A 71,689-nucleotide genomic window follows, 5' to 3' on the forward strand; every position below is an offset into this window, starting at 1 on the left:
CACAGTAACCCTGCTATAACTATGGGGAGCATTTCATAAATGTAAAAAAAAAAATCTAATTACAGATGACAGTGCTTCTTGCCTAATGAACCATCTTAAATGACAACTACAGATTGACAGTGGTTGTTGACTGACCCCCCCCCCTCCTGAACTCACACACATATAAAAACAGTTACTCAATTTAATACATGGAACAATGTCTTTATTTGTGTTACAAATGAAAATGTCAAAACAGCAAAAAATATAAATTCCTCCTGCACATCACATAAATAAAATATTTCAGAACAATAAAATGAGAATGCTGAGTACTTCACCATAACGTTACACAATACAAAGGCAATTTATCTCTGTGTGTATATACATGAAACGCTATCACTATTAGACCATTTGTTACATGGCAATCACGTGGTTTGTGTATTTACAAAACGATAACAATTCTCCACTATTTACATTACACAGAGCATACGTACCATATGGTGGTCCTCATGACAATGTAAATGAAAAAAAAAAACACTCAAACTGTCCCCCAATTTTTTTTTTTTCAAAATTGAAATAAATTGTTTAAATGATCTATTCATCATATTGTTATATCTCTAACACTATCATTTTCTTCAAAGCACTACCATCCTTCTAATCGATACAGGACTAGAATATAATAAATACAATTTTCTATTCTTCCCTACAAAAAGAATCTATTTCTTCTTAATCAACACAAAGCTATATCAGATCTTTTGAAGATAGCATCATTACAGTAGTGAGGCAACGGTTCATTTAGTTTTTCCTCATAGTTTTACTGGATAGGGTCATTACAGGGAAATTCAGTGCTTAAAACAAGTTGTTTTGGGAAAGTAAGGTGAAAAAAACGAGAGAATGGGATTGATGAAGATTTGAACAAAATCAAACAAAGATGGTGTTATAGATCTGTTATAAAGTTCCTATGGGATGTTCACTTTAACAAAATGACTGATAATGATATTGAAGCGTATTACAAAAAGAGAGTTGAGTTGTCTAAAATTTATAGTTTCAATGGACTCACTAAATCTTTGACCCCCTTCAGAAAAATCTCATAATCCAATAACTTATCTCCTTCAAACTTTCACCATCTTATAAATTTAGCTTTTACTGCTTTCAAATAAAACATGTTTTACCTTGGTTGGAATGACATTTGATATTCCTCATATCCTAATGAAAAGGCACAAAACGAAAGAACAATTCTATTCTTTCTTAACTGTTCATAAACGTGACAAATTGAAAGACTTGCCACCTATAGTCACCAGAAACTCCATATAAAACTGAGGTTTCTACAAATACTGAAATTCAAACAGATGCTTTTTTCCGTTTATCCTTTCAGTTAACACAATACATATCCAACTCCTCAGTGGATATACCATATACAACAAACATTTCCTTCAACTCTGAAACAAGTATATACATCTTTCACATAGCTTTATACTTCTGTACATGTGGCAAACTATATACCATCATTATGCAATACAGCAAAATGCTGAGATAGGCACCTGATGTGACACACATTCAATTTTTATTGCACTTTCATATAAGAAATGAAAGATAATTCACTATAATTCATGTATAAACTCTTTATATTTATGTTATCATATATTTCATCTCTTTAAATCTAATACATTTCACATATAATCTGTAGTAGTTCAAATGCATTGTTATAACATGTAATCACCTTCTGCAAAGACTGTTTGGTCTTCTTATCACGTTCTGTGAGATATCCATACTATAATATAAATAACAACTGATATATTAAAAGATATGATATGTTAATATGTCATGTATTATACTACATCTGTTATAATAAAGGCATTAAAAGTAATCTTGGTGGAGCACGAAGGTAATGGTTGAGACGTGGAGACGGGCAGGCATTGTGTGGGAAGAGGGGTGTACCGTACGTGACAAAAGAAATGTTGTATACTGACTATTTCTACATTAAACCTCATTATCCAATAATTACAGTATAGCAAAGACTCCATAAACATACCGCCAGATTAAAACATGTTCAGACTACAAAGCAATAAATCTAACAGCAAACATACAAGAAAAATGATTTTGAAAATGGAGAGTGCAAAAGAAAGAGAAAATGAGTTGAGACACATTTATTTTCAACTAAAGTTCATCCATGACGAAGAAAAAATGTACAAGAAAATATAATAATTTGACCATTTAGACGTATATTGCAATGTTCTAGAGTTGGAAATGTGAAAAAAAAGGAACCAAGAGGTTAAAGATAAATTCCAGTTTTGGTAACGATCTGAAAATGACTTTTTACAGAATCTAATATAATGACCACCCAAGTGTCTGTTTGTATGAATAAAAAATATGTGCCAAAGGATTCTGGAGGAAATTGTGTAATTGCAGAGAAATCAGCAAAATAAGTGCGGATTCGGTCACTTCCGTCGGGTCTTTATTCCAGCAATAATAATACACTGTCCCACGTGTGCCTATCTGTGTTGGTTATCTTCAGTGTGAACATTTTTCAGCGTAGATTTCAAGATTTCACAAAGTTCAGTTTATGTAACTGTACAAGATCTAGATCCTCGATGATATACTAACAATTAAGCCTGGTTTTACAGACTTTCTCATGAAATCAGTCTTTACTGCAACTACTGGAATTTCTCTTTAAATAAGTATTTACTTTGGAATTTCTTGAAGTTAAATCCATTTCATAGAAATAACATATGACTTCAAAACACTAAATCTAATTCCAAGAAAGATGGTAGAAAAATTGGAAAATGATTCCGCATTGAAGTATAAAGAATAATATAATCCTTTTATAACTTCAAGAGTGCAGGTTAATTGCTAAAGAAGTTAACAATTTCAATACCGAATTCACTAATGCACAGACAAAACAAACCCAAGCCATGATACATAGAAAGATGAAAAAATAATGCCCATTCTAAAATCCAATAACATAACATAGTGCATATTCAATGAAAATATAGTACATCCCATGACACGGAAACCAATACTTGTTTTCAGCACAAGCAACTGCATTCATAATATATCATTATGAAGCACAGTAATTCCTCTTTGTTTTGAAGAGTTTGAAATATCATAGCATAATGAGCAGATGACACAAGGTCTGAAATTTCAAGGAAATAACGATCAGATCGTGAGGAATATTTGATCAAGAAGATGTCTTAGAATAATTCAAGCTTGCGTAAGAAAATGATGGCACATCTGTATTTTAAAGTGTCATTTGTTATGTGACCTACCATCCCAAAACCACCAATAAGTAACCAGGATAGCCAAAATAGTAATTTAGTCTAAAAAAAAGAAAAAAAGAATTTGATGAGTGCAATATCCATTTCTAAATAAAGGTTTCCTTATTCCCGGGATACACTGAATATCTAAATCGAATATAATTTCATCTGAAGAGGGAAAATATAAAGTAATTTTTCAACATGTTATTTTTCAGCATGCCTTTTGACTAAAGATTCTCCATCCTTGTCCGATCTCTCTATACTAATGACTTATGCATGAGTAAGTATCATTCTTCTGCAATTTGGAACACATTCAACAGCAATGTACATATACAAGCAAAGATTATTCATCTGAAAAATGGCAAATGTAAAGCTAATTGCCAATCAAACTCTACCATACAGCCATGTTTGTACTAGATCATTAGCATACTACAACCAGATATAAACAACACATTTTGATTATAAATGTCCATAAGAGGTATACACACCTTTTCGTTGTTGTTGTTTCCTCATAAGTCTTGATATCATGTGATTAATCAGGAATGGCATTGCATTGTTGTGGAATAAATACTGAGTGTTTTGATCAACATCATTTGCTTGGACATGCAAGGGATATGAAGGTTTTAAGAATAAAATAAACCAAACAACTCTAATCACAGCCTATTACCAGTTAGAGTTCTGATAGATGCCATGCAGCTATAGTAATTATTGAGCCCCAGCTGTACACCAACTAATCATTCTTTACATCCTTTTGTTGGACTGTGCACTGATAAAAATATCAAATAAAACATTCAATGAATGAACTCCACCCTACTGGACTTCAAGATTTCCTTTGCAGAGAATACTTAATTTTTCATGTGATTGTTACCGAGGTGAACCTATTGTGTGCTCTTGACGTCACAACATTACCAGTTACCATGGGGATAAATTGAAAAAAAATCATTAGGTTTCATCTGTAACATGTTCCTTTATAAAAGCTAATATGTGAAAAAACCCAGTATATGTGTACATGTAATATTTGCCTGAAGATGAAAATTTCTGGGTGTATAATCCCTTTGATCCTCCAAATTGTCTATCTATATTCTTCCATATTAAAGGATCATAGGGGGTGAATTTGTATTAAATCATTCTACCTTTTCTATGAGAAAGAAAATTCCCATAAATTAATGGATTAAATTCATCTCTGTTACACATAAGTACAGTTGAATGCTTCTCAGAGGCACAAAATTTAAATTTCCGGTCAAAATATAACCAAGGTGTTTAATTATTGTTTTAGTGGCCCAAACATGGAGTAGTGTGTGCATACGCAGTACTTGCTGACCGAAAGGAAAGGGCACTTCATGTATATCAAATGACTATTGGATTAGATTGGATTTGCATTCAATATCTTATTTTATGAGCTGTATTTCAATTAAGCATGTGTTTAAGGTACAAGATCTACTAAATTCATTTAAAAAACCCAAATCTGCACATAATAATGAAACTGTATGGCCCATATTTGTAACTCAGGTCTGATTGAAAAATACTGTACATTTGAATCATCATCTTACTCTGTACTCAAATATGGAAACCAAAAAATGTAAACACATTGCTTCCATTGTATATTTATGTTTGCAAGTTGTTTTCGCTTCATGCTTTGATAGTAAAACAATACAATTATTATCATTTTCAAGTTCAATAGTTTGGGTGCCTATTGTATTGAAGTATGCATCACAGTTCAATGCTAAATTGAGCCCTCCATACCTTAACCACAGTTTACATGTAGGTTAAACTTGGTGCATAACACAAGTCCATGAGAAGATTTGGGAATAACCTCCACCTTTCAGGAAGATATGTGATAATCAGGCAAATAATATATTTCTTTCAATATCACAAAATTCAGTGTTGGTGTTACAATCAACCAAGTGACATTGAATAATAGTAATGGTATTTTTTCAAAGCGACAAGTAATCATAATTTCAGGGAGACTTTGGCTATATCTCCGACAGAGTGAGGGCAGCTATACAATATTCAGCAAGTATAATGAGACTACAACAAAAAAATAATCAATTATATACCTCCCAGACAGAGAATCGGGGAACTCCACTGCATCAGGTGGTTTATAAAGCATAATTATGACCTTGAGAATAATTATATCAACTCAAATAATAATCAATAAATCCTTCTAGCTTCTGGATCCTGCCATCTGGGTGTGGTCAGGATTTCTTGTAAAGCAGGTGTTTCTCTCAAGTTCATCAAACATATGGAAACAGACCAATAGAACTGATGCTACAGGAGGCATCAACAAGATACTGGGTGATTATCACAATGAGTGACATGATTGATTGATTGATTGATGCACAGCATTTGTATAGCGCCATATATCTGTCAAAGACATTCAAAGGCACATTGGAGGAGCCAGCCAATCTGGGTCGCCAAGAAGGGCGCGCACACAGAACTGTGACCCGCAGGTCTCTCCTCCCCCCGATAGCTGGTTGGGGAATGCAGGTGGACCACTACACGTGGTAGGTGATACTTTCAGGACATAATTTACCTCATTGTCTTTATTGAGTGAAGAAGATTCTTTTATCTCTGTGTGAAAGCATCTACAACTTCTTTAAACTGATAGAACCCATTTTGGAGAAAAGTTGGAGGTCAGCATTTCTCCTTTACAATACAAACAATACATTCTTGTGTAGCCAGTGAACAAAAATTGATTTCCATTAGTAGTACTAAACATCTGGACATACTAAAAATAGGCATGAGTTCAATAAAATCACTTTGAAAAACATTGGTATATCTGAAATGTATAACTGTTACACATCAGAACTTACAGTTGCAAATGGCAATAGTAACAAATTCATTTTGACAGACTACAGTACATGGATGTAAATGATATGAAATCTTTTACAAAAATTTGATACTCCTTTTTTTTGCTTGTATTGGGTTGAATGAACAAAGGAGAGAAGAAAGGAGGACACACATAACAAAAATCTTGACATATCTTTACATCGCAACAAAATTTATAGCGAAACAGAAAAATGGTGCACATACATCTTTAGAACACTCATCATACATATAAGAAAGAAAGATAAAAGTTGTGTCATCAGGGCCCAGTCTTACAAAGAGTTACAATTGATCCAATCAATCTCAACTGTATGGAAATCCATTCATACCATGGTTTTTACTACAGGAAATGTGCACTATCTCCGTAGTAAACAAAGAGAATTACACTGAATCTTCAAGAAAACGACGAATATATGAATATACAGATCTAGAAAATATTTTTTTTTAATTGCATTTTAGATGCTGTCCATAGTTGTGGTTGATCAGATCGATCACAGCTCTTTCTAAGACAGGGCCCAGGGTTCTGCCTGCAACTTGATCTTAACTTAACTTCCTCTTTTTAATCACTTTTATGTCACAATATGAAACATGTCTAACCATGACATGTCCATTCATCCATAAATAAAAGTAATGACAGTCAAATTAATTTGATTTTTCAGCAAGTTTCAGTGTGTTTTGAGTAATTTCTGTCTGTTCTACTTTGTTAGGTGATATTAAGAAAGATAGTAACCAACTTAATTGCATTTCCACAATAAACATTTTAAAGAGTTCATACCGTAGCACTTTACCCAATGAATATTTGCACCAGTGCATACTAACGTTTCAGCAACTTGTGGCTGACAGAGTGTCACTTTCTCACTGATCGTGACACAACCACAAGATACTTTAATTATTAGAGTTGACAATATACAACTCAACTTTAATTAAAATAAATACTTATACTACAATACATTATCTGTCTCCTCAGTTCTAGATATGTGTAAATATACTTAGTAAATACAATTTTCCGTATTTACTCTTTCTGCATTTTGAAATTTGGTCTACTTTTGTGTGTTTTATATAAAACTTATTTTTTCATATATTTAATTTTTTAAAAGAGAAAATGCTCCCAAAATACATATATGGGTCAGATTGTACCAGAGAGCTTCCTGGGCCCTTTGACGGGCCCTGCCCCCGGCCACAACAGACTTCACAACCTGCTCTACATAGTACATAACGTAAGGCTTGGAATGTCAAGAAAAAATAAACGACACACGGTCAATGCCCCAAGAAGGAAACTTAAGCAGATATTCCATGTTATAAATTTGCTGCAGAATGAATAAAAGCAATTATTAGTCAGTTGTTAGAAGGCCTTAAACAGGTAATCCACCTGATTTTCATCCCGTTTTCAAAAATGACCTTGTAATATGCATTGAAAATTGTTAGTATCCCTTTCAATTATTCCTGCATGAACTGCTATAAATATGAGCCCAATAGAAAAGTGGCCTTGTTCTATGAATATTGAAATCTAAGGTCAAAAATTTGATCACAAACTTGTTACACAAGCTTCAATATTTTCTTTTTCCTGTTTAATGAAAGGATGTCATCATTGACTTTTCTAGTTAGGGAAAAATACAAATTTATATACATATTTTTTACTTGAAATGACATTTAGCCTTGATTCATGACCTGGAATTTTACTCACAAAATTGCTGATACTTCATGAATATTTTTATCAACAAGTTTCATGGAATATAAGGACTTGGAAACATGTTAATAATTTCATATAATTTGAGAAATCTGATGAACTCCTCAAACAAATATCATATCTAAATATATGCTTTTGTAATTATGAACAAATATTCTTGATATCAGTCAATTGGCCAGAAATAATTTTTTAATTTAACCGAATTATCTGAAATTTTGCTGGACTGAATGGGGAAAAAAGTACTTTTATACAATGAAAAAAAATTGGAATATTTTTAGTACATTTCAGAATGATAGTACATTTTATAAGCAAACCTGTACAAGGTGATTCTAGAATGAATTTGTAATGCCCGATGAGTTCATAAAAATGTACAATTCCCTGTTTCGTTTACATCATACACTTACAATACAAACAAGTATAGATTTATATACTATGAATATGGAAAAGTGACACAGTTGACAAACATAACTAATCTACACTTGTAACATCCAATTATCACAAATAAGGCACTAACAATACAATAAAATGTGTTTAACAAATACGTGCATGGGAGGGTGTGACTAGCTCCATAATTAAGCCATTTTGTAATAAAAGAAAAATCAAGATACAAATATAATGGATCCAACCTAAAGTCATGCAACTGCACATGCAGTTTGGTTATTCATTACTCTGCAGATGCCCTTATCATCAGGGGTAATGACAGGCACAAACCAGGCTGATCCCTAAATCTCGAAAACACAATTTCAAGATAAATGTGTTCAAAGTTTGGATGTTTTTCAGATGCTCATAACTTTGCACTTTGAAAGACACCAGAGCACTTATTCATACCAATTTGATATGCACAGATTTGCCCACAATTCAATTTTTTTTTGACATACAAGAACCTACAGAGAGCAGTTATTAGACATGTACGTAGCTCCTAAAAAATCAAGATTTTGGAATGATGTTTCAACTCACCTTGTGAGTTAAAAATTCATAACATCTTTTTTGAATGAAATGTACCTATATATAAAATATATTTCTGTATCTTTAAGATTTTAAGAGTGGCTTATTTCCAAATACCGGGGTATCATGGAAAATATAAACAAGTTCTTAGGATATATCTAGTTCAAATAACCTGACAAATGTGCATTTCATACAAGGAGTCCAAGAACCAATGAAATAAGCTGGTTTCCAAAAGAAACTGATAAACTTTATAAGAGCACTGCAAACATTCCACTCAGTCAAAATTACCATTTTTTTACACGGGCTAGCTTCAATAATCTTTACTAAGATGAAAAGACTGGTTCAATCACAAAGACCATAGACCCTCACATAAAGGGGTTTCAGAATCCAAAGTGACAAACTGGCAAAAGAATGACCAATGAAATGAGATGGTATTAAACAAACTTCCCAGTTTATCACACATGTCCATCACAGGCATGTTTTAGGGATTGGCTTAATCACTAAGACGTTGCAGAAGAATAACATAAAAATGACTAGAACAATCACACAGTCATGCACCCCCCCCCCCCCCGTGGATATTTGTAAGCAAGGCATCTGTGTGTGATTGTTCCAGTCATTAGACATTCTTATTTCAACTTCTTGTACAACTTCTTTGTGATCAAGCCAATCAATTAAACATGCCTGTAAAGGACACGAGATAACCTGGGAATTTCGTTTAATCTCATTTTCATTGGGTTTTTTTTTTGCCATTTTGTGACTTTGGATTCTGAAACCAATTGATGTGAGAGGCTACGTACAGCCTCTCTTTGATTGAACCAATCTCTTAATTACAGGTGTGTGCTTAGTAAAGATTATCTAAGCTAGCCTGCGTAAAAATATTGTTCATTTTGACTGAGTGGAATTTGTACAGAGCCCTTGTAAGCTTTGGTCAGTTTCTTTAGGAACTCACTTAACACAAAACATCTGAGCCCATATAACTCAGTGGAGGTCAAAATATATAATCATCATGACATTAACAATCAAAATGGTAAGAAATTTTGGTGGAATCTGAGTCTCCTCACAAGTGTTTGTGATAAATCACTATTGTTTGATTTATAATCTTGCAGATTATATCTAGCCTCTATACAGACCTTAACAAGTTGGTCTTTATTCTAACGACATATCAGTTCAATTTTGTTTATCGGCATCTTTATCGGTTTTTCATTTTAATATATTTAAAACATATTAATATCTGAATTGAAATGTGATATCTAGATATTTCAGTTATTGTTTTTTTTTATATCAGCCTCAGTCACTATTGACTGTTTGATTCAACATATCATATTTTTAAATCTAGATAGGAGTATTCCAGGTGTCTTTTTTTAACATCAGTCCTTAAAGGTCATTCAATTCAGCATACGTTGAATGTTAGTCAAAGAGGTAGCAGTTGAACTGCATGCACGTCTTTGTGTTGCCTAATGATCTCTCTACAAATTTCAGTATATGTTGACATTGGCAAGAGCATATTCCAGTTGAATATTATCAAGGTAACTTTAAACAATTACTTTTTTAATTCAAGAGTACCTTCTTGGTGGCTATTTTCTGAAGAAACTTCAGTGATGAACAGTCAAACATCAAAAGATACATTTTTTTCTTTTTGATCTGCTGAATTCTTTTTTTTGTAGAGATTTTCTGATGCAGTTATGGTATAAACAGACTTCATCTTGTCAGTATGAGCCCTTTGCATTGAAAAAGTGACCCATTCACAATTTTCATCTGCAAAAGTGATAACCACAGAATTTCAGGTCATCTTGCTGATCTGCATCAGCACTTTGATGTTTTCATATTTCTGATCAAACTCCTCCAAAGATACTAATTTGCAGCTTGATATCTTGTTGTGCTTCAGATCTGTAAAGAGGGCTGATCTCTCAAGTACAGTCATGTAACGCTGCATGATGTTACAATCCTGAAGAGCATGGCAAAATTCTTCAAAGGTCTCCTTTGGGAAAATACCAATCTGCAACAACCGAGGTGGTACAAAAGGCACCCCTGATCGAAGAATACCTGGCAGACTAATTTTCTTGTAAATAATGATGAAAGCGCTGACTGAAGGCTTCTTTGAAGAAGGTTGTTCTACTGGCGGCTTTTGTATGATGTGAAAGGGACCAATGACGGTGTCTATTAGCTCTGGGGAATGAACCCTCTCTGCGACGTGCATACGTTGAGGTCTTACCAGTGGGAGGTTACTGCTTTTGACAGAAGCAGAATCATTTGAAGGAACCTGAACTGAAACTGTTGGTAGTACTGGTGAAGTACTGTTTACACTTTCTTTATTGTCCTTTTGAGGAACAATGTTCCCTGGTGAGCAAGTTTGTGTCCCACTGTCAGGTGTCACCTCGGAATAAGTCTGTCCTGCAACACACACCAATTTAGGTAGGAGAACAATGGGTGACCTTTGAAGCTGCTTCTGAATATATTGAGCATTTGGAACAATGGACACAGACGGTGGTGCCTGAACTGGAATAGTATTGTTGAATGCCACTTTCACTAATCTGACCTTATTGGCATTATCATCCTGTGTTTGTGCTTGCCAAACTGTTTGAGGCATAACATGGTGGCTATTTCCTTTTGTGATTTGCTTGTTAGATGGAGCAATAGTCCGATAATTCTTAAGAGAGTCCTTAATCAAAGAATCATCACTCGTCATTCTTTGCAATTTGTCTTTCTTTGATAGATTTGTACCATTCTGTTTGAAAATAGCAGATTCACTAGATCGTCTTTCTACAAGGGCATGAGGACGACTACATGTATCTCTAGCAGCTTCTTCCCCATCAACCACAGTTGGAATGTCTTGACCCATGAACTGTGGCCTTTGATGAGCTGGTGCTTGAGGTTGGTTGACAAACACTGCTGGTGATCTTTGAATGTTTTGGAGTTGAAGAGAATACCTCTGGTCTCCTTGTGCATTATGATACAAGCTAGAATTTGGCTTCAGTGGGCCAGAAGGTCCAGGGGGTGTCTTTCTAAGTGAACTTCTTTCTGATGAGATTATATCAATTCCATTGGCATCCCCACCTGATCTGCATCCACTTTGTACTTGTGAGACCCCATCTTCTGTCACTGGTAATACTTTCTGAGCTGCCTTTTGTGCTGCTACTTTAGCTGCTTCATTCGCAGCTTTATGGGCGGCTTCCTTTGCTGCTTTGTTGGCAGCTTCCTTTGCTGCTTTCTGTGCAGCTTCTCTTGCTGCTTTTGCATACATCTGCCCAGGAGACATGAAAGATTCACGAACAGGAGATTCTACAGTTACAGGTGTAGGTGACCCAAATGATTTTAGAATGGGAGCAGGGGCTGGGGTATGTTCCATTTTATCTTCAGTTGCGTGAGTATCTGGTAAAGACTTCGGAGACATAGAGCTTTCCACAATTACAAGATTCTGTGAATCATCCACTTCTTCCTCTCTATCAAGCATGATTGATGAATTTCCATCACCAAGAACACTGGTTTCACTAGCTTGCTCATCTGGTTTCATTTCATTAAGATCAGATTCAGTAAGTGATGAATCCTCTTCCTGTTTGGTTTCTGTTATAGATTCATCCTTACACTTTAAGGGTTGTTTTTCTATTTCTATCATCAACTCTCGTTTGATGATACTATCAAAGTGCTGGAAGATATCTCCCCCATGTCTAAAAGCTCCTGAGGATTGCTGCATTAGTTCACATAGAGCAACTTCTAATGCATGGGGAGAACTGCAGCGAGAAGGCATATTCTTCATAAGTTCATGCCCCAAAGCATGTACTGATCCAACCGGGCTGTCCACTTGTGGTATGTTCTTCAACGTTGTAACAGAAGAAGGCTGGAAGTACTTTCCAGAATCCTCATCGCTACTGTCAATACTTTCTAGCTTGGTTTTAGATGCTTCCTCTCCATCAAGTTTAGTTATTGTTTCAGACCATAATCTTTGCAGAGCACGCATCATTATTGTACCAAAGTATCCTTGCATTTGATTTTCAGGACCTGGAATACCACTCTCTTGACCATCTGGACCCTTGTTTCCTTCTCCATCAAATGCCTCTTCCTTCTTAAGTTTATTACTGTTTATTTCTGTTTCTTCTTCAGGGTTGTCTATATTTGGTTTCTGCTCTATTGTGACCTCATTCTCATTTGACTGGACTTCTGTAATCTCACTGCAAGTTTCATCCTGGTCTTTCTTCAATGACAAGTCTAATGGACATTCATCTTGAACAATCATGGTTTTCACTGTTTGACCTTTAAAAGACTTTCTTGCCTCCTCGACTGGAACACATGCTCTCATACACTTGGAAAAAGCAACTGCTTGAGGGTTCTGATTCATCACCTTAGGTACTACAGGGCATACACCATCGGTGGGTAGGCTCCTCTTACGATTCATCCATCTGACTGGCCCTCCTGGAATATTCTTCTTTTCTTCTTCATCAACCACAAGCTGTGCATTTCCATTTAAAGTTTTGAATGACGAATTGCACAAAACATCTACATTGCTGGTCGTGGGATTTGGTACTGAATATTTTCTCTCGGTTGGAATGTTTGTAAGATCCTGTGCAGACAGATCCAATCCAGTATTCAATAACGAGTTGTGAGATGATTTTCTTTCTATCACTTTCGCCCTCTGAATTTGGTGGAGATTACTCTGAGATGCCTTCTCATCACATGAGGCAGCTCTTTTCATATTCATCACACACGCTTCTCGGTTTTCAGGCCAAGGTGGTGACTCAATACCACTATCCCATGAATCTTTACGACCACTATCACTATCTAAGCTTCCTATAGAAGGTACTCTATTGACATTTGAAGGTACTTCCTGGAGCTCTTGGTGTGCTTTTATCATGGCTGATTTGGGTTTGGAAGGTTTCAGATTAACTCCTAATCCATCTCCTCTTGGAATTCCAACAGAAATTCCAATTGTGGCATTTGATTGTGCTCCTGTTGCTGCACCATTTGATTCTTGCTCTGCTAAACTCTGTACTTTAACTATTCTAGGCATTGATTCATTTCCACAAGGTGGATTGGCAATCATGTAACTTGATGAGTTTCTTAAACTCTCCAGGGAAGTCTTCTGAGTGCTTTGAACAGCTGCTCTATGAAGCGATTTTTCCAGGACTTCCTTTAGTTGCCTTTGTTCTTCCTTTATGGAAACTGCCATTTTAGACAACCTTCTGTTTTCATTGCTGATATCATCAGTAGAAATCTTTTTATCTACATCCTCACAGATCCTGTTCCTCATAATCTGTCCTGAAAGATTGCTGTTGTGCATATGTCCTGCCATCATATTGCCCATGGTCTGCAACTGATTTACTTGCCTCATCTGTGCTTTTACAGTCATTTGTTCAATGCTATTAGGCATCATACCAACATTTCGACTATACTGTACCGACACATTTGGCTGTGTTTCTTGTTTAAGTCTAACTTCAGAGTTCATCATGTTGGTAGTATGAATCTGTGGAGGTAAATTCCTATGCAGTCTCTGGTTCTGGAATACTTCTTGGTGTACAGGCTGTACACTCTGGTGTGGCATCATAACTCCCTGACTTCTAGTTTCAAACTGTTGGGGAACATTATACCTTTCTTTGTGATGATATCTTTGATAATTTCTAGGTATACCAGCTGAACTGTTGGGACTTGAGACACCATGTCTGATAGATTGCACAAGATGAGGAACATGAGACTGCATGGTTCTATCGATTTTGACCCGTGTCTCAGATTGTGCGTGAGGATATCGGGCCATTAGGGGATGGGACGGAGAGATAACTGAGTCGAGGGGTAACTCATTTTTCCTTTCTTGATACAACTCTCCCTGTCTTGGTAAGTACATCGCCTGTGCTTGTTGTCCATGAGCACGTGTATCTTCAAGTACCCTCTTTCTTAAAACTGTACCATTGGATATAATTTGTGGCCCATATCTTGTCTGATGAGCTCCTGATACCTGTGCCAATTGTTTATTGTCCAAGACAATTTTTTGTTTCCAGTAGGTGTCCACAAGCTCATCTTTTCTGTTAACATCTTGATAATGCACAGCATGCAGCATGCGCAGTTCTTGATGAAGTGCTTCGCTGTCATCTGTCTCTTTGATGGAATGGTATCGACGCATCAAATGAGGATACTGGACTTGGGCAACAGATTGCACAGCAGAATTGGGCGACTCCCTTTGATAAGCATCCACAGAAATCTCTTGAAATCTGTTAGCTGGGGTGGACGATGGCAGGTTCTGGAAGAAATGCTGCTGATTCTGATGCTGACCAAGTTGCATAGCATGTTTTCCACTGCCACCAGAAGGCACTGTTTGTTGCTGGTGGTATTGTTCTTGATTGGATGGAATGACTCCTGGCGATACCAAACGTTGCTGTAAAGGCACTTGAGGTATACCTGCAGGTCTGAAGGCACTAGTTACAGAGTGTGTTAGGTTGGGTGGGTGATGGCCCCGAGTAGTAGCAAAAGAATGGGTTCGGGTATCATATATCTGTTGGCCAATTTGTGAATTAGGGTAGCGAACCCTATACGGCTGGCCAGTGGCCATGTCTTCCACCTGCCGCTTTCGATATTCCTTGGTAAAGTCACGTTTCACTTGAGCTCTCTTCTTTTAAACTTGAGACAAAGTCTTTCAGGTTGGTCATCATTACGTCAGAGGACCTTCAATCTGTAACAATAATAAAAAAAGAGAAAAGGCAAACTGAGTTTTAAAATTCCAATTCAAAAGATTTCAAATACTAAGCCTGCTTTTCCCCCCGATTACGATAAAAATTGGGTTTCCAAAAGTTTTTACTTGCTCTTCTTTAACTTTTCTTCTTCATTCAGTTGAAACAGCATAACTGGTATGATTTCTAATGCATGCAAACGAGTTAGAAGGGAAATGAGAATGAAGGATATTGCATAAGTGCCTAGGTTGCACTTCAGCACTTTTAACATTAAAGTATGAATTATTGACCAATACAGCGACATAAAATTGTTACTGCAGGACATCGATCAAAAAGTTTATATAAGCTGTAATTTCTACACTGTAATGTTGATCTAGGAGGCCAGGAATTTGAAAACTTCTTTTTAGCAAATGTATACAGCAGCTGATTGAAAACATTGTTGGACTCAAGCATCTTTTATACCCCTTTCAAGCGGATAATATCCGCATAATTTGGTCGTAAAATCAGAACGGGACCAGAGTTATCCGCATTATTCCGATGCTGCAATTATCCGAATAATAGCGGCATTGGGACCAGATTTTGACTTTATGAACGCAGCTCCAAAGTAATGCGGATAATTGCTATGGTACAGTCACAAGGTCACCCTTTTCCAACGCAACCCCATCGGAGGGGGTGTGTGCAGTTGCCATGACAATTACCCACCTTTTTCAGGTCGGGCGCTCGTAAAAAAAAGTGTGGATTATTTTCGGACTTTGTGAATGCATATTTTTATTGAATTATCTGCAATACTCTTAGGCGGATAATTGGAGGATGGGTTTATGAAAGGGGTATTAGTGATCATTGGTTTGTATAACAATGACAAAAACATTTTTAGCATTGAATGCTTCATTATTTGAAAGATATTCATTGGTACCTTTGACTAGAAAATCAAAGAGCAAAACCCTCTTTTGCACACCTTTTTTAAGCGTTGAAAATATAGTTGACTGAACATAACCTTAGTCTCTGCAGTGTAGCAAATGAAAGTTAACCAAGATAAAGTTAGCAATTCTTGATATTCTTGATTGTGAAAACAAAATAGTTCCTTAGCATAATCACATATACACCTTCAGTAGTAAAATCAAATAATGTAAAACTTTCTCTATCGGATTCATTAATATCCTAATGATCCAATCAATGTCAGTGTTTAAAGTACATAGTATCTACAATTATCCATGACAATTTCAATTTGATTTTTACAAATCCATGTACAGTGTAGGTTTTTTTTTATAACTGCTGATAATTATTGGAGGCAAATCATGCATCTGACAGGAGAAAAATACATAAAAAAACAGGATCACAAATATACATGTACATGAATCATATGTTCTGTTCAAATACTCCTCAACAGAGACATAACACAACAAGTGGAGTGTTTCTGGCAGTCTCGACAGCATTATGCGAGTAAATAGGTGGTTTCAAACCGCCTCAATCACAAGAATCCCCGTTAAATTACTATTAAAAGAACTTTTTTAGGCTAAAAATACTCATTAATTCTTCCTGCATTCACACAGACCCGAAACATACCCTTCGGGATAAGTTCCTGAGATTCAAAATCACTAGCCCAGCAGCCACCCACAGCTCTCGCGCCCAACGACGCCCAATGACACGCTGGGCTAAAAGTTCCCGTAAATTGCTTTCACATTGCTAAAATACCTGCGACATTGGAAAAATCCCTGCGAAAGTTCTCGTGATTTCGCCAAGTACCTACAATTTAGCGGGTATTTTCTTTCGGGGAAATTATGCGTAGTTTGCTTTCACATTACCAAAATACCTGGTATTTTCTGATCGGGGTAAATTTCCCGATCAGAGAATACCTGGAACTGACGAACTTAGAGGCGGTCTGAAACCACCAATAATAGCAGCAGTGCAAACTTTGAAAGGACTATAAAATAGTTATTTACAAAAAAAAAACATTCTTATGATAATAGAAATGCTGTTTATTGACCCTAAATGACATTTGACCTTGATCATGTGACCTAAGACTTGTGCAAGATGATCAGTGATACTTGATTACCCATATGTCCACATTTCATGAACTAAATTGATTAATTGTTAAAGTTATGATGGCAATTCAACAACTATTCCCCAATATGGCCAAAGTTCGCTGACCATAAATGACATTTAACCTTAGACATGTGACCTAAAACTTGCACAGGATGTTCATTGATACAGATTACTCTTATGTCCAAGTTTTGTGAACTAGCTCCATAAACTTTGGCAATTCAACAATGACCCAGACATGGACAAAGTTTATTGACCTTAAATGACCTTTGACCTTGGTTTTGTGACCTGGGGGGGCATTTCATGAAAGGACTCGTTGGACGTTTTATCCGACAAGTCCCATTTTATCCGACAGTTTCCATAGGAACAGTGCCTCTCAGCCAATCAAAATCATGGAAAGATGTCAGATCTGACAACTTGTCGGATGAAAATATTGATGAAACGCTCTCCTGAACCTCAGGCTGGATGTTCATTAAATACTTATTACCCAAATGTCCAAGTTATCATGAACTAGGTCCATCTACTTTCTAAGTTATGTCATTTTTAACCTTTGGTTAAGATTTCAATGTTGTTGACGCCGCTGCCATCGGAAAAGCAGTGCCTATAAATATCTCACTCTGTTCAGCATGCAAGACAAAAATGATAGCCCTTACAGTTCCTGCTTAAATCAACATACTTTGAGCTTTGAAAAAAAATATCCTGGATTTACCCATTGGAATTAATATTGGTTCATCATTTAGAGAACTTATGCTACACTTTTCATTACAGTGAATAAACCCGAAATTTGATAAAGTGCACAAGAAAGGTCTTTCCAACTTTAACATTTGCAGTTTTCACTCCGTCACAAGCACGACTACATAGTTAAAGGAGAATGAAACCTTTGGACCAAGATAGCTTATGTGAAAACAGAAAAATCAAAGAAACAAATCAAAGAAACAGATCAACGAAAGTTTGAGAAAAATCAGACAAATAATGAGAAAATTATGAGCTTTTGAATATTGCAATCACTAATGCTATGGAGATCCTCACATTGGCAATGCGACAAAGATGTGTGATGTCACTCTTGAACAACTCTCCCCATTACTTTAGTATATATTTCACTTAAATTGCCCCTTATATTACATCTACAGTAGAACATGTATTCTTTCTATAGGAGGGCATGTGATACAGATTTTTAAAGAATACATCATGGATAAAGAGTTTGTATCACCATACGAAAAAACAAAAAGACACATTTTCAGGGTATTTTATACTCCATCAAAGGGAAAGTTGTTCATCAGTGACATCACACATCCTTGTCGCGTTGCCAATGGGAGGATCTCCATAGCATTAGAGAATTGCAATATTCAAATGCTCATAGCTTTCTCATTATTTGTCCGATTTTTTTCAAACTTTCTTTGTTCTTATTCTTTGATTTTTCTGTTTCGACACAAGCCTACTTGTTCCAAAGGTTTCATTCCCCTTTAAATTATCACGACTGGAAAGTTTCCAGGCAAAAAAATGGTATGATTTGTATTTTGTTTTCATATTTGCAAATCAAGTTAAAATGCTTTCATGTTTTAGAATTTCCTAGCACTAAGTTTCCTTTTCATTCACCTTTACAAATAGGTTACAATTCATGCAGTCTGTTATACATACATTTCAAACAGCACATTAAAATTCCCAACTGAAAGTAAGAATATCACCTAAATGTAAAATTTTATAAATTTTTGCATCTAGCTTTATGGAGTATCCTTGTAAACAAGAAGGAGAATGAAGTACAGAGCAAGACAGGGATTGCAATAAACAAGTTGGAAACAGATTTCACTGCCAATTATTCCACTTCGCAACTGGATTAAGTACAAATAACTATCAGTTACCATGACAACAAGGAGATCATCAAAAGAGAAGTCAAAGAAAAGAAAGTTGCTCAAGTCACGTAGTCTATACTATTCACACAACACTGCACTTCATCAGGGTATACAAGGTTGTCTTGTAAATCTTTGGTATAAAGAAAAATATATTGGGTTCTATATTCATATTATAAAAACAATGAATAATCCCTTTTTCTAATCACCTTTTCAAAAGTTAGATTTTAAACATTAAATGGGATGGAATTTCTCTTTTCTGACTCAAGGCTTACACAGCATTGTATACATGTATAGATTTAGCTCACAATTAACAATGAACAAATAAATTTGGATATTATTTTCTAAATTTCCTCTCATAGTGAGGTTATTCATAACAAGTGGAACGCCTCTGGCAGTCTCGCCTGCATTACGTGATTCGATTTAGCAGCAGTGCTGACTTTGAAAACAGCTATTGAATAATTATTCCCCAAAGAAAACTAATGAAATACTATGTTCATTGATCCAACACAACCTTTAACCATGATCATGTGACCTAAGACATGCGCAAAACATACATGATTACCCTTATGTCTATGTTTCATGAACTACATGTGTAGATCCATAAACTTTCTAAGTTATGATGCCAATTCAACAAATACCCCCAACATGGCCAAAGATCATTGACCTTATATGACCTTTGATCTTGGTTATGTAACCTAAAATGCACACAAGATATTCAGGGTTACATAGTTATGCCTATGTCAATGTTTAATGAACTAAATTCATAAACTTTTAAAGTTATGATGACAATGCCACAAATACCCTCACATTATCAAAGTTCGTTGACCCTAAATGACCTTTAAGGTTGATCATGTGACCTGAAACTTGCACAGGATGTTCAGATCAGGGATATTGCTCTCATTTCTAAGTTTCATAAACTAGATCCAAATATTTTCAAAGTTATGATGATTCCACAAATATCCCCAAAATGGTCAAAGTTTGTTGACCCTAAATGACCTTTGACCTTGGTCATGTGACCTGAAACTCGGGCAGGACATTTTGTGATACACTTTTACCCTTATGTCTAAGTTTCATGAACTAGGTCTATATACTTTCCAAGTTATGACAACATTTAAAAAACTTAACCTTGGTTAAGATTTCAATGTTGACAATGCTGTCGTCAGCACCGCCGTCGGAAAAGCGGCGCCTATAGTCTCGCTCTGCTATGCAGGCGAGACAAAAAATACTCAAAGCCATTTTTCACTTCCAATAATTTGATTGTACATTATACCTTTTATATTTATCTTGTCCTCCAAGTACATGATGTAATATACTTTTAGCAGTTAATTTCATGTGTTCGTTTTAAACTAAGGGATTTTCATTGCTTTAGGATTTCATATAACTATCATCTTCAAGAAATAACCAAAGTTCTAATTGAACTTAAAAAAGATAGTCCTCAAGCAGCAAGATATTGTGAATGAATGGATTAATTAACATTTGATGAATTGAGAAGAAAGAATAAAGCCAATGACAGTCATGAGCAATATGATATAAATTTCCACCTTTTTCATGCACAAATTCTATGGTGGGCATGAACTATCTGATGAGCATATTGTCTGGTAGAATACCAGCGGAAAGGAATGCATTCAGATTATCCAAAGGAGGAAATAATTTTTACTTTAAAGGGCCATTTCTTTCATTCCAAGCCCTCTCTTTTATTTTGCTCTGCAAGCAATTATGCTAGAAAGCATACACTCCATTGAGTGTGTCTCATTATTTCTGAGGTGGCAAATTTCAAAGGTGGTCACCAAACAGCATTATATTTTAGAGGCAATTTTTTTTTAGTTTCCCGGACTCTTTAGAGCATTTCAGGGGTTAAATCATTCCAACCCCCTGTGTAACTTTTTTTTCTGCTCGTTGCCTTCATGTATGAGTCTGCAATACATGTACAATTCTAGATCTAGAACTATTTCTGGGAGAACAATACCTTTTGAGAATGATTTGATAGTATTAAACATGGATAGACATTAGCAGTGATGCTGAATGAATCAATGAACTATGATGATTTGTGGAATTACCTGTTACTAGTATAAGTGTTTTATTTGTTCTGAATATGCATCAGGGCTTTTTATGTTAGTTCATCAATCGACAGGCACTACTTAATGTTTTTTGTACATTCGAATGAAGTACACACACATTTGGTCGAGTACCGTAAGTGGAACAGATTGTTCTCCTGTAAATAAATCATAATAAATGTGGTGCAACTGTTAAAAATTGTTGACATGATAACAACAGTTTGCCTCGGCAATGCACTTTATCAACATATAGCATTCAAGACGTACCCCAACCAAGGATTCTATACCAGATTTTGTACCAAAGATTTTTTTATATTTTATCTTAATCCATCAATTTGATATCCCATTCATGGATTTGGCTGTTTGGACTGGATGCAGACTATTTCTAATAAGGCTTCAGTAAAAAAACATAATTGCTATTTTCGCTTTTCTTTTCTTTTAGCAGACCAAAAATATGCAAATGCCAAAAATTAAGATTCAGACTAAGAATTTCCTCAAATTTATATTCAATTGCTTTAAAAAACACCCACTTAAATATGCATTTTGACTGCATAAAATACAATTACGTCATTCCATGCAGGATTTTCTTTGTGCAGCATCACAGCAGCAAAGGTATTTCAAACTGAATGATTAAAAAATGAATGAATAAAAATCAATAGACCACACAACCCACCTTTCCAGTTTTGGGCTCAAGAGGGCAACATAACAATTTTGTAGGCCTAAGAAATTCCCAGGACCTGAATAGACTAGACTTTAAGTGCCATTATTATAATGGCTCAATCTGCACCATAGACACACTCACTCTCACCACGGAACAGATTCTCAAGTGTGTAGAGCAAAATTTGTGGTCACTTTCCTAGATTCCTTTCTTTAATGGCAAATAATATATTCTGGAGCTGTGCATTTTTGCATGATAAACTTGTTTTTTTTTCCCATGGATATTGTTTAAATTTTGAATATGTAATTTACAGAAAAAGAAAATGATTATAATTTTTCACATAAAACTGCATGCCACCCCAACTCAAGAAGGATGAACCACTTGAAAGAAGTGCAATGAAGCCCTTTAAAGAGTGTTCAATATTCGATTTTATTTTAATTCATTTTTTCCACTCTTGTTTTCATATACAATCCATAACTAGAGATGCTCGGCGGGTCACGCAGCCGAAAACATGTATCCCCTGAACCCATCGCATCATCTGTCATTGCGATATATAGAGCTCACACAGAAATTTGACAAAAAAAACAATGATCATGGCGACAATGACCCGAGCATGCAGGTTCCCCAAGTCCATCTACCATCCAAGTGTGGTTGAAAAGTGACTTATGGTTGCGGAGAAAGAGAATATTGCATGTTAACTTCAACGTTGACCCGAAAATGAACTTTGACCTTACCATGTGACCTCTGACTGCAGCATAACATGTAGGTGCCCCAAGAACATCTACCATCCAGGTTTGGTTGAAAAGTGACTTACGGTTGCAGAGTTAGGTGTCATAAGAGTCTTGCATGTAAACTTTAATGTTGACCTGAAAATGACCTTTGACGATACCATGTTTCCTGCGACTGCAGCATAACAAACAGGTACCCCAAATCCATCTACCATCCAAGTTTGGTTGAAATGTGATTTATGGTGCAGAGTTAGGTGTAATAGGAGAGTCTTGGTGTAAACTTTAACGTTGACCTGAAAATGACCTTTGACCTTACCATGTGACCTCCGACTGCCGCATAACATGCAGGTTCCCCAAGTCCATCTATCATCCAAGTTTGGTTGAAAAGTGACTTACAGTTGCTGAGTTAGGTGTCATAAGAGAGTCTTGCATGTAAACTTTAATGTTGACTAGAAAATGACCTTTGACCTTACCATGTGACCTCCGCCCACACCAAAATCGATAGGCTTCTTTGCTATACCATACTCAACGTTCATGCTAAATTTGAAGATGATCGGAGAAGAAATGCAGCTGATAGAGTGCTCACAAGGAAATCTCTGCGGCGGCGCGACGAAGCCAAATCCTTAGTATCCTCCAAACTCTGTTCGCGGGATACAATGATACATACATGTACATGATAAACAAGAATAATTGAATCACAATATAAATTTGAAAAAGTGAACATGTTTAGAATATAATAAAAGTATTCAATGACTAAGTATAAAATAATTTGGAAAAAGAGGTTCTAAAATTTATTCTGTTCTCATCTACTTCCTTGTGCGAAGTAGTATCCCTTAAACCAGTTTAGAAGATCACTTCACTAGTGTGTCTCCTGGACTGGTTAACAGGACTTCATGCAAAGTACAGGTCATGTTGCTATGGAATTCCTATAGTAACAAAAAGCAGTGAATCATGAAACCGCAGCGTAAGCATTTATACACACAAGCGGTCTTGAAAACCACATTGTTTTAGAGGTGGTTTTCCAAACTGGTTTTGAAAAAACACTGAAGATCACTTCTAGACCGCTTTGAGCATTCCTATTACACATTAAGCTGGTTTCTACTAAACTAGTATAAGAAAATAAATGAGAATGGGGTCTTAGTTGTGCTGGGAAACATTGACAAAAAAGTGTTTTGTTATCTTATCTTCAATTATTTATACCTTTCCAATGATGTAATTGATAAGGGTTTTCCATAAATGGTCTTTATAACATCAGAATCAGAACTGCCTTTTACCCTTTTTACACAGGCTAAAATTTCCTTAACCCCGTACTATAGGTGGGGCTAAATTGCCATTTAGCCCCACCTATAGTACGGGGTTAAGCTTAGCCCACTTTCTTTTTACACAGCATTTTTGCAAAGTGGGCTGTCCCAACCTTTAGTACAGGATTATTTGGCCCTGCAAAAAAGCAGGGTTATCCCAGCAATTGCGGTGCTAAGAGCGATATTACGGGGTTAAGATCGCTAGTGTAAAACGAAAGTGGGCTATGCTTAACCCCGTACTATAGGTGGGGCTAATTTAGTACGGGGTTAAGAAAATTTTAGCGTGTGTAAAAATTGTACGAGTGAAGTACTTGTACTACGAATGATCGACAAAAACCACTAGTCCGGGGTTAGCGAGTTTCGTGTGTGAAAAGCAAGCATTCCTTATCCGGGGTTAGCAATCACAATTTGGCATGTGTGAAAAGGAAAAAAATAGTATGGGGTTAAGGATAGTATGGGGTTAGCGATAGTCCGGGGTTAAGAAAATCCTGTGTAAAAAGGGAATTTATGTTTTTATCCCATCAACTCATGCCAGTCACTACTGTGGATTTATGGTTTCACTTTTAACTAAAACATTCTGGTTCAACAATACTTTTTTTGAACTAGCTCCACTAGCTGCCCCTGATTATATATATTCAATCCGCTTATCAGTGACTTTAGTACTGATGATGGCATGTCCACAAAAATGACCACCAAAGGTTTTATTGAATAAAATGAGTAGTTGCTTTGTTCTGAAATTAGACAAGTCAGTCAGGTATTCTCTCAGCTGAATTTTGCTTTAGAAAAATGAAACAGAAACTTGCCATCACAACCATAATGTCGTGCAAACGAGATCTCATTTCTTAGAAATTCCTTGCTCTCTATATTACAGTGTCCCTTCAACAAAATATTCTGTTTTGAAGGCGATGGAAGGAAAACAAGTTACTCTTTGTGTATCACAGTCCCATACAAGGTGTGATGAGTTCATACACAGGCCTACTTTTTACTGTAAAGCCTATTTTTAGTTTTAATGAATCCATCTAAAGTGCATGCCATCATGACAACTACTAAATTAAGCCTTTAATTTTTTTTTTAATTTTAAACTGTCATAACTTTCTTATTTTACATCCGATTTTGATGAAATTGTCAGCATTTAGCTAGTTTGATTTTTGTCTGTCTATTCAAATCAACATTTTTGTGGGGTGGACTTGACCTTTAATCAAAATTCACTTTGGATCAAAATAATACATATCCATATTTCATTTAATTTTCTACATAAAACCTCTTCTCAGGCATAGTATAAGCTGAAAATCTTAACATATATGTGTGCCCTAATGTCTGTAGCTTTCTCATATCAGATCCCTAAATTTTTAAGATTGAACAAATAGGAGTAATGCCAAAAATTTGTTAAACAAATTATAATCTCCTCCTATAAAAGCCTCTTAATTTACTATCTATTGTCCACGGCGGACGGCATTTGAATAGTAATGAGTCAGAAAGAAGAGGATCGAGGGTATTTGAATTCCAGTTCATCATGGCTTTTCCGTGAACCAGAATAGCCTGGTGGTTGAGTCGCTGCCCGGAAAGCAGTAGATGGCAGGTTCGAATCCCACTGGTTCCAATTTTTTCTGACTTATGATTTATGATTTTCATACAGATCGAGCATACTGATCTTATGATTTTCATTACAGATCGAGCATACTGATCTTAAACAAATAGGAGTAATGCCAAAAATTTGTTAAACAAATTATAATCTCCTCCTATAAAAGCCTCTTAATTTACTAAAGAGGACACTGTGGATATTTTAAAGCCATCTCATATTTTCACAATAAAATAAAACCTGAAAAAAAAATCACAGCCACTACATTTTTGTAAGTCTAGAATGTTATTGACTGTTCATGGTTCATATCATACACCCTTTTACTGAAAAAAAACTTGCATGGCTCAAATGCACATGACAAAAAAAACTGAATTGGAAACAGACAAAGAGAAACAAAACCTTGATTTGCTTGATTTGATTTCTTTCAGAATGAGCTCAGAGAAAATGATGAATAAAAGCGGAATCAAAATTATGCAAGAGAATTTAAAGCATATGCCTAGTGATAGTCTGAAGATGCCTCCAAAAATCGGTAGGCAAAAGTTTACATGGTATATAAAAAACATGATTGTGAAGAGATAAAAACTGTAAATTAGTCTTTGTCTACATACAGTTGTGCCCAAAAGTTGGTGAGCCCCACCACAAAATGCACCTCTTTCATGCCGAGTGTTGAATGTAGACAACAACACTAATAATGTTCAGCAAGCCCAGAGAAAGAAACTTTATTGAATGTAATATTTCATTAACTGACAGAAAACGGGAAGCTGACTTGAATTTAAAAAAAAATGCAGAAAGTTTCATAGAAATCAGAGGTCTAATAGGAAAATTATATTTTTCACAAAACAGCTTGGATAACACAGTGATATGAAAATGTTAATATCATTCACTACAATGTACATGTAACTATTCCTTCTGTATTTTATTACATGTGAAATACAATTCAATTCTGGGTTGACTTGGTTGCTTGGTTATTTTACATTGAAAATTTTAATTAAATTTTCAATTTTACAGAACTTGTTTGATTTGTCCATTTGATATTCAATGAACTTTTGATTAGGTGACTACCCCTTAAATGTGAAGGCACTGAAGGGGAAATATACATACATGTAGATAAACTAAGAAACACCTCCCCTTCCCCTTTTTTAAATTTTGACCTTCTAAACACAGAAATGTACATATATATCTGATTATTAATGTTTCCTGGTACCCTGATCAGGGCTCCATAACACATAGATTAGCGATCAATCGCTAAATGAACTGACCAATCAAGATCAACATTACACATGCATTTGGCGCAAAATACTGACAAGGGACCAATCAGAAGTGTTCTCTCATACATGTATTTGCTATTCATCGCTAATCTTTGTGTCATCATGTACAATTGCACACATTGTATCTTCACCTAAAAAATTTGAAGGCCTGACAGAATGCAGTTTTGGAGTCATGCATACATGTGACTGCATTAATAGTTGAGTGGTCCACCCCTCCCCCTACCATTGTTTAGCAAAGATCATGATTCAATAAGGGGAATTTCACCATGAAGAAAAGTTTGTTGTAAAAATACCAGAAAAAAGAATCAAAAATATTGGTGAAGTTTTGAGAAAAATTTATCAAAAATTAGAGAAAGTTATTAGGATTTTAATAAGTGTTTGATATGTGATGTTATATATGAGCAGTTGCCCCATATTGCTATACAATAAATTATGACTATTTTTTTTTCCCTCAGTAGGTGTAAAATAATTTGCATGATGATGTACCAAAGGTACAAAAATACCATTTTCAGTCTTTTTGAGAAAATTATATTCATTGATAATTTTTCTTACTACATGGTATATGGGGAAGCTACTCGCCAATGACATCACAAATCCAAAAATTTGAATTTGAAACACTTAATATATGATACATGTAGGCCTATAAATCAGGGTATTGTGGTTTTTCAAGCTAAAATTATGAATTGGAAAAATATACCCCACTGATGCGTTTTAAAAGTCTTTTAAAATCGCTTTAGAAATATTCATCACAGAAGCAATATTGCCTCCCAGTAAGCATTCAATTTGCCCAAAACAAACAGAATACACATACATGTACATGTACACAAAGTGACTCTTGAGTCAACTTCGTGTGTGGGCGGGTGTGTCTGCTCATGTTCAGAGTTAAAGAGAAACGCCAGTAGTTGCAGTAAACACTGATTTCATGAGAAAGTCTGTAAAATCAGGCTTAAATGTCAGTATATCATCGAGGATCTAGATTTGGTACAGTTACATAAACTGAACTTTGTGAAATCTTGAAATCTACGCTGAAAAATGTTCACACTGAAGATCACCAACACAGATAGGCACACGTGGGACAATGTATTATTATTGCTGGAATAAAGACCCGACGGAAGTGACCGAATCCGCGCTTATTTTGCTGATTTCTCAGCAATTACACAATTTCTTCCAGAATCCTTTGGCACATATTTTTTATTCATACAAACAGACACTTGGGTGGTAATTATATTAGATTCTGTAAAAACTCATTTTGAGATCGTTACTATAACAGGAATTTATCTTTAAACATTCATTGGTACGTAAATAACATGTGACATGTAAGCAACATTGCATCAAAGGGCTTTTCTCTATTCAGTATTCAACATTCATTGGTACATAACATGTACACAACATTGCATTAAAGACCCTGACCGGTGTAAAAACAATCATATATTAAAAGGCAATGATTCATAGAATACAAATATACCAAAAATATTCTATACATCTCCTTCCATTTTTTAGAAATATTAGATAAAAATCAAAGAAACTGCTCCTCCAAAGTACGCTTCGATTGAGCACCCCACGTCGCCTGGAAAGGATGACGTCATGTTGTGTCTGGAGGGTTGCGATTCCATAGGTTTGTGTACAAAAGCATTGGGTATTTTCTTCCATTTCTATATTATGAATCCAATTTTTTTTTTCGTTTTCAGATGAAAATGGCACTCACAATTATTCACTGTTGAAATTGATGGAAACCTACAACTATTCACTGCCTTTTTTGTGACTTCTTTGTTTGGCTCTTATTGGGCCTAAATTGCTATGTCAGGAAAAGTTGTGATACATAATCTGAATGTAGATAGATTTGAAATCTACGCCAAATAAGCATGAAATAAAATATGGCAAAAACTAGTTCAAAACTGTAGATTTCATAATTTAAGCATGTAGGAAAAAATATATGTGATATCACTCTGTGATGGAAGTGAAGAAAATGAAATGCGTAATCTGGAAAGCCAAAAAATAACCCAGTTTTTCTGTGTACAAACCTATGGAATCGCGACGCTTCTTACACAACGTGACGTCACGGTCTCGAGGCATTTGAAAAGCACAATAAAGCCTATTTTCTAAGCCGGGTTCGAAGCCCGATAATTGGAATATTCTTAAGCAAAATACTCAGCTGGGAAGGGTGAAAATGAATAAAGCTCACAATGCTGTATTTAGTAGCTTATAAGCTTTCGATTGGTATATAATTTGTCAATTTCATTTTTGGGTCCGGTCTGGGTCTTTAAAGGGCTTTTCTCTATTCTGTATTCAACATTCATTGGTACATAACATGTACATTGTAGACAACATTGCATTAAAGGGCTTTTCTCTATTCAGTATTCAACATTCGTTGGTACATAACATGTAGACAACATTGCATTAAAGGGCTTTTCTCTATTCAGTATTCAACATTCATTGGTACATAACATGTAGACAACATTGCTTTAAAGGGCCTTTCTCTATTCAGTATTCAACATTCATTGGTACATAACATGTAGACAACATTGCTTTAAACTAGGGTCTTTCTCTATTCAGTATTCAACATTCATTGGTACATAACATGTAGGCGACATTAAAAGCGCTTTTCTCTATTCAGTATTCAACATTCAAAATTTGTGTGATTTCACTAGTTCCCAGATTTGCATACCGCCTGTGTTGTGCCAATAAATATTTTTGTTCAATTTAGTGAAACTTTAAAATGTTGTATGTGTGCCTTTCTTATCATTAATCAGATTTTGAGGAAATATAGACTTTTATGTTTGGTTGATTTGTCTCCATTTATTCAGATTACCTAGTGTTAGACAGAACTTTGCCTACGTGTCCAATCAAAATGTTTTCTGACCTTTGTTATAAAAATAATGCTAATCTCAAGGAGGCCGTTCTCATTACGCCTTATAAAATTAGTTTACCGGAAACCGATTCAGGAAACCAGTTTGGAAGATCGCTTTGCTAGCGTTCCCACTTGATCACACGAAAGTGGTTTTTAAAATCACTTCACATAAAGCGATCTTGTTGCTATGGAAACACTCTCAGTGGGGTAACACGTTTCACGCGAAATTCAAAACCACAGCATAGGCATTCTACACCTGTCGTGCGGAGTAGCTCACTCGAAATGTGCGAAGATCGCTTCCCGAAGAACGGTTGTGTCCTCACTTATGCTTAAACCAGTTTAACGAGGCAAAGTGAGCTTCAACTGTTCTCACTACACGTTAAACTAGTTTCCACTAAACTTGTTTTAGGTAGGTAGTGAGAACAGTGTCGAGGACTTCTTGAACAGAAAAATAAAAAAGTCTTATTACACTAATTTCTATTGTTCTTATTGTTGCTGTTGTTGTCTCGTAATCATCATCAGCATCACTGTCATCATTGTCATCACCACTGTCATCACTATCATCATCATCATCAACATCATCATTATCATCATCATTATCATCATCATCACCATCATCATCATCATTATGCCCTGGTGGATATCGAAGTGTTGAAGTTGAACCTGCAGCTTGGAAGGTGGGGGATGGGGGTATGAGGGCCTGACTGGGTTCTAACTTCAATGAAATTCCTAATTATGCATGGACCGCTTTCTGAAGGACCCCCAAATTTTTGCTCCTTTTCTGAAACTTGGAGAATCTGAACTATTTGGAAATAGAAATATATTGACTTAAGTGCAATGTACCTGGGTCTTTCCAGGAAGTTGTGGCACAAATAGTGACATTTCAGCATAAATCAATACTTATTATACTATGCATTTATTGTTTGCAGGCTTTACATTTTTATTTAGATCATTCATTATACCAAGACTTTCCGGTCATCTAGCTTGATTTTTCATTAAAGTGGATAACGCTGTTACATGGACATGGTGTTCATGTAGCATCGGAATATTTCCATTTTGTCCTTTAAGTCAAATTAAGGAAATTAGGTTGACCTATATACACTTGATATAATATAGTCAGCTAGGTAGCTAATAACTTGGATTTCCCTTGCATATACATGTAGTTCTACTTTCAAAGGAAAATTTACAAAATTGTCACTATGTCACAATTTGTGCCCCAACTTCATGGAAAGACCCACCTACATGTATAAGCTTATTAAGCTATACAAGTATGTCAGCAATCTGACAGAATTCAAATTTTCTTATTTACAGGAAATAGTTATAACGGCAAGCAACTTTAAAATGTGGCTAGGTACATTGTTTGAAGATTAGTTGGTATCTAGAAGTCCCTGATATCAACATCAATATTCCAACAAATAAAAAGAAAAACCTGTAAGAATAGGTGGTTTCAGACCGCCTCGAAGTTCGCCAGTTCCAGGTATTCTCTGATCGGGAAATTTACCCCGATCAGGAAATACCAGGTATTTTGGTAATGTGAAAGCAAACTACGCGTAATTTCCCCGAAAGAAAATACCCGCTAAATAGTAGGTACTTGGCGAAATTACGAGAACTTTCGTGGGGATTTTTCCAAGGTCGCAGGTATTTTGGCGATGTGAAAGCAAATTACGGGAACTTTTAGCCCAGCGTGTCGTTGGGCGCGGCGGCGTGGGTGGCTGCTGGGCTAGTGATTTTGAATTTCGCGCCTTGCCTGCTTATCAGACCATAATGCGCATGCTCGTAACTTCGGGAACTTATCCCGAAGGATGTGTTTCGGGGCGGTGTGAATGCAGGAATAATTAACGGGTATTTTTTAGCCGAAAACAGTTCCCGTAATTTAACGGGGATTCTTGTGATCGAGGCGGTTTGAAACCGCCTAATCTACAATATAGAACAAATTTGAACTTGGTAGAATGTACCCAAAATCCTTATGATGGTCATTTATTATTATTGGTTATTCTGAATATAAAGTGAGACTGCATGGGCTTTTCAATAAAAAGTCAGGAAGCATCGTATCAGTCACAAGATGCCACTGATTGAAATAAGAGTACATCAATACTCTAAAGAGATGTTGTACAAGCCAGGCAGCTCCTTTATGCCACATTACCATGGCAACTGATAAAGCTTTTCAATGACAGACTCCACATGAGTGGATAAACTGTTGATAATAAGAGGTTACAAGACTGTCGTTCTTAGCTTTTAGTCACAGAATCCTTAAATTATTACTCCTGACTGTCTACCTTCTACATTAAAAGCATTACAAGCACTGAAGAAAGCTTTCAAAAATGGCAAAGTCCTTGTAAAACATATTCTGAATTATAGAGTATATTGCACTTTGAAATTTATAAATGTTTTCATGAGTAAACAGCCATCATCATCCCTATTGTTGCAAAGCCATGGATGAGCATGTTTATAAAGAGAGTTGGTTTTGAATATTGCGAATACAGTACTTAAGTCTTTAATGCAAAAAGTAAATATACATTTTTTCCCTATAAACAATCTGAAACTCGAGACAACTCCAGCATTATTTTCAATATATTTGATGAAATTTCAGAAATTTGGGACAGTCTGTTATGCCTTAAGTCCCTGAAAAACTACAATGTTGAAAGCCACAGTTTTATGTCCATCATTTATTTTAGGGGGGTGGCTTGCAGGTGGACACTTTTAAGATCTTTCCCTATTAAACCACGGTTAAGTTATATAGGGGAATTTCAGTTTATAGCCTGGTTAGGGATTAGTTTTAACTCAAGCTGGTTTTTCTTTCTGAACCATAGGCCTATCAAAACCCATATCATAGTAGGCATATTTGGACCGACTCGAGGTTTGAGATTACTAGGTATTCTCTGATCAGGAAGCTAACCCTGTCTAGCCAATGTGCAAGCAAAATATTCCCGAAAGAAAAAGCCCATTTATTAGGTACTTGTCGAAATCATGAGAACAGAAATTTTTCGAAGGTCGGAAGTACTTACTGAGCCCGGATTGCAACTTCAAGAAGCTGTCAAAGTGTGCAGAGTCTCATCTACTTCATCAGACTCAGGGTGTGTTTATGCTTCTATTGCGAGGACAGAATCAGCGTTTTCAAACGTAAATTCAAAACGTCGATCATAAACGTGGTTCTGGAAGTGCTGTTTATGCTCAACTTTTCAGAGGCGAAATCACGATCTCCAGTTGGCTTCGCATCGTAATTTTCATTGAGCAGGAAAGCGAGGTCAAATTAAGTGCGCCTTTTTTCGAAAGTTTTTTTTCCCTCGAGTGTTGTTATTACGTGGAGATAACATGGAGCAATGCGACTGTATTTGCACGCGGATTTTCATCTCATCGAAAGCATGTACCAAATGACGTCATTTAAACACGTTTACGATCGTGGTTCTGTTTATACTTCCCCAGAAAGCCTGATTCTGGTCAAACGACGTTTACAAACGTACCTTTTCGTGAGTTAACGATCAGCGTTTTGAAACAGCGTTTAAATAAAAGTAAGCAAGGACGCAACATGTTTTGGACTAATCAGGTTTGAAAACGCTGATTCTGGCCTGAAAAGTGGAAGCATAAACACGGCCTCAGATAGTGATTATTAACATCTAGATACTTTTACAAAAATCCAGCAATGATTCTGCAGAAACAGGTTTCAAAACATGTTTCAAATCGTGATTCTATGGTACAAAGGAGGCAACTAAATGCCCCAAGGTATATTGATAACCAAGTTTGAAAACAAGCTGGAACACCTCTGGCAGTCTCGCCTGCATTATTTGATTCCATATGGGGGCAGTGCTGACTTTAAAAACAACTATTGCATATTCTACAAATAACACCATTTATATGAAAACAAAATACTCGTTCATTATTACCCTAAAATGACCATTGACCTTGATGGGGTGGCCACACTGATGAGTGGATACCATGCATGACCAAAAAAACATATTTAAAGGACAAGTCCACCCCAACAAAAACTTGATTTGAATAAAAAGAGAAAAACTTGATTTGAATAAAAAGAGAAAAATTCAACAAGCATAACACTGAAAATTTCATCAAAATGGGATGTAAAATAAGAAAGTTATGACATTTCAAAGTTTCGCTTCATTTCACAAAAACAGTTATATGAACGAGCCAGCTACATCCAAATGAGAGAGTCGATGATGTCATTCACTCACTATTTCTTTTGTTTTTTATTGTTTGAAATATGAAATATTTTGATTTTCTCGTCATTGTCATGTGAAATGAAGTTTCATTCCTCCCTGAACATGTGGAATTCCATTATTTTAACATTTTGTGCTTCAGGCAAGGAGGTCCCAATCGTCAAATTCGTAAAAATTGAAATATTGTATAATTCAAAAAAAAAAAAAAGGTATAGTGAGTGACATCATCAACTTTCTCATTTGGATGTAACTGGCTCGTTCATATAACTATTTTGTTAAAAATAAGCGAAACTTTGAAAGGTCATAACTTTCTTATTTTACATCCGATTTTGATGAAATCTTCAGCATTGTGCTTGTCTGATTATTATCTATTGATTCAAATAAACATTTTTCTGAGGTGGACTTGACCTTTAATGTCTTTTTTCAAGATAAGGCATGTTACGTACATAACATAATAAGGGTGTCAAAAACACTAAAATAATGAAAAAAGGTATCTATTTCGCTAGGAAGCTATGTGTTTAGGGTCAAATTTGTGAGGGTAAAAAGACTAAAATATTATATAACTCATAAGGGATGTCCTTTTTGCCCCAAAAGTCGTGTTTATAGAGTCCAATTTGTGCAAGGTATGGGAGGGAAAGGTAAAACCGACATCCGTGACATCAAAATATGGCTGCACCAACCCAGGGTATCGTTTTGCTAAAGGAAGGGTTTCACACGCCAATACTTGTTTAGGAGTGATTTTTCTGAATATGGAAAATACTTGTTTAGGGTGCCTTTCGGGACCCCATGGTCGCACATGGTATTTACTCATCAATGGAAGTGCCCCCCCCCCACAGAACTGCAGGGGTTTCACTCATTCTACAGCAAAGCTTCAAATGGTATGGACGTGTAGAAGGGCTACTTTTTAAGCTGATCTTTACATTTCCTGGGGTCAAACTCACTGATCAGTGATGCACAGTTGGTGAAATCATGGACCTACTCGGTCCATGGTGAAATTGAAAGGGGGATAACAAAAGCAACTTAATGCTCTACTGAAACTTATGAGGTATCTTATTCATTATCCCTGTTTATGGGAAAAACATAAACAATGAAATCAACAATTTGATTTGAAAAAATTGAGAAAATTAGGACAAGTAGAACAGTGATTTCTTCTTTTAAAAAAAATGGACATGAAGTATTTTACAGCGTTACTTGTTTCAAAATATTTCTTTTGTGTACATCATGGTGAGTATGAAGGTCAACTTCCTTTTCATTATGGTAATCATAATATTGTAAGTAAACTGGCTCCATGGAAGACCAGCAGCAATGCATTATTGCAGCTGAAAATGGATTACCAGCCGTATAATTAACTTTATTGCCTTACCTTTTTATTCTTATATTTTAACATTGACCTCATCATCTCATGTTATATGTATATGTACTTTGTATTTGTTATTTTATATACGGAAATAAAACAAACAAACAAGTATGCAAAGAAGGAAGCTGATAATGTCACACTCACTATTCATTTTTATCATATTAAATATTCATTATTTATATATTACATTAAAAATAATAGTCATAAACTCAAAATAAGTTCTATATAAAAAAATAATCATGTGACATATCTGACTTTGTAAATTGCACATTGCCGTGTTGTGTATATCTGTTTTGTTTGTCATAATTTATATACACTGTAAGGAATTTTGATGAAATTTTGATTGTTCTACTTGTATGATTTTTCTATAGCAATTTCGGTTATTTTTTATACCTACATCAAAATCAGTTACTTCTAAATCCCTTTGCACACTGTCAAGTTCTTAGGTCATTAAAAAATGACCTTGAAGTACATGTATTATTGAAAGATAACCAAACAATAATGTTGGACAAATCTGAGAATTGTTAAGGAAGACCAAAGATTAATTTGTATATTTTTTATTGATTTAGAATCTCACCTTTTACATGTACTTGATGCTAATCTGGAAATAAATTCATGGTCAAATGGAATTATCGTAACCTGCAGAGAAAGATACAAAATTGATAAAATCATATTACTCAAAGGTTAATGTTCAAGACTAAACTAATCCCGATATCAACTTGAATAATCATAATCAAATGTAAAATGCTCAAGATAAAGTTAAAACTTTCCTATATTTTTTTCTAAGTAGTGTTTATGAAAAAATACAAGCAGAACATAATAAAATACAGTCAGTCTCACATTCTTCTGGAATACTGGAATTTAAAATGAGGCAAACCATTAGTGGGGTATTAACTAAAGAAAACAGAAATCTGTAAAGTTGTTAAATTTGTACTACAATCGTTTGCATACAGCACAAAAAGCTAGAAACTGTGCAAACCTGGAAACAATTCCATCAATATTTAAAAAATGTTTTACATCTCGTTTTTATATCACTTTCTGAGAGTGCACTTCTATTCAAACTTTCAATCCCCCTGTTAGTATTAGAGGTGGAATGAGTCAAAATGCAGTCTGAATATTTTTTTTTAAATTAATTGTGCATATCCTAATTCAAATAGCATTCCACATGTTCTGGCCCATTTGTGAGCCCCTTCCCAAATATGTTGATCTCACTTTATAATGAAGAGGATTTAAACTTGAATATCTATCAAAGGAAATTCTACATGAATGCTGAAAATGCATTGGGTTAAATGTTATTCTGGGAAAAGCAGGCATTTTCAAATTGTAAACTATTAGATTAATTGATAGTTTTCATGCCCAAACTACCACAGAAAATACCTTTTAATAGATTCTATCCTCGATCACCAAGTACCTTTGCTAGATTGAAAATAACTTAAAACTACAAGTAGGAACTTTTCAAAATAACAAGAACTCACAGTAACACCATGGGATGTAACATAAAGATACATTTGTATTAACAATTGCAACCTTTTGTACATCAACTGTCACAGACTTATATTTACACTGAATTACACAACTGTTTCTATCTTTTCTATTGTAGGGTCAGGCCAAGTGTAACAGACAGATACACATCTGTTGAACACTTGTGAATGGCTGCCATACATGCAGGTGCAAAAAAAAAATGAAAATAATAGATTGGTAGCCCCATATGTGAAAAACAACATATGTTGCAATATTTGATTGCATTTCGTTATTGTCTCCACCATGAGAATGCCCACTTTGACCTTGAAATAATTATTGAATATAAAAAAAGATAGAGGTGATGGCAGTTTTTGTTGTTGAAAGATTCTACAAGATCTCAACACGAAAATCACACCACAGTTAGGGAATCAATCAATATTTCATTAGTGAGGTTAAAACACAGGCTAAAATAATAACAGTAAAGAGGAAACATAAAACTTGTTCTTTTATCTTAGCATCAAAGCAAAAACTGTGGTGTTAACCGGTGTACATACAGGACCACACCTGTTATTTTACACCGGTGATAAATTGGTGGTGTTAGTTTTACAACAATAGGTGTTATTACAACACCTTTTGTTGTTACATTTACACTCTTTGGTGTTATGTTTATTCTCTAGGGTGTAATTTTAACACCTCAGGGTGTGGTCCTCTATTAACACCAATTGGTGTCAGTTTTAACACTGCAGTTTTTACAATGCATCAAAGCATATCAAGACTCACAATAGTTTTTTTCATATATATATTATATACATTCTCATTTTTGCGACAGATTGATATACATGTATGAAGTTTGATTTAAGTAAAAATTATATTTATTTTAAATCTAATCAATAATTCACTCAATGCTCTCTCAATATTTCCTGTTTGTATCTATGTTTGCTCGAAAAAAACAACATAATGAGTTTGAATATTTATGATGCATGTTCATTGAAGGTTTCTTTGAATCCCACAATTTTGGTTACATTTATATTCAGAGTGCTTTCAGAAAGTAATATATGAAAATCAATTCCATTGAACTGAATATCCATTCACTATGGTTAAATTGGTTATTATCTCTTATTAAGAAAGAGAAAAGGAGAGAGTCCCCAACTTCCATTACATCAGTGAAAGAGTATGGTGGCTCTAGGCAATGTGTTTTGGGAAAGTTTATAACATTGTGTTATGCACAGCCCGCTGAAAGTTCAGCCTGGATACTCATTGATAATGATCTCATATTACTTTTAATCTACTTAAACATGCATAAGAATCTATCATTTGCATGCCAACGTTTTGTATTTGTTTCTCCTTTATTTATGTATATTTTCTTTTTGTGCTGTAATTTGTGCATAACACAAGTATAATGAGATAATTATGTCGTGTTACTGTGCTATGCACAGCCCGCAGGAAGTTCAGCTCTAATACTCATTGTTCTCATAATACTCTGAAAATCAGCTCTTGTATAAGTAATAAAAGAATGAATACATATCATGTGCACGGCAACATTTGTATTTTTTTCTCCTTGATTTATGTTTATTTTCTTTATGAGTTGTAATTTGTAATGTATGTTTGCATATACTGTAAACAAAATGAATTTCCATCAAGTTGGAAAATAAAACAACAATATAGCTGAAGTGACTCATCTGGATGGTTACACTTTGTAATTCCTAAGGCTCTTTATTCTGAAGGTTGGTAATTCCCAAACAGGCAAATTGCCTATACCTCGATGTTCGTTAATCCGAAAACGAAAAAGGGTTCCTTTTCGAAGCTCGAAGCTCCGTATTATTTCGAAGCTCCGTAATCCTGAATGTTCATTAATACAAAAACAAAATAGGGCTCTTTATTCTGAGGGTTCATCAGTCCGAAAAAGAAATAAGGTTTGTTAGTCTGAAGGTTTGTTGGTCAAAAAAACGAAACATGGTTCGTTGTTCCAGAGGCTCGTTAATCCGAAAAACAAAATAAGGTTCTTAATCGGAAAATGAAATAAGGTTCGTTATTCCAAAGGTTCATTAATCCGAAAAATGAAATAATCTGTGGCGAAGCCGGGAAAACCGGAAAGGGCAAGTGTGGTGGAAGGGGGGGTAGAAACACTGTTTTATTCTAAATTGTTATGAGGATAGACAGGCAATGGCGCCACAGAACTTATTTCCCTTAAGGGGCAAAGCCAAAGATTAATGCAGATCTGCATGATGTCTTTGTGTGTTCTGTAGTAATTAAGTTGAGCAAAGCCTATTTTGAAGTGATTTCTGACTATAATTATACGTGCGTCCTAGAAAAAAGGGAACTTGGATTCCCATGTATTTTTTCTTCAAAGGAAAATGAATTATGATATTTCATTTACATCATCAAACAATTGAATTATTTCTCTATATTTTGATACCTAATATGACATAAACCCTTCATGCATTTAATGAGCAAGACAGGTTTGAAATTTTAATGTCAAAATCAGGTTGAGCAGAAAAGTTGAACAAGATTGGTTGGTGATACAACAATTGGCTCATTACATTTACATTTCTTTTGTATTCTTTCTTAATTTTTGTCACTGATCCCTGAGACAAGAGTGGATTCAGATTTACACTAGTTTTTGCGAAAATCACTTCTGACCTGCCTTAATATTTATTCTAATAATCTGTCATTAACGAACGATTTGCAAAGATGTTGGTCACATATCGAATATGAGTTACACTCTTACCATAAATATCAAATTTATAGTAAACTCATAATTATTGTGAAATCTGTCTCTGAAAATGGGTTTCCTTTTTTGAGGGACAAACTGTATATTTAGACTTTTTTTATGCGATTTTGAAAAAAAATAATCTGAAGTTCTAAAACTTGCATCCCGCACGAGTGCTTATCGCCAGCTCAAACTTTTGGACATTTCAATAAGAAATTAAAATAAAACATTCCAAGCAGTTCTCATAATCATGAAAAAGATGTGTATCTAACCAAGGAATTAACACGGTCACAAAGCGCAAGCTGAAAAATTTATGATATTCCAACCAGGAAACTGGACATTAAAGGCATTTTTATAACAAGAAAAAGGGTGAGCAAAAAAAATTGATTTTCTAACCTGAAATCTTTATGTTTTACTTAAAAAAAGAGTATTAATTTCTAAAAAGAGCACATTTCATTTTGAAAAATGACACCCTCTCAGCTAAAAAAAAAAATAACCTAGGTTATTCATATGTCACCAACACACAGTCCCCAACATTATAATCCATTCGCTCGATATTAATTGCTCAGAGAAAATCAAAATAATGTTTGATCCAAGTGCCAATTCTTGATGCAATACATGCTTTGATCACATCATACACAAGTATAATCCTCCGTTGAAACTATTACTGCTTAATGTCCAGTTATTTTTTAATTACAATACCGTTTTTGTTTAAAAAATAAATTAATTTCATTTTCGGAAAAATTAACCTTCTTTCATTTTTTGTACTAACGAACCTTCGGATTAACAAACCTTATCTTGTTTTCAGACTTACATGTACGACCCTTCGGATTAACAAACCTTATTTCGTTTTTTAGACTAACAAACCTTCGGATTAACAATTAAACCTTACTTCATTTTCGGACTAACAAACCTTCAGAACAAAGAACCTTATTGTTTTCAGAATAGCGAACCTTCGGAATAACGCATCTTCGGAATGACGAATCTTCGGAATTACAAACCTTCGGAATAAGTAACCTTCGGAATATTCGAACCTTCGGAATTACAAATGTTACCCACCTGAATATCTAAGACTTATTTATTATTAAGTACTATCAGACTTTTACTAATGACAATGATGGTAACTTTGGCTATAAGATCACCATGGCAACCAGGGCTTTCACTTTCCTTAATTTATCACATAAATGAAACATAGTTTGTTACAATGGCACCTGTATGTGTTTTTTCCCGGAACACCATGTTTTAATGAATAAGTTAATACTTAATAAACACAGACATGATAAATGTTTATATGTGTCACTTCATGTTTTCATGAATTATTCAAGTAAATTCTATTATACATTTATAAGCTAGAGAGTCATCCATTATCAATACAATAATTACAAAAGAAACTGAATTTCTTTTTCCACCAAATTATACATGTATGCATGAAAAATGGGACAAAATTATATTGAGGTTATGTACAAAACACAAAGCATGTAGATTTTTTCATCAACAGTTAGACTGCAGTGGCCATGAAATATTTTGTTATACATGTAGGATAATTTGCTTTGAAAATGTTACTATCAATGTATTTTCATCTGTGCTTTCTTGACAAGGTCTTTTGAGAATTATCTGAAAATCTAGTGTTTGGATATTAGAAAGTCGAGGATTACAGGTCTGAGTCAGAGCGTTTGAACACCATTCTAACAAATACAGGACTACATTGCAACCTTTTTTTTTAAATCCCCCATTTAATCCTAACCATCCATTTTACTAATAGTGTTTAAACATTTTTCAAAATAAATGTAAGGCTCTCTTTCTTTTATCAATCCAGCATGCTTGAGTAGTTTTATATGTTAGATGAAAAAAAAATGAAGAAATATCTTGTTAAACAGTCTGATCAAAATAAATTTGAGAAAGAAAATTGCAAAACGAGAATGCTGTTTATGCTCCATTTTTCAGAGGCGAAATCACAATCTGTAGCTGGCTTTGCATCATAATTTTCGTTGGGGCAGGTAAGCGAGGTCAAATTGGGCGCGCCCTTTTTCTCGAGTTTTTTTCTGAGTGTTGCTATTGTTGACTACTATTTCAACTTCTAACAATTTCCGTTCTTTAAGTAATTGCATGGAGCTACTTGACATAGCCATAGAATTTTTACCATGACGAGGATAATAGCAAGGCAGAATAAAATATATACTTAGCCCATATACATAAGACATCAATTTGTTCATGCTGGGCTCCTGGCTCAGTGATGAATCCTCATCATAACTCATGTTCAGGTTTTTTTAATCCCTAAACATTCATCGTGATAGTGATAGTAGTTAATTCACTTTGTCACACATGTACATTGGTCATTATTAAAACCAGGGAGTTAAAGAGGTAATTTCGTGGAAGTATCTCCCTGTAATAGAACCATGCAACTGTATTTGCCCACATATTTTCATCACTGGAAGCATATACAAAATGATGCCATTTTAACACGTTTACGATTGTGGTCCGGTTTATAATTCCCAAGAAACCCTGATTCTGGTCAAACAATGTTTTGAAACATACCTTTTTGTGAGTTTACAGTCAGCGTTCTGAAACGTTGTTTAAATGAAAGCAAGCATACAGTGTAGATGCAACTGTGTTTTGGACTAATCACATATGAAAACACTGATTCTGGCCTGAAAAAGTACAAGCATAAACACACCCTTCAACACTCGAGTGGTAATTTTACTGGATTCTGTTCAAACTCATTTTCAAATCGTTACAAGTGGTATTTATCTTTTACGGTCAAATCATTATCCACCCCAACAAAAAGTTCATTGGAATAGAAAGAGAAGAATCAAGCAAGCACAATGCTGAAAAATTCTTCAAAATTGTAGGTAAAATTAGTGATTTTTAATAAAATTTTTCACAAGATTATGCAATGTTAAAGGAAAAGACCCCCCCCCCTCACCCATGTAGCTATTTCTGCCAGGAGTAAAAAAAAATAGTTGTAGCCTAGAAAGCAGATGACAGGGACTGAAAGTAATCCAAAATAAACTTGATTTATTCACTATTCTCCATTTTAGCTGAAATTACCCTACAAGCCGGGGGGGGGGGGGGCACTTACATTGACAAGTGGATACCATGCGCAACCAAAAAAGCACGTAAAAAGGATGTCTTTTTCACGATAGGGTACATTACGTACGTAACATGATAAGGGTGTCAAAAACCAAAAATAATGAAAAAAGGGTATCTATTTCGCAAGGAAAATTACGTGTTACACGCTAAAAACTAAAGTGTTAAATTTTAACATTTACGAAGTGTTGGATTCAGTAAGTGTTATTTTACACTTTTAAATGTTAGAAAATGTGACCAGTCGTGGGTCCGGACGTCTTGAAACGATCGAATAACACATTCGTCAATGGTATTTCAACATTACCATAAATGGTAAATCATAGTGCATTGTGATTGGACTGTAGTTTGATATAAGTGACGTCATGTGTCAGGTGATGCGATGCGCGGTCGAAATCCTAGCTCGGCTCGAAGTTATCGTGTTCCGAATGACTTTTTCAATCGCCTTTAATCATCGGTTTTAATGGTAAGTATCCCCTCTTCCTTGAAACAGTTTGATATTTTCATCAAAGTCTTGACTATTATTATTTGTTTGTTCCGAAAGTCTGGGGGCCTGGTCTGGGGGAGGGGGATTTAGATACGTATATGTATGCATGTTGTGTGGGCCTAGTGTACATTGCTAGCATGTACTGTAGGTCTGTTGAATGTGTGCCGTGCATGTATGATGGACGCCATTTCTGGACACTTGAGAAATACGCAATTTCGTAGCACAATTTATAACAAAACAGAACAATTATTATTGGGGAAAATTTGATGAATAGATCGAGAAAATGCCTCTGTGTAAGAAGTCGGGTGCTATTTTGGTAAAATTAAGAGTTTAACTTTAATTTGAATTCGATCATCTTGCCTTGGACTTTCTTTGGAGTGAGTCTTTACTACTACTAGTTTGGACGGAGTTGGACCAACATCCGGGACCAACTTGGATTTTTGATCACGCGTACCGTACCGGTACTAGACTGGATTGTCTTTCACTGTTCGCGAACCGGAGCTCCCTGGGTTAGTTGCACCCAAACCTACACTCTATCTAAATCGAATGTATGATGGGGGACAGAAAGCTTCACACTTTGTTTCCAGAGGCTAAAATCCCAGGAGGGGGGCACTCAGTATATAATGCATAGTGGTATATGTGCCAAAGAGGGGACCCCATTTTTACACCCAAATTTTTGTTCCAAGGCATAGCATTTTTGTCTTATTGAGAAAAAAAAAACGAAGAAAGTCGCTCCAAGGCATAGCATTTTGTTCTTATCGAGAAGAAAAAAATCCGCTCCAAAGCTTCGCATATTTTTCGTTACGCCGTTTGGGTCGCATTGATCTGCTGCAATTTTGGTGAAAAGCGGCCGCCGCCGAGCGATGTCCAACCATTGTCTCTGCGCGAGCGCACCCGGCGGAGGCTGGGCTAGCTGCATCATGCACGTATGCCCGTTCCATAAGGGTGCATACGCACGTACTGTACGCTGGCGCCGTTCCAAGGACCCCCGTTTTCACAAAATTGTAGTTCCGAGGACCCTCCTTTTTACAATAAGCCTGCTCCAAGGCCCCCATTTTTTGTCTCACCTGTGGCACACCCCTACCACTTTTTCGGTCGAGTGCCCCCCCCCCCCCCCGGGCTAAAATCACCCTTTCAATTAAAGATAAAAGTCAAGTCCACCTCAGAAAAAATTTGATTTGAATAAAAAATATTCAAACTTGCGTAACGCTGAAAATTTCTTCAAAATCGAATGTAAAATATTAATTTAAGAAAGTTATGACATTTCAAAGTTTCGCTTATTTTTCACAAAACAGTGATATGAACGAGCCAGTTACATCCAAATGAGAGAGTCAATGATGTCACTCACTATTTCTTTTTTGTTTTGAATTATACAATATTTCAATTTTTACGAATTTGATGATTAATCATTAGGACCTCCTTGCCTGAAGTACAAAATGTTAGAATAATGGAATTCCAACAAATCCAAGTATTCAGGGAGGAATGAAACTTCATTTCACATGACAGTGACAAGAGAATCAAAGTATTTCATATTTCATATAATAAAATACAAAAGAAATAGTGAGTGATGTCATCACTTCCCTCATTTGCATACCGACCGAGATGTGCATATAACTGTTTTGTGAAATGAAGCGAAACTTTAAAATGTCATAACTTTCTTATTTTACATCGAGTTTGATAAAATTTTCAGTGTTATGCTTGTTGTTGATTTTTTTCTCTCTTTTTATTCAAACCAAGTTTTTGTTGGAGTGGACTTGTCCTGCCAGTTGTGGTATTTCAAAATGAGTTCGTACAAGATCAAATAAAATGAGCACCAAAGTGTCAGTATAAATAAAATTAAAAATATGTGCCAAAGGATTCTCGAAGAAATTGTGTAATTGCTGAGAAATTAACAAATTAGCATGGGATTCGGGTCAAGCGTCAGGCTGATATTCAAAGCAATAATAATACATTGTCTTACGTGCATTAATCTGTGTTGGTGCATGATCTTCAGTGTGAACATTTTTCAGCGTAGATTTAAAGATTTCACAAATTTCAGTTTATGTAACTACCATTCGATGATTAAAGTGACAATTAAGCCTGGTTTGACAGACTTTCTCATGTAATCAGTTCTTACTGCAACTACTTTCATTTATCTTTAATATATTTTGATTCTACATATTAAATCCCTGAAAAAAACTGACGGACAAATATCAGTAACAATTCAAGTCAACATTGATGCCCATGTCGAATTTGGTGGTTGTAGTGAAAGGGGTCCTAGAACTGCGCACACGTATTAAATCAATGTACATCTAAATCTTGATTTTGAGCTGACTGAATTTTAAGTGATTTTCACCTCGAGTCTTAAATGATAAATATCACCAAAAATAAAGGAAAATGACTCATTCTTTCTGGCAAACATAAATGGCAATCTCGTTGCTTTTCACAGCAGAAATTTCGCCCACTGAATGCTTTGTATTGTGCATATTTTTGCAGGGTGCGCAGCATAAGGACCTGCACAGCTTTACTTTAGTTTAGGACCCCAACATATGCAAAGTGAATGGGGGATCCCAGTACTATCTAATGGGAAAATGTCCTTAATGTATGTTTATTTACTTATTGGTTTTATTCCGATTCGTCTAATTACCAACTCGTCTACTATCGTTTGGTCTAGCGTCAGTTTGTCCACCCTATCCACACGGTCTAATTGCCATTCGACAACTTACCATTTCATCTGGGCTAATTGGTCCATTATACCAGTTGGACTAATTGGACTCTTGTTAACCTGGTAATTAACGAAGTGATTATTAGACCAAATGGTTATTGGACCAAATGGTTGTTAGACGAAATGTTGAATGAAATGGCATTAGACTAAACAAAGGTATTAGATCGTGCGATGAGTGGACAATTTGGCAGTAGATGAATTGGCAATTTAACGAAAAATATGCATAAAAAGGCTTGCAACAGCATGAAAATTAATTGATCTAGATGATAAAGGTGCTTTTGAAGGAACATATCAGATGAGATACTGTATAATCCCAAAATGAAGAACTTACAAAGAATTCTTTCATTCATTTGATCTTTAATTATGCAAATTTATGCAAAATTCTTCATAAACACTGTAAATGCTACTTCTCTGTTTGCAGCCGATTTAGATCTTGTATGTTTTATAATTTGAAACATCTTGTTGAATGGGGCCTTCTAAACTTCTATTTCTACACAGAATTCTCAAATTCATTAGATAAATCATTCATCATGCAAATTTATGCAGAAATTATCAAAAAACACTAAAAATACTACTTCTCTACCGTATTTTGCAGTGCATTTTGCTGTTTCTGTTATCTGAAAGGGCTTGATGGGGCCTTCATAACTTCTACACAAATTTCTCAAAATCATTAGTATGCAAATTTATGGAAATTCAAGATTGACAAAGATTGCTAATTCAGATTTTTATCCTGTTCTATCTAAATTCTAATAGGGCTTGGTGGGGGGGGGGGGCATCAAAACTTCTACACAAATTCAAACACAAATTCATAAGATATGCAAATTTATTAAAAATTATTCAAATTTCATAAACAATGCTGCTCCTACATTGATTAGATATGCAAATTTAATAAAATTTATTGAAAATTCACAAAAAATCTACAATTCGTAGCAGATTTTTATTCTGTTTTATCTAAATTCTAATATAGCTTAGTTTGATGGGGGCATCCAAACAGATTTATCAAATTCATTACAAGTAGATGTGCAAATCTATGACACATTCAAAATGCACAAAAAAATGCTACTTCTACATTTCTCTGCAGATTTTTATTCTGTTTATCTAATAGGGCTGGGGGGGGGGGGGGCTTCCAAACTTCTACACAGAATTTTCAAATTCAATAGATATGCAAATTTATTTGAGATTCACAAAAATGCTACTTCTACATTTCTGATTTTATTCTGTTTTATCTGAATTCTAATACTAGGGCTTGGTGTGGCCATCCAAATGCTGAAGTACCGACTTAACAAGGTGAGCCTTTCATCATATTCTTGCATAAGGAGCTACATATGAGACATGGATTTGAAATGTTTTTTGTGTCATATGATATTTTATGGTGTTTGTAAACTCTTTTCTCACTTACATCATGCCCATGCTTTGTTTGATGGCCCTGGACTGATTTTGTCTTGTAAACAAGGAGGATGCCCACGGTCTTTTTGTACCTTTAATTCATTACGAAAGCATATTCTGAATGCTCACATTAATGTGGACCAGCTTCATCCAGCACCTGAAAGAAACGTTGCAATTCGGATTGAGAGAGAAGAACATGAACATGATGAAAATCAAAGATTAGAAGAAGTTGGCTTAGCAGAACCCCTTAGCAGTGATGAAACGGATGAAGAAACTCTCAATGATGAAACACATGTACAAAGGAGGGCTGCACTGTTCATTTCTGGATTACTGTCCCAGCCAAATGTAACCCATGCTACTGTTGAAAGAGTTACTCAGCAGTCCACTTCACTGATTGAGACTATTGTTTCACATTTAGAAAAGAAGACTGATAACTTACTACAGTCATTAAATGCAGATAAAGCATCGTGTTCTTATATTGACTTGAAGGCGTCATTTGAAAAAGCTAAGCATCCGTTTGAAAATTGTGAATCAAGGTATCAGCAGGAAAAGTTTTTTGAGAGGGAACTTGGATACATTAAGCCAAATACAATAGTTCTAGGAAATCGTTTTGAAGTTTTTCTTGACAAAAAAACTGGCGCATCAAAACAGGTACTTGTTCAAGAAACTTTTCAATATGTTCCCTTGAGAGACACTTTGGGGATCATTCTTAGTAATCCTCTGATGCGTGCTGAATTGAACACAAGGTACACTTCTCCTGATGGTGTGAAAAGGCGGTATAGTGATGGTGCACAGATTAAAGCAAATCCTTTTTTTACTGCTTACCCAAACGCTTTGCAGATAGCATTGTTCTTCGATGAGTTTGAAGTCACAAACCCTATAGGGTCAAAGAGAGGTGTTCATAAAGTCGGTGCTCTGTATTATTCACTTCAGAACATTCACCCAAGGCTGAATGCAGCCTTATCAAATATCCATTTGCTGGGACTTTTCCATAGTTTGGACCTTTCAAAGTATACTTTTGAGCCTATTCTTGAGCCTTTTGTAATGGAACTTTCTGAGTTAGAGTCCAACGAAGGTATGGAAATAAAACTGTCTGATGGAAATTCAGTTCAAATGCATGGGACACTAGTACAAATTTGTGCAGATAACTTAGGAGCCAACAGTATAGGAGGATTTGTTGAAAGCTTTTCGGCAAACTTCCCTTGTCGATCATGTTTGACGTCAAAACAGGAAATGCAGTCAGTCTTTCTAGATGAAAAGTGTGAAAAAAGAAATGAAGAGAATTATGCAGCTCACGTGCAATCTGTAGAAGGAAACCCAAACACTGTTTCAGAACACGGAGTTAAGAGACAATGTACTTTGAATAGGTTAGAGTACTTTCACATTACAAGGAACTATGCACCAGATATCATGCACGATATTTTAGAAGGAGTGGGGAAGCGTGAAGCCAAATTACTCCTAAAACACTTCATAGTTGAAGAAAAGGTATTTACCCAAGATTTGTTGAATCAGAGAATTGCAACATTTTCTTATGGATTTGTTGATGCAAAGAACAAACCATCACCAGTAAGTGCAGCCACTTTGCAGAACCAAGATACCAACATGATGAATACAGCTTCTCAGATGTGGTGCTTTCTAAGATACCTGCCCATTTTAGTAGGAGATCTGATACCAAGAGGTGATTCATACTGGGATTTGTTGCTATTACTTCGACAAGTGATGGATATTGCCTTTGCTCGAGAAATAAGTGACTCTTTGATTGCTCATTTGAAGCGTTTCATTGAAGACCACCATTACATGTTCAAAAAATTGTTTCCAGAATGCAAGTTAACACCGAAGCACCATTTTATGGTGCATTATCCCTTCATGATGGATCAAGTTGGTCCCTTAATAAATTGCTGGTGTATGCGATTTGAAGGGAAACATGCGATCGGAAAATCTGTGGCTAATGCAACTTGCAATTTCAAAGACATTGTAAAGACCATAGCCGAAAGAATTCAGGTTAGACAGTGTCACACCTGGTACACACAAAGTTCAGTTTCTCGGGAAACAGCAGTAAGGTTAAGTAACATTGGTCAAGAGATTCTCCTGGAAACTGAAGGATACACTGCCATACGTAATAGATTCCCTGATCTGAGTGAAGAAGATGAGGTGACAGTAACAAAATGTGCTTCAATACTGGGGATTGAATACAGATCAGGAATGATGCTTGTAATTGGTGTTTTGGATGGTATGCCAAGATTTGGCCAATTGCAGCTAATATACTGTTTAGGAGAACTATACTTGTTTGGTACTCTGTGGAACACACTAGACTTTGATGAGCATTTCTTTGCATATGAGGTTTCTCCTTGTACCCCAACAGAACACTTCCTCATTCTGCAAGAGGAATTAAAGGATTTCCATCCTCTTCATGCCGTCAACTCCTATGAACAACGTGATTCTGAGCTAAGGTATATTGTGATGAGAAGTGCCATCATCTTGAAAGGTATAGTAGTTACAAGATCATGCATGTCTCTCATTTATCCGCCCAAGACTTGTTTTAGGTTTGCTCTATATACAGGGTGTTTGATTGTCAGGTGGTGTATCCGATTAATTTGTCTGACACTAAATGTCTGAAACTTCATATTTCCCTGACCCTAAAGCATACCAAGGTTTCTTGTCCCTAACCCTAGATTTAATCCCTAATCCTAATCCCCCAAATCACAAGTGTGCCATTAGACATAATGGGCACTAGACCACATAGTTGTAGACCAAGTAACAGTTTACTGGGGTTTTGACAGATTTCAAGCTTTTTGCTCTTTACACTGTTTGTTTTGAAAAAAAAAAAAATGTGTACAATTACAAAAAAAATCTTTGTCCATCACTATAGCTATATATATATATATATATATATATATATATATATGCAATTTCACACAAATAATGTTGCAATGTCAGCTCAAATTCAAATCACATTAATCACAGGCCCTTCAGGCATTCCAGATGAATTTTGGAGGTGTAAACATTTGTAATATGCTTTAAAAAAATCCATCAGTTATTTTCTGGGAATGATTTTTAAGCAATATTTTTTTTATCATTTACATGTATCAACAGAAAGGTATGCCATCTTGGTTGATCATGACCAATTTTTTGGATGTTTCAAGGCTTCAGATGTAGACCTTGATAAGTGGTGAAGGTAGAGATAAAAACTGAGTATGTTAATGTTTAGCTTGTAATGATTAGAAAGTTATATCTAGAATAATTAGATAAAGAATGTCATTCAAGTGATATTGATATCGGGTGCTCTGACACTTACCAAATACATAATGATAGCTCATGAATTGCCTCATCATAAAAAATCAAAACATTAAGATACTCAGTTCTTATTGATACTTTCACCACTTATTATAGTCCAGAAAGGCACATTAAATATGTTGAAACTGATTATTAGAATTGATAGTGGGCTTTAAATGAACATTTTGTATGTGTGTGTGTGTGATTGACCTTTTTCCCCCCTTTTCTCTTCATTGCAGATTAAAAATCAAAATGGCCAATGAAAATTTGATCAAGTTTTGTGTTACATGTGGACAACGAACAAAACTAATAACGATAACTTCAGATGGTGGGATTTTGAACAATCTCAAAGCAAAAGTTGCAACCAAATTTGGACTGGATGCAGAGCAAGTGACTCTAAGGATCAAATTGAATGAGTACGAGAATCTAATTGACATTGATGAAAATGATTCAGAAGATGTAGAACTTCTAAAACAAGGAGGGAATGTCTTCCTGGACACTCCACAGAAGTATGCAGTGGCTTCATCAGAAGATACATCAGATTCTGACGTCAGTGGTCGGCAAGAAGTGGCTTCCACTAGCAGCTCCCATGAGATCAATTCTGACAGCATAACAGAAAATGGATCTTCAAAGGTATGTGACCTACCATCAAAGTGTTGCCAAAACTGACAAGTGTCTACTTTTCTTGAAATTATGATTGGATCATGTCAGGGATTTGTCACTGGTTAATAAACCCTTGTACTGGAGTTAAAAGCATAAGACCTACTAGTGCAATGGAGAGAAGGTGATTCACAGAACACACACAAACACATAAAAGATTGCCCTTTTTACACAGGATTTTCTTAACCCCGGACTATCGCTAACCCCGTACTATCCTTAACCCCGTACTATTTTTTTTCCTTTTCACACATGCCAAATTGTTATTGCTAAACCCGGATAAGGGATGCTTGCTTTTTACACACGAAACTCGCTAACCCCGGACTAGTGGTTTTTGTCGATCATTCGTAGTACAAGTGCTTCATTCGTACACTTTTTACACATGCTACAATTTCCTTAACCCCGTACTATTGCTATTTAGCCCCACCTATAGTACGGGGTTAAGCTTAGCCCACTTTCGTTTTACACATGCGATCTTAACCCCGTACTATTACTCTTAGCACCGCAATTGGTGGGATAACCCTGCTTTTTTGCAGGGCCAAATAATCCCGTACTATAGGTGGGGTTAGCCCACTTTGCAAAAACGCTGTGTAAAACGAAAGTGGGCTAAGCTTAACCCCGTACTATAGGTGGGGCTAAATTGCCATTTAGCCCCACCAATAGTATGGGGTTAAGGAAATTTTAGCCTGTCTAAAAAGGGTAGATGAGAGCTTGGAACAACCTCCCCTATCCTCTAAAAGACCACAATAAATAAAGCTAGGCCATTTTATGAATTTTAAAAGAGTAGACTAATGCTGTTTTTTGCATTCACTACATTGTACATCTTGTGATCTTCAGGGTGTGATTTACCTTTTAAGATGTGCTCAGCAATTTTTGACAAAATCATTCAAGTGAAGTTTTTGATAAAATTTCTATTCATTCACATGTATTAGAAAATTGCGACACAAGCTGAAATTGGTTTCGCAGGTTCAAAATATAAGCATTTTGCTATGCTAAACTGGGTAAATCCTGATTTTATATTTCCAGGTTTGCTGTACTTTTTCTTTATATTTCTATGTTTACTTTCTTTTGTCTTGTATTTTTTTCCAGTGCTTCAATGTGAAGGATATTATCCAAAGGCATCCCCGTGGGAAAGAAATAGATGAAGAGTATAACACAAACTCGACAATAACGACAGAAACTAGACGCCTTCTGACATCTATTGTGTGTGCAGAAATGGTTAAGATTTTCACCTAGTAAGTAGCTCCAATTTGCACATTTAAAACAAATTACCCTACCCCTTTCTCATTATTATATTTCTGTGTTTGTGTGTCCTTTGTGTTCCCTAAAATACATTTTGGGGACATAACCAGTCCATCAATAATTATGTAAAAGTTTTAGGTGAAGTATTTGAGAAGGCTTTATTAGTGAATTCTAACAATTTTGAAGGAATTGTAGTGAATTGTTTCATGAAAATTTGTTTAAACAATACGAAACTCTGTTAAAGATGCATTTGGTGATGTGTGTCATGGCAACCACAAATCCATGTTTTTAAACGTTTTGTCGAGTTTTTTTAACTTCCTCAAATTTGATGGGATTTATGTAAAAAAAAAGTCATGTACAAATAGTCAACATGGGATTGCATTAATAGACATATTTATGTTAGCAGTGGATGTTGCATTATTGTGGCCATGCATGGCAAATCAAGTCAAAGTTTTAAATTATGTTTTGTGGAGGATTGATATCTTCCTAAATTTTAAAGCGGTTTGTATGAAATTTGAAAAATGATAAATATGAAGTATACTTACATTCAAGATATTTACATTAATTCAACATACAAGAAGAGCAATAAACGAACAGTGATTGTGAAAAAGTGGTGATACATTTGATCTGAGGATCATATTGTTGTCTTGTTTTTGTTCTGTTTATCAATTTCTAAATGCATGAAGGCGAAGCTATGGAGATATGTAGCAGATTTATGAAATGTATTTTGGTACATAATTAATTATGCAGTTACCCAACGAAAAATCAAAAAATCAAAGTGGCCCAGAGTATCATCCAGGCATATCCAACTCTGAGATCCAGCTCACAAGTTCCTTATGTAAGTATTAGTCGTGTTTACTATTATATACATGTATCTAAACTCTGTTTAGACATCTTCAACAAAGGTTAATTTTTCATGACAACCTGAAAGCTTGTCCAATGTAGCAACAATCATTGTGTGCAAACCAGATTCCAAAGTTATTGAAACATATATGATATTGTCAGATATAGGTTAACTGAATAGTTCATTGTCAGGTGAATAAGGGAAGTCTCATCTGTATCATAATAGGAATATAAATATTTTACTTGAATGTTTAATGGGACTCTGAGCGTTAGATTTTGGTATGTGTTTTCAACTTTATTTGGATCGGTCATTAAATTGCAAGTGGTGAATAATTTTTAATCATACTTTCATACAGATACACTGTATCATATCATGACAGAAGATCATGATACAAGAACTTTAGAAGTGAATAAAGAAATTTGTTTGAGACATCTGATACACACGCACATGCGAACTCACAAAATGGGTACATATTTACTTGTTATTCTTGATATAAATGATAACCCCAGCTATGGCAGTTTTTGCATGTGTATGCTCAACCATTGTCATCTGATTCATCCAGTAGTACTCTGATTATACATGTAGTTCTAAGTGCAAACACATTATTTCATCATGAATACACAATACCTGTGCTGACTGAAACTGCAATTTTTTCTTGCATTATGTAACCATGCAGGATATATGGTTTGATCCATGTGACTCCAACAGAGGGTACTTGAGCCAAAAACTCAACACAATGCGAAGGAATCTTCCTCGTAATGAATTGATGAGACCAAGAACGAAAGAAGGAGGTGACAAAATCTCAACTTCAGCAACTTCAAAAACAACCAAAAGGAAGTACACCCCTCTCAAAGAAATAGCTCCGTTAGAAGAAGAAGAACTGATGCTCTTTTGTAAACGTGCATCACGTCATGAAACAAAAGGCATTTTAGAGGCTATGGCTGCGTCTTACAGCAACAGACGGAATTGGATTACCTTGAAAGCTCCAAGTGTACCAGAAATATTGGCTCGTTATCCAAGGCTGCAAGATTCACCAGATGTGGTAAAATTCAAATATCTCACCCTTACTTGCATGTTTTATGCATGGAATCAGAGCTGCCACAAAATGGGATCTTGAAACATATAAGAAATTATATTTATGGAACAATATAGAAATTGAAAAGTGACAACTAGGGCTTTTAAAATGAGCGATAGTTCATGGTCCAAATATACACGAAAGAAATCATACCAAATCCCATAACAAAAGCCCGCTGTCACTAGGCCAGAGCATGTCCTTATTACGCATTATTTTTTGTATATCTTCAAATCTATTTTACTAGCTAAATTCCACATGTTATTCATGGTTAAGGTCTACTTTTATTTGCATAACTATTTCAAAATTCTGTGCTAATCATTTTTCACAAACTTTCCAAAAGTCAGTGGTGCTCTCTCAAGCGGAAATATTTTTCGACAGTTATATCGTCATTTGCTAAAATGGACCTGTACCAATGTTAAAATGTGGGGAAAAAAATTAGGATATAACAAATTATAATTTTACAGGATTTTTTCTAAGTGTAAACTTTTCTTTTGATACGCACTATATAGTGAGAGAGAAAGACAAAGAAAAAAATCAATTTAAAACTTGAGTGCATTCAACTGGTTTCACAAAATTTTCACAAGTTTTTCAAATTTCCAAGAGTTATAAATGAGTTTTGTTAAGGTTTTTGTTGTGACACATTTATCCCTTCAGTTAATTTCTGTCCTCCCTCTGAGATAGCACTTTTGATTTTTTCTTATTTGTCATGTGCAATATACGTATTACTTTCCTCTCTGTCTCCAGCTTCAGCAGGAGTTTAAGTTGATGTATCCAGAGAACGGAAATAAAATGATCACTACATGGGAGACAAGATTTTGCCCCCACATCCTCCAACTGGCAAAAATGTCGAGACTACCCAAAATTCGGCAGCTGTATGGAGAACTGTACAAGGAAAGCGTAATAGATGATGACGATGACACTGTCCCTGATCCACCATCTACAAGTGAGATTTGATTTTTGCAATGAATGGATTTATAATAGAACTGATGTTGATTATTTGCAGTAGTCAAACAGGGGAAAACATGTTTGACATTACATGGTATTATGTGCAAATTAGCCATAAAATTGAGGGTTTATGATAATGCACTATCAAAATATCATTATTCTATTGCAATGTGAAATGTTATGACATCTACATGTATGTCACTGTGCTAAAAGTTCTTCTCTTTTAAGTATCAAAGCAGTGAAAAGTTCAGGATGTATTTTGTTTGATGTTTAGATTCCTTAAAATAATGAAAAGGTAGCCTACCAAGTATTGAATAATTAGCTTATTGAAACTCTTCAATCTGTTAGCATTTAGTGGTTCATTTCTTTTTCTTTATCTCCCCCTATCATTTTGTAAGGCGAGATAGCACTGTTCTCATTCATCATGGCAATATACATGGTTCCATCTCAGACAGCAAGAAGGAAGAGTTCACTGGCAGACTCCGTGGGATACTTTTTAGTGACTAGACCAGTAAGTTTACATCGAATGGATAAAAAGGTTTAACAATATTGGAATCTAATGGAAAATTACGGTAACATTTCAGCACCTTTTAGCTCACCTGAGCTGAAGGCTCGAGTGAGCTATTGCGATTCTTGTCTGTCGTCATCATGTTTCTTTTACATTTTCATCTTCTCTACAACTGGTTGGTCATGTGGCCCAGAGGGGGGGGGGGGCAGGGATGGGACTCCCAAGGAAAATAAAAATATCCTCCAGCCTCAGAAGCATTACAGTCAAGATATGTTTTGTGTAGATACATTATAGATAAAGAATATGTGACAATACCTAGGTAAACCACCTTGGGGGAATGGGCCCGTAAAGATGGATGATTTTTTTTTTTTTTTGGGGGGGGGTAAATTCCATTTTCATCTTCAGAACCAGTGTGCAGATTGTACCTCAAATTGGTGAGAATCATTATGGTATGAGACCCAGTCTTTTGAAAGGACCATGTACCCCCAAGGCAAGAGGGAGAGAAATTTTCTGTATTATGAGAGTCGAGCCATATTTTATAGTTGAAGAATAAATTAAGCTGTTCATGGCAACTATGTAGGATGGCCCCCTTAGGTTCCTACAAAGGGGGGGGGGTTACATTTTTATCTCTTTCAAATACAATGGGCAGATTTATACTAAACTTGCTAGGAATCATCCTTAACAGGAGAAGGATCCAAAGTTACTTGTATGTTGGGGGAGGGGGGTTCCTAGCAAATATTGGAGTCCCCCAGTGACGGACACCACATTCTTGAAAATGAATGCTATAGAGGGGATTAAAACGAATATGTTTACATACATGTACCTGTCTCCCTAAATACAACATCAATCAATAAATTTCATAAATAGATATATAAAAACAAAATGGATAACAGATTCGGTGCCATCATTAGCCTGAAAATTTGAATAGGGTCTTCTGAAAATAATAGCAAAGTGATGGGGAAATAATGTTTATTTTCCCCCTATTTTTGTGTGCCAGTGATAGGTGAAGATGCTTTGGTCAGAAATGAATGGTAAAGTAGAGGTATGCAGCAGTTTGGGATAAGGGGTGGGGTCTTTTTCTTTTCCTCCTGCAAAAATTGAAATGTGTGTAATGCAGAAATGCATCTCGATTTTCTAGGAGCTCTTGCCTTTCACATTTTTTTTTTTTATCCATTTATTATCCCCCTTTAGATCGGTACAAGTGTGGAATCCCACCTGGCTGAAGAGAGGAATGCCAAGAAGCGGAGACAACCATACCTTTTGGGCATAGGAGAACGCAACAACCCATCTCAGTTTTTCATTGTTGTGGATGATCTAGCTATCCCATGTGAAGGTGACATCACAGAGGCTGTTGACAAACTGTTTAAGGTCCATTACGTGTTCAACATCCGCTACGCAGATGAAGTCTATGGATTTTTTGCATTCATTCAGAATTTTGTTTACGGCATAAGTGGACAAGAAGCAGTTCCAGCCCGTGCCAGAGAAATGATGGCAAGCATCACTGCCTTGGAAGTGAATGCAAACAAATGAATAATTTCAGTAGTGCATGTCCTCAAACAGGCTTAATGAACTCAAAAGGGTGTGGATTTCACATGGTAGGATCAAAGATCATTTGTAGTAGTAAAGTGCTGGCTTGTATTTTTTTCTGTTCCCACTTGGAACATTCTTCCCTGTTTAAGTTGATAGATGATGTTCACTGTACACAATTCCATAATCAATGGAAGACCACGGTTGAATAAATTTGGGTTTATTCATCCTTGAATATTCCAGGATATTCTCATGTTTTTAAAAGAAAAAAATCTTGGTCAGTACTGTATGTTAAAGTAGATTTACCTTGAACACATCTTATACAGTGCTTATATATAAAAGAAATTATCCTTTTGAAAATAATTTTCAAAATCACATTTCAAACTATGAAGATGATTTAATGGCTTTTGGTACTCTATAGTCTCTTCTATCAAATGCTGCTAAAATGATGAATATTTGTGAACGCTCAAAGGTCAAGTCCACCTCAAAAAAATGTTGATTTGAATCAATAGAGAAAAATCAGACAAGCACAATGCTGGAAATTTCATCAAAATCGGATGCAAAATAAGAAAGTTATGGCATTTTAAAGTTTCACTTATTTTCAACAAAATAGTTAAATGAACGAGCCAGTTACATCCAAATGAGAGAGTTGATGACGTCACTCACTTTTTCTTTTGTTTTTTATTGTTGAATTATACAATATTTCAATTTTTATGAATTTGACGATTAGGACCTCCTTGCCTGAAGCACAAAATGTTAAAATAATGAAATTAGATGTGTTGAGTGAGGAATGAAACTTCATTTCTCATGACAATGACGAGAAAATAAAAATATTTCATATTTCATATACCGGTAATAAATAAAAGAAATAGGGAGTGAGTGATGTCATCAACTCTCTCATTTGGATGTAACTGGCTCGTTCATTTAACTATTTTGTTGGAAATAAGCGAAACTTTAAAATGCCATAACTTTCTTATTTTACATCCGATTTTGATGAAATTTTCAGTGTTATTCTTGTTGATTTTTTTCTCTTTTTATTCAAGTCAGTTTTTGTTGGGGTGGACTTGTCCTTTAAGCAATGCTGACCATTTTTGTCCAGAGTGTCAAAAACTGCTTTGCGCCAAAATTTAAAGAAAAGGAAAAATTAATTCAGCAGTCTGAATAGGATTTTCATTCAAATCACTTGCTCTTTTACATACATTTTGATCATTTTAGAAATAGATAACTTTCCTTACCTTGGAAGAATGGGGGGGGGGGGAAGGGGTGTTTAATTGAAATGATACATTCATTTTAGGGAGAGGGTGTCCCATTTCTGACAAAGCCCATTCCGGGAACAGGTGTTCATGACTGCATTGTGCAATTATCCTGGTGTCTCAATATTCAGAAGGGTGGTGAGGTTTGATTTCTAATAGTTGGAGTGGGCTATAAATGGGTGATTTTGGGTTTTACTGTTGGAACAGTTTTTTATGTGTTTCTTTTACCTTATCTCAACATGAAATGACAATATTTTTTGTCTCGGGGTCCCAGAAAAAAGTGTGCCGGGCCAAAATCGAAAATGGCCGCCAAAATCACAGTTTTGGCCACAACTTCCTTATCTGGTGGTCCTTTTCTCTGGTTTAGGTGTCTATTCTTATGTTGTTGTTTTTTTTTGGGGGGGGCAGGCAATTTGTTTTTGCTATACTTAGCACTTTTAAACCATTATTTTTGGAGTTAAAATGGTAATTATACCTAAATTTTCCATTTTCTGAAGCCTTTTTTCAACCAAAATGTAGGTTTTATTGTCCTGGAGTTCTTGGATATTAGATGGTACAATGTCAACAATAGCAAGCAGCTTCATATAGCTTTATTGCTTTTATTCCTCTGCTATGGGTTTTATGGATATTTGTGAAATATATCTTTACTGAATACAAAAATGTTAATTATCCATAGGGGCTATACAGTATGTACAGTACATTGTATTCTGTATAGCCCCGATGGATAATTAACATTTTTAATTTAATAAGATATATTTCACAAATATCTGTAAAACCCATAGAAGAGGAATAAAAGCGATATAGCTCTATGAATCTGCTTGCTATTTTTGACCTCGTACCATCTAATATCCAAGAACCCCAGGACGATAAAACCTACTTTTTGGCTGAAAAAGGGCTATAAAAATTGGAAAATTTAGGTACAATTACCTTTTCACTCTACAAATAATGGTTTAAAAGTACTAATCATAGGAAAAAACAAATTGCCTGCCCCCAAATACATATGACTAGACACCAAAACCAAAGAAAAAGATCACCAAATAAACAAGTTGTGGCCAAAACTGTGATTTTTGGGGGATTTGGCGGCCATTTTGGATTTTGGCCCTTCACACTTTTTCTGGGACCCGAGACAGAAAATATTGTCATTTCATGTTGAGATACATTACAAGGAATAAAAAAAAACTGTTCCCGTATTGAATTTATAAAAAAAGTATTTTTGACCCATGTATAGCCCACTCCTACTATAAATAGGTATCTTAGATTTGCAGGTAATCTGTGATAGCAGTGATAAATGTTCCTACTATGGTGGGGGGGGGGGTCCCAATACAATTTTCAATATTTCCGATCCCACAGTTCGTAGCCAGGGAATAAATCACAACTGCATTGTGCGACCCTAGGTCTCTCTTGAAGTATGATTTCATTCTTGAGAATACCCAGCAATAAATAGACAATGTCAAGCTGATAATGTAAATCAAATTAATTGAACTTAACTACTTTTTTTTCTTGGTATGTACATACCTTCTTTAACAACCAGGCAGTTATCAGGATTATTTCATAAACATGAAGATGTTATAGCGTTTCATCAAACAGTGTCCTAGACACCATGGAGTAAGGATCTTTATTTCACTCGTATTTTTATTACAAAATATTCACTATTGCAGTAATCAAGGGTAGGTAATGATAGATTAGATGATGTACATGCCCAAGTTATTGTGTCTTCATCTTTTAGTGTACATATTTGAATAAAGATATAGCAAAAAGCAGTCATCATACATTCTATCTTCTATTCGCTTAAATGGATGGAAAGGCTAAAGCTGTAACAACAAGTTGTTAAATACTTTGGTGGGTTTTTTTTTGTTAAATACTTTGTTAGCTTATTGACCCTACACATGTATAGCATGGCTAATTTTGAATTGTATAGACAGGGAGTGGTTGCTCATGGTCTCAAAAGATGCATAGACTTAAAAAGCCATTAAACATCATAGCGAGAGCTTGTTGAGGTTAAGGGCTACAGCCTCCCTCCCGGCCGGAGAGGGTTGAGTGGCAAAATGACATACCAGACGGGAGATAAATACACTCAATCGGTAGTATGGGTAAAAAGTTAACAGTGTTAGAGTTTTGGAGAAAGTATCTGAATGTTAAGTATATTTATAAGGATATTTTCAACTGTTGGATTACTCTTCAATTTTGAAAAGTAATGTGTTCAATTAACAGTGTTAAATGCATTTAATGTGATAGCACTGACTAAATTTGTTATCTGTTAGATTTCTCTGCAATTTTGAAATGTAATGTGTTCAATTAACAGTGTTGAATGCATTTAATGTGATGGCAGTAACTAAATTTGTCATCTGTTAGATTACTCTGCAATTTTGAAATGTAATGTGTTAAATTAAGAGTGTTGAATGCATTTAATGTGATGGCAGTTACTAAATTTGTTTTCTGTTAAATCACTCTGCAAGTTTGAAATATTTTCAATGAACAGTGTTTGAATGCATATATATGAGGGCAGTTAAGAAAGTTCAGGTGAAATGTATTGATCCTTACTTGAGTAGTATTTGTGTTGACATGTAATGGGGCATGTTCCCAGCTTTTCTGGTAATTGTTTGAACCTGAATGGTTTAAAGGCAATATAAGTCCATTGTATTTTGGTATGATGTAATAGGGAGAGTGGTCAAAGTTTTATGTTTGCACACATTTCCTCAGAAAACTCTTTCACGGCATCAGCTCATCAAGGAAATCCCAGTGGCAAAATGACAGATAGACTGGGGCCTCGTTGCATAAAAATATGGTATCTCTCAAAAGTACTGTTGTATCTCTGAAAACTATCGTAACTAACATTGATTATTTTTTATTTGATTGGCTATGGTTGCTATGGTAGTTAAGATAGTTTGCAGAGATACCATAGTTTTATGTAACAGGGTTCAGAAAGGAAACAAATATACTTTACAATCAATCAGTGGCATTGGTCAAAGGTTAACATGAATGTTAGTGGAATTTGTAATCCACTTGGGAGAAAAAGTTCCATAGGAACAACATCCAAATAAATCTGTTCATAATCACCTTCATCTTATACATAGGAGGAGGCTCAACTATTTTTAATTGTTTATTTGCATTATATGATTCAATTGGGCGTTATAGAAAAGTTGTAAATTATGACCAGCATATGACACAAAACCTGTTGCAGAGACACAAGACAATGTCCCTCACCATCCATTATTTCAGTCCAAATGACCAAAATCTTGATAAGATTAAAAATGCTTCCAGATTTACTATTCTTTTTGGCAGTAAGCAAGAGACAATATTCGCTAGATCTTCACCCCGGATCTTCACTAAATTTGTCTGTTTTTCATTATCTTGAGATGATGATAAGCTGAAAGAATTTTTATTTCTTGATCAAGTAGAAATGTATTCACTTACTTCTTGTCAAGTTGGTCATGGCTGAAGACAAGAGGAATAATTTTGTTAGAAGGCATGATGTTAAAGCACAAAGATAGTTTTCATGGTTTTGGTAAAGAAAACTTTAAAAACAGAACTTGTTCTACATTTGATAGGCTACTATATCCAAAGTATTTCTGAACAATTTTCATTTATGATTTGAACCTGAGATAACAATGCATACACTGTATAGATTTGTTCAGAGGCTTTTAAACAAGATACAGAAATGGTATATAATAATCATTTGTAAAGACTGGAACACAAGTTAACAGTGATTTATTACAAAAACTGAGTATGAATACATTTGGAATCAGACGTAAATAACACCAATTATTTTATTATAAACCTGTTAATGGTATGCTCAGTATTAGAAATAATCCTCATCTCTCTTTATAATGCAATTTTTCCTTTCACAGTTTTTATGTTTATATTGTGTGGTAATTATATTTATTTATGTCATACATTTTTATATTGTTATCCGGGAAGCAAACCTGTATGGGTTAAAAAAAAAGAATTTTTAGCTTTTCCAGAGACATGTATATATTTTACCTGTCTAAATAAATTCAATTAGTTTCAATTCAAACAATTCAAAAATAATTCAAATCACTCAATTGTTTTATAATATTGTACATAATATGCTGTATTATTTGGATATTTATTACATATTCAACTGTTAAATTGTTCCTCATTTGACTATGTATGTGAATTGCTTTAAAATTCAAATATAATTCATTGATAATACAGTCTAGTTGATCTATGCAAGTTAATTGTTTGTTTCTGTGTTATCAAACTGATTTTGCAATAAAGAAATGAATTACAATTGCCTTGGCGCATTTAGGTTATTTCATTATTTCTCAGTCATTCCAGTTGTGCATGTTACAAGTGTAATTATTCCATTATAGCCAAAGGTTTCTTTATTTTAGTGAGATGTATTGTCAAGTTTGCATTTTGAAAGTGTTTGATTTTTGCCTTTTGTACGATTTCCCATCCCCAGTATAAAAAGTAGTCACCTATCAACCCTCGCAAAAGGCAAATCACACTTTGAATATGTAATTTCATCAAATTTCACAATACACCATTCTGAAAATGTTATGTGTATCATTTGTTACATGTAACATTTTCAGAAATGGAGGTCACCATGTGATAAATGCACACCAAAGCAACCCTTGGCAAGGTAAATTACACTTGTGGGAATGTTATTTCAACATATTAAAAATCATTTTTCAACATTTTCCAAATGTTAAATTCAGGACTTTTAAAGTGTTAGACTTGTAACGTTTTCCGAAATGGTAAATTAACATTCAGTTAAAACACATAAAAGCAACCTTTCCGAATAGTAAATTACATTTTTAGAACGTTATTTCAACATTTTACAAATTGTATTTACACATTTTCCTAATGTTACATCTAACACTTTAAAAATGTTAGATTTGTAACATTTTTGTAAATGTTGAATTAACATTTAAAAGGTTGTCACTCCTCCAACCTTTGCTAAATGTTAAATCTAACACTTAAAATGTTGAATTTAACATTTCAGTTTTTAGAGTGTATGGGTCGAATTTGCGGGGATGATAAAACAAAATTAAAATGTTTTATAAAGGATGTCCTTTTTGCCCCAACACTTCGTGTTTAGATTTGCGAGAGGTGTAGAAGGTGGGGTCGTACTAATTAAACCAAATAAGGTAAAGCCGACGACCGAAGGACCTGTAACAATAAAACAATCCTGTACTTGTTTAGGGGTTCATTTTGGGGAATATTTGCCAAGAGTATCGTTTTGTTTCTAATGCTTGTTAAGGGTAGGGTTTCACACGCCAATACTTGTTAAGGGGTGCATTTTCAGAATATGAAAATTATGTGTTTAGGGTGCTTTTCGAGACCCCATGGTCGCGCATGATATCCACTCGTGAATGGAAGTGGCCCCCCCAGGCCTACAAGTATACAAAACAATAAATAAATTGGGTCTATTTGACCCCATATGAGGTTTTTGTGACCCATATGAACTATAATGGACTGTCCAGGCTTTTTCGTGAAGAAAGATTGGACACCATGAAAATCAGTTATTTCGCACAAAAATAATTACACAATTTACCCACACCAAGAATTTCCTTGCCCACGTGGACAAACCCTGTATGAAGGTAGACATTTCTCTGAATTCTGTTCAGAATTTATTTTCTGATTGTTATACTAACTGAAGTAATGCAACTTGGTGGCCAACTCTTCAAATGTCAATCATCAAATATTTATAAGGAGATATGAAGCATCTCTTTTATAGGCAGTTAAAGGGAATATAAAAATTGTAATTACACCTATCAATTTCCATGTTCCTTTTTTTTGTCATCCCAATGATCCTAATTAATAAGAGCAACCCATCATGCAATATACATGCACTACTTTCTTTGAAGGACAAGTCACCCCATCAAAAAGTTGTTGAATTAAAGGAGAAAATTCCAAAAACATAACACTGTAACATTCATCAAAATCAAACGTAATTTGAATAAAGAAGTTATGATATATAATATTTCAAATTTTTGCTAAATTTCGCAACACAGTTTTATGCACATCCTGGTCTGTATGCAAATGAGAAAACTCATGACGTCACACACTATTTCTTTTGTATTTCATCATATGAATTATGAAATACTTTAATTTTCTCTTCATTGTCATATGAAACAAATTTATTATCTTATTAACAATTTTTTATCAAACTATTTTCTGAAGGAGCCCTTCAATCACTTATCAAAACTTTAATTTGACCCCTTTTTTGTGTAACAGGTGGAGCGCCTCTTGCAGTCTTGCCTGCATTACGCGATTCAATATAGCAGCAGTGCTGACTTTGAAAATGACTAAGAAATAATTATTCACAAAAACACCATTCATATAATATGCTACTACATTCATTGACCCTAGATGACATTTGACCTTGATCAAGTGATCTAGGACTTGTGCAAGATGATACAGGATTACCCCTATGTCCAAGATTTATGAAATACATCCATAACCTTAAGAAGTTAAGATAATAATTCAACAAATACCCCCAACATGGCCAAAGTTCATTTACCCTAAATGAACTTTGACATTGGTCATGTGATCTGAAGTTTGCACAAGATGTTAAGTGATACCTAATTACTCTTATGTTTAAGTTTTATAAGCTAGCTCCATAAACATTACAAGTTATGATGGAATTCAACAAATACCCCCAACCTGCCCTAAGCTCATGTGACTTAAAACTCAAGCAGGATGTTCAGTAATACATCATTACCCTTATGTGCAAGTTCATGAACTAGGCCCATATACTTTCTAAGTTTGATGACATTTAAAAAAACTTAACCTTAGGTTAACATTTCGATATTGAATCCCCAACATGGTCTTAAGTTCAATTATCCTAAATGGCCTTTGATCTTTGTCATGTGACCTAAAACTCAAGGCAGGATGTTCAGTAATACTTGATTACCTATGTCCAAGTTTCATGAACTATAGGTCCATATACTTTCTAAGTTATGTCATTTCAAAGCTTTAACCTTAGGTGAAGATTTGATGTTGACGATGCCCCTGCCATCAGAAAAGTGGCGCCTAGAGTCTCACTCTGCTATGCAGGCGAGATAAAAATGATAATGGTCCATGAAAGCATAATTTTCACTTTAGATAAAAAAGAAAAATTTACTCCATACATGTAGAATTTATGTGTTGTGTATGATCTGCCATATACAATGTGCAAGAAAAAAAATCTACAATCATTTGAAAAATTGAGAAAAAAGTTAATTGGCGCATTATAATACCATATTGCTCTTTTTCAAGTATTTTGGACAAGGCAAGTTGACAACATAACACCTGAATAAGTTGTAAAAACAGTGATACACCTTTTTTGCATTTAAAGTGTAAAAGCATCTTTTCAATAAGAAAGTAATCGCAATGTAATAATGATAAATGATAATAGCTGGATTTAGACCTACAGGGTGCTTTTTGCCTAAGGATACAAAGCTCTGCTATCATTACCCAAAATTAGCTAAAACTACCATCACCGGTGCTCAGTGAATTCAAGGAATTAATCCTGCTGGGTACCCAGTCCCTTCACCTGGGTCGAGTACAGCAGTGTGGATAAATTTCTTGCTGAAGGAAAACAAGCTATGGCAAAGATTCAAACCCAAGTCCCTCTGTTTGAAAGGCGAGAGTTAGAGCCACCAGACCCAAGATGCACAATGTAGGCTAAATCAATAAAAGATGCCCATTAAAATTTAGCAATAAATCTATAATAAAAGATGCTCATAAAAGCTTAATTAATCAATTTAATCTCTTTTACAGTAGATTCAAAGTACAGATCCTTTTCTCTCTCTTGTGAGTGCATTGAGAAGTGGAAGAGGAGTGTATCCAATAGAAACAGAGTAGAATTTCTGAGTCAGTGTGTCATTCCTACTTTGAATGCAGATCATAGCATGTTGCACAATGTACTTGGCAGACTGTGAAATACCAGTCGTTCGTGAACGCATTGCTATTTTTGGTGGATGTAAATGGAAACTATAATTCAAAAGAATATATGAATAATCAAGACATCAAAATTGGTGCTTATCTCATTAGATTTTAAACCACCATGTCACTTTAGTACAAATGACCTTGCTCTGATCATGCTTAGAATATTTTGATCATGCGCAGAAAGGAACTACGAACTGGCTTATTCCAAGGGGCAGGGGAAGTGGAGTGCATTTATTTTCTGAAGCTGATCTCTCTTGAATCATTTTTTTTCACCAAATGTGAAAATAAAATAAATGAAAATTATTCCCTTTACAATGTATGAACCAAACCATCTATTAAACAGAATACTTAATTTAAGGTTGACAAATGACAAAAGATCTCATATTTGAAAAATTCCTTATTTGTTTTCATGACATGATGCCTGAATCACTATTTCTCCGGAAAATGACGCCCAAATGCCAGGTCAAAAAGGAATTTTGTCTAATTTCACCATGTTTTTTTTTCTTTCTTTTTTTACTCCATGAATATTTTGCTTTTGGGATAGGCCTATATGTACAAAATTTAATCGGAATTGTTGCCCCAGCAACAATATTTTATTTTTGTTTGCTTAATTTAATCATTTTACACATAGGGCCTACACAGTAAAAGAAATATATCATGCTAATTAAACCTGTCACTCTATTGACAACAAGTTGTTAAAGACTTTAAACAATTGTTTAATTAACCTTTTCTGTTAAACTAATCGTTTTCAACATCTTGTTAAAAAAATTAGACAACTGTATCACACTTCAAACAATTGATGTTTGAGTGACAGGCCTATAAACAACCTGCTTGAAATTTTAAACAGCGTTTTTACAGTGTACATGCATGACACAGTTTATGGACAATGATTTTCTTCTTGTGTTAAAACTCAATTCATTTAAGATTTTGTTTTTAAGGCAGAAACCTTCTTTGTCATTGTCAAATGTGAAATGTTGTATTTCACTGATTGGTCTTAAGATCAATTCAACAATCAGCTTGAATACATTGGATACTTCACAGTCCATTCATTATGTACATGTATATTAGGCCTAATGTATATAGGAAGTCGCAACTAGGTGGTTTCAGACCGCCTCGAAGTTCGCCAGTTCCAGGTATTCTCTGATCGGGAAATTTACCCCGATCAGAAAATACCAGGTATTTTGGTAATGTGAAAGCAAACTACGCGTAATCTCCCCGAAAGAAAATACCCGCTAAATAGTAGGTACTTGGCGAAATTACGAGAACTTTCGTGGGGATTTTCCAAGGTCGCAGGTATTTTGGCGATGTGAAAGCAAATTACGGGAACTTTTATCCCAGCGTGTCGTTGGGCGCGGCGGCGTGGGTGGCTGCTGGGCTAGAGATTTTGAATCTCCCGCCTTGCCTGCTTATCAGACCACACTGCGCATGCTCGTAACTTCGGGAACTTATCCCGAAGGATGTGTTTCGGGGCGGTGTGAATGCAGGAATAAATAACGGGTATTTTTTAGCCTTAAAAAGTTCTCGTAATTTAACGGGGATTCTTGTGATCGAGGCGGTTTGAAAACACCTACTGATAGTCCATGTCCTTTAAAGATCAGGGCAAGTATTATAAGGCTATCAATCCATCATGGCGCTTATTTTTACGATTATACACATTAACCAATAACAATTGTGGATATCAGCCCAGCAATCATGATACAGGCCCTGCTATGGGACAATAGGCCTTTGTGGGTGGCTATCCAAGAAATTAATTAAAAGAGCATGAATATTTGATTTAAAAGTATCAAAGTATGATTGCTATTCTTATCTCTTCATGTCCTTCACCTCTACATCCTGCCCCCCCCCCCATCTGTCCCTCTCTTTCTTCTCTCTCCTCTCTATCTATTACTCCTGTATAAAATTGAATAATACCATATCCATTTTTTATCTCATCTTCAGAAGGAAGAACAAACAAGACTTCTTTGACTTTGCTATTGACTTTTCCCTTCAAGATACCAACTTCCACAGTTTGAGTAAACATTACAAAACCCATCAATGGCTTTCATAATTTGAAAACCTGAAGCCTGTGTGAAGTTTTGGTAAAGGGTTATATTTGAATATATGATAAAATGATAGTTAAAAGAGTTATTTGTAAGTATCGTTTTCAAAGATTAGCTTGAATTTAAAATCTTCTCAATGGATATTAAAATATTAATGTTTAAATCATTATCTTGACATAACAATTTATAAATCCCTATTCCCTAATAACTTACGCAACTTTATGTAGAGTTTCATCCAATCTTTTTAGAGTCGAATGTTAAATGTATATATACAGTAGCCATTCTCATACCCCTTTCATAAACCCAATTAAAATGAATTAGGCGGCTAATAGCAGCATAATTTGGTCGTAAAATTGGAGGAGGACAAGAGTTATCCGCATTACTCTGATGCTGCTATTATCCGCATAATAGCGGCATCGGGATAAGATTTTGAGTTTATGAACGCATTTCCAAATAATGCGGATAATTGCCATGGTGCGGTCACGAGGTCACCCTTTTCCAACACAACCGCATCGGAGGGGGCGTGTCCAGTTGTCATGGCGATTATCCGCCTTTTTCAGGACGGGCGCTCGTAAAAATAATGCGGCTTATTTTCGGAGTTTATGAACGCAATTTTTATTGAATTATCCGCATTACTCTTAGGCGGCTAATTGGAGGATAGGTTTATGAAAAGGGTATCAATTATTTTTGTTGAAGCTCCACATTTCCTGTTGAGAACCTGGACTGCTCCACTATCCAACATGCAAACATGCATGGAGGGGGTGTCCGGGAGCCCTTGTAGGGACATTGATTTTCCGCAATCACAGAAAACAGACAGAATTCACGGAATCAGCCTTTTAAAACAGAAAGTGGCTATTCAAACAGAAAATCACGAGAATACATTTTTTCCTCAAACTGCACAGAATAGCAAAAGAAATTACTCCAAAATCCTTGACGAAATACAAATATCAATTGGCCCAAAAACAAAATCTCACTTCGCTACGATCATGACAATCCACACAATGTGACTGCACTTGACTCCATCATTCAATCTTATCGAAAAATATTACATTCACGTCCCCATATAAAGGCAGCGTCCCCAAAGTCCACAAATTATCCATAAAATCACATTCAACCCTAAAAAAATGTTCATAATGAGAAAGGTGAGGATGTATTTATGTTAATTATGTTTCTTAAAATATTTTTGGTACTCGTATCTCTTCAATTACAATATATTTTCAGGCATTGTTATTACAGTGACAGATACAAATTTTGACTTGTGCGAGCATTTTGACATTGCTGCAATCTTTGCATATTGATTTTCTAATTGCCTTTGTCTTTTTTCAATTCCAGGTTACTAGCAGATCAAACTTCTCCCCCATGATTTTTACATTTTTTCTTACCGACTCCTAAGCGCCACTCCTGAACACATTTTGATGCACTACAAGTGGCAAACACACCACATTTTGAGAATCCTTGGTATATTATACAAATTATGTATATTTTTTGTATACTGAGTGTATTGTGGCGATGCAGTGCATAATTTGCAATACCAATATGCCAAAGAACACGGCGCTTTAATATGCCAAGTGCTTTTTCTGTTATTGCCAATACCCATGATGCCTGCATGGTCTCTAATACCCTTTTTACACAGGCTAAAATTTCCTTAACCCCGTACTATAGGTGGGGCTAAATTGCCATTTAGCCCCACCTATAGTACGGGGTTAAGGAAATTGTAGCGTGTGTAAAAAGTGTACGAGTGAAGTACTTGTACTACGAATGATCGACAAAAACCACTAGTCCGGGGTTAGCGAGTTTTGTGTGTGAAAAGCAAGCATTCCTTATCCGGGGTTAGCAATAACAATTTGGCATGTGTGAAAAGGAAAAAAAATAGTACGGGGTTAAGGATAGTACGGGGTTAGGGATAGTACGGGGTTAGGGATAGTCCGGGGTTAAGAAAATCCTGTGTAAAAAGGGTATAACATCACAATTTTTTTATAAAATGGGTCAGCAGTATAAATTTGAAGTGGAAGGGTAGTTGCAGTCTCTCAAAATTTTGGGGGATCGCACAGATGAGATCACACCTGTTTCTATTATGAAATCACAGGCCTATCCAGTATAGTTGCCTGAGTCGGTGCATCAAAACCCTTGTCATTGTCCTATCTTTAAGAACGCATATTTCAGATCATTGGCCTGCATGGTTCCTAACCCAGGGAACGCCCGCTACGCGGAGCCCAGGACCTTACCATGTAATTGACCATACTCACCTGACTAGCGTGAAGTATGGTCAAAATAATTCTCCGAATAAATAGTTTAAACAGAAATCAAGCACTTACCACGATTATATGGATGAAGGTCTAACGAGTGGCAGTTTCCTGACATCTGGGCACAAACTGGAACCCCAAAAAAACGAAAAGTTCTCTTCTTCTACCCTTGTCTCGATCAGCCATTTTTGTTATGAATCGTAACACAATGGCCGATCGAGACTGGGGTAGAAGGAGAGAACTTTGGTTACTCTTATTTCCACCTTTTATGAACTAGACCAATACACTTTACAGAGATATGATGGTAATTCAACAAATACCCCCAATGTGGCCAAAGTTCATTGACCCTAAATGACCTTTGACCTTGGTCATGTGACGTGAAACTCATGCAGGATGTTTGGTGATACTTGATTAACCTTATGTCCAAGATTAATGAACTAGGTCCATATATTTTCTAAGTTATGATGACATTTCAAAAACTTAACCTCAGGTTAGGATTTTGATGTTGATTCCCCCAACATGGTCTAAGTTCATTGACCCTAAATGACCTTTGACCTTGGTCATGTGACATGAAACTCTAATAGGATGTTCAGTAATACTTGATTAACCTTATGGCTAAGTTTCATGAACTAGGTCCATATACTTTCTAAGTTATGATGTCATTTCAAAAACTTAACCTCAGGTTAAGATTTGATGTTGACGCCGCCGCCGCCGTTGGAAAAGCGGCGCCTATACATGTAGTCTCACTCTGCTATGCAGGTGAGACAATAAAACGCATGTGCCAAAGGATTCTGGAAGAAATTGTGTAATTGCTGAGAAATAAACAAATAAGCACAGGATTTATACATTGTCCCACGTGTGCTTATCGGTGTTGGGGATCTTCGGTGTGAACATTTTCAGCGTAGATTTCAAGATTTCACAAAGTTCAGTTAATGTAACTGTACCAGATCTACATGTAGATCCTCGATGATATACTGACTATTAAGCCTTGTTTTACAGACTTACTCATGAAATCAGTGTTTACTGCAACTACTGGAATTTCTCTTTAAAACAGGCCCTTTATAAACCAGAATTTTATTTGCAAGATGAACAGCCCTGAACACATGGATGCCCTACTTCCTTATCACCTCTAGTTGGTTTTAGGCCAAATCAATCACCAAAA

At 35.4% G+C, this 71,689-nt stretch overlaps 2 protein-coding genes across 3 annotated transcripts; one reads left to right on the forward strand and one right to left on the reverse strand.

The window, feature by feature from the left end:
- Positions 1-6,713: 6,713 nt before the first annotated feature.
- LOC121416168 lies at positions 6,714-35,923 on the reverse strand. Its single transcript, XM_041609650.1, has 2 exons — positions 35,768-35,923; positions 6,714-15,340 (listed from the first exon to the last, which is right to left on the reverse strand). Exon 2 carries the CDS (start codon positions 15,218-15,220, stop codon positions 10,469-10,471), a length of 4,752 nt encoding a protein of 1,583 aa, XP_041465584.1. The 5' UTR covers positions 15,221-15,340; positions 35,768-35,923; the 3' UTR covers positions 6,714-10,468.
- Positions 35,924-42,607: 6,684 nt separating this feature from the next.
- LOC121416169 lies at positions 42,608-57,611 on the forward strand. Of its 2 annotated transcripts, XM_041609652.1 has the most exons (9): positions 42,608-42,911; positions 46,880-46,923; positions 50,535-50,928; positions 52,042-52,187; positions 52,945-53,032; positions 53,715-54,080; positions 54,858-55,056; positions 55,457-55,569; positions 56,758-57,611. In XM_041609652.1, exons 3-9 carry the CDS (start codon positions 50,548-50,550, stop codon positions 57,094-57,096), a joined length of 1,632 nt encoding a protein of 543 aa, XP_041465586.1. In that variant the 5' UTR covers positions 42,608-42,911; positions 46,880-46,923; positions 50,535-50,547; the 3' UTR covers positions 57,097-57,611. The 2 variants fall into 2 exon arrangements, with proteins under 2 accessions (XP_041465586.1, XP_041465585.1); XM_041609651.1 differs by lacking the exons at positions 42,608-42,911; positions 46,880-46,923 and adding an exon at positions 49,423-49,507.
- Positions 57,612-71,689: the final 14,078 nt, after the last annotated feature.

The sequence above is a fragment of the Lytechinus variegatus genome, chromosome 5, assembly GCF_018143015.1.
Source record: "Lytechinus variegatus isolate NC3 chromosome 5, Lvar_3.0, whole genome shotgun sequence".
Lineage (NCBI taxonomy): Eukaryota > Metazoa > Echinodermata > Echinoidea > Temnopleuroida > Toxopneustidae > Lytechinus > Lytechinus variegatus.

Excerpts from the sequence above, each read along its gene's own strand:
- LOC121416168 (XM_041609650.1), bottom strand. The coding sequence starts at position 15,220 with ATGGCCACTGGCCAGCCGTATAGGGTTCGCTACCCTAATTCACAAATT.
- LOC121416169 (XM_041609652.1), top strand. The coding sequence starts at position 50,548 with ATGGCCAATGAAAATTTGATCAAGTTTTGTGTTACATGTGGACAACGA. Across the intron at positions 52,188-52,944 it reads ATGGTTAAGATTTTCACCTA|TTACCCAACGAAAAATCAAA; the intron begins GTAAGTAGCTCC and ends TTAATTATGCAG. Across the intron at positions 53,033-53,714 it reads CCAGCTCACAAGTTCCTTAT|GATATATGGTTTGATCCATG; the intron begins GTAAGTATTAGT and ends GTAACCATGCAG.